General features: G+C 42.1%; 1 protein-coding gene across 3 annotated transcripts; it reads left to right on the top strand.

Annotated features, from left to right (window-relative positions):
• Positions 1-9,242: 9,242 nt before the first annotated feature.
• Positions 9,243-52,681, top strand: MTMR4 (myotubularin related protein 4). Of its 3 annotated transcripts, none has more exons than XM_072138038.1 (19): positions 9,243-9,445; positions 13,029-13,060; positions 29,022-29,108; positions 35,302-35,418; positions 36,006-36,088; positions 36,311-36,477; positions 37,063-37,159; positions 39,510-39,623; positions 41,147-41,346; positions 41,440-41,568; positions 41,854-41,965; positions 43,025-43,220; positions 43,298-43,483; positions 43,741-43,911; positions 45,261-45,415; positions 45,501-46,566; positions 47,872-47,982; positions 48,565-48,653; positions 50,336-52,681. In XM_072138038.1, the coding sequence occupies exons 2-19, from the start codon at positions 13,058-13,060 to the stop codon at positions 50,511-50,513; spliced, it is 3,261 nt and encodes a 1,086-aa protein (XP_071994139.1). In that variant the 5' UTR covers positions 9,243-9,445; positions 13,029-13,057; the 3' UTR covers positions 50,514-52,681. The 3 variants fall into 3 exon arrangements, with proteins under 3 accessions (XP_071994139.1, XP_071994138.1, XP_071994137.1); XM_072138037.1 differs by having other exon boundaries at positions 9,243-9,449; XM_072138036.1 differs by lacking the exons at positions 9,243-9,445; positions 13,029-13,060 and adding an exon at positions 25,253-25,439.
• Positions 52,682-54,348: the final 1,667 nt, after the last annotated feature.

The raw sequence follows: 54,348 nt of genomic DNA, 5'->3' as shown, positions 1-54,348 counted from the left end.
TACCTCCTCCCCTCAAGTATATACGGTATTTATAGCGTTATAGGTTTTTGTATCAGACGCTCATATTTCCAGAATACCCCTTTAAACCTTAAGGTTATGAGATTGGTAGACAACCAAACTGAAAAAAATAAATGAGAAAACATACTCTGCAATGGCGTAGCTAGGAGTGGCAGGGCCCCGTAGCAGGCTTCGAGCTTCGGCATGGGGCCCCCCTCCCCACTTGAAAATTATACATATTTGTATACTCACACATGCAAGTTACAATCACACATCTGTACACTTATGCACATATAGAGCATATACACACACATACAGTGACATTTACAAACAGAAAGCATATATACACACATACAGTATATGCAGACGCCATACACCATATACACATACAACATGTACACATCACAGATGCAGCATATATACATCACATATATGTTATATACATATTATGATGTACAAAGTGCAGCATAATATGGATATAATGATACACATCCTCCACTCTTTCGTGTGTCAGGCCGGATGCTGGGGTCCCCTGACACTGTGGGCCCCATAGCGATTGCTATGGCTGCTACCACTGTAGTTATGCCCCTGATACTCTGTATCAAATGTTAAATACTACCATAAACCAGAATAAAAATATCTCAATCCACAGGTTAAACATAAAGTAATATTAAATAAGCCAAATCAAGCAACAAATAATAATATAGACGCCAGGCAAATTATAGATCACAGTCCAGATGATAAAAAAAAATACTATAACAACAAAATATAAAAAAAGAAAAAAAGTAATATTACAGGCATCCAGACATAAAATGTATTTCAGGATTCATCAAACAAAAACACAGAACCCAAACCAAATCAGGGTAAATTAAATAATCAATCATAATGTAGAGCACAGGATAACTAATAATACAGACCCCCAAATCACTATATATGTATATATATATATATATATATATATATATAGTATATAAATAATTTGAAACTCCATTATCGCATAAAATGTAATGGAAAAATTCCGTATATACTCGAGTATATTTTTGTGCTGAAAATTCCCCACTCAGCTTATACTCGGGTATTTAAAAAAAAAACAAAACTCAGTACTCACCATTCCGATGGCCCGTCAGCTCCGCTCCCATCTTCATGTGCGCGGCAGGTCCCTCTGCAGCACCTCTTCTTTCTTTAGGCCGGTGCCAAGAACGTGACTGCTCTGTGTGCACGGCCCAGCCGGCGCACTCTGTGATGTCAGCAGCGGCATTGGGATAGCATAGGATAAATAATAATACAATTCCCAAACCTAATGACATCTAAAAAAAAATTCTAACTCAAAACCAGATGATAAAAGAAAAATAAACAATCGAACCCAGACCAAAAATAGAGGAGATCAGATGACATTTATGCATAAAACACTACAGTATGTACTACCTAACACACAAGTCAAAAAATATTCCTATGTACATGTATAGTAATGTACATTTGGTTTTAGTACCACATACACTCACGGGCCACTTTATTAGGTACACCATGCTAGTAACGGGTTGGACCCCCTTTTGCCTTCAGAACTGCCTCAATTCTTCTTGGCATAGATTCAACAAGGTACTGGAAGCATTCCTTAGAGATTTTGGTCTATATTGACATAATGGCATCACACAGTTGCCGCAGATTTGTCGGCTGCACATCCATGATGCAAATCTCCCGTTCCACCACATCCCAAAGATGCTCTATTGGATTGAGGTCTGGTGACTGTGGAGGCTATTTGAGTACAGTGAACTCATTGTCATGTTCAAGAAACCAGTCTGAGATGATTCCAGCTTTATGACATGGCGCATTATCCTGCTGAAAGTAGCCATCAGATGTTGGGTACATTGTGGTCATAAAGGGATGGACATGGTCAGCAACAATACTCAGGTAGGCTGTGGCGTTGCAACGATGCTCAATTGGTACCAAGGGGCCCAAAGAGTGCCAAGAAATTATTCCCCACACCATGACACCACCACCACCAGCCTGAACCATTGATACAAGGCAGGATGGATCCATGCTTTCATGTTGTTGACGCCAAATTCTGACCCTACCATCTGAATGTTGCAGCAGAAATCGAGACTCATCAGACCAGGCAACGGTTTTCCAATCTTCTACTGTCCAATTTCGATGAGCTTGTGCAAATTGTAGCCTCAGTTTCCTGTTCTTAGCTGAAAGAAGTGGCACCCGGTGTGGTCTTCTGCTGCTGTAGCCCATCTGCCTCAAAGTTCGACGTACTGTGAGTTCAGAGATGCTCTTCTGCCTACCTTGGTTGTAACGGGTGGCGATTTGAGTCACTGTTGCCTTTCTATCAGCTCGAACCAGTCTACCCATTCTCCTCTGACCTCTGGCCTCAACAAGGCATTTCCGCCCACAGAACTGCCGCTCACTGGATGTTTTTTCTTTTTCGGACCATTCTCTGTAATCCCTAGAGATGGTTGTGCGTGAAAATCCCAGTAGATCAGCAGTTTCTGAAATACTCAGACCAGCCCTTCTGGCACCAACAACCATGCCATGTTCAAAGGCAGTAAAGCTTCTTTCTCCTTCCCCTTATAAATACCTAGAGCAGTGATTTTCAACCTTTTTTGAGCCGCGGCACACTTTTTATACTTAGAAAATCCTGGGGCACACCACCAACCAAAATAGCACAAAATGACACTAAAACACTAAAATGTTATATTAAACATATAGTTAATAATATAGATTCTAATAAAAAAGGATAACCCCCTCATATATTCAATCCCATGTAACCTCATAAATACCGTCCCACGTATATGAGCACATGATTATCAGCATCATATACTGTGGTGATGTGCACTGTGCAGCGTCACAGTATATGCTGCTGATTATTATGTGGCTCATATACTGCAATATAAAGGGGTACAATGAGAAGTACTATGGCCATAAGGTCAGAGTACAAGTGCCAGCTCATATGCTGAATATATGACTATAGTATTTCTCATTTTACATTTCTCATTGTTATATGCAGTATACTGCTGGGGTACTAAAAGTACCAGCTCATATGCTGAGTATTCTGCCAACAGTTCATATACTCAGGCAATAGCTCATATAGTCAGCATTATTAGTGGGCATTACCTTGGCGGTGGGCAAATGCGAGAGTCTCTCCGCTCTCAGGATGATGCGCCGGCCTCGGTGACGTCATTTTGTCGTGCGAGGTTCAAAGCTTGGGCATGTGTTATTGTACACGTCTCCTACATTGTAAGAAGCCGTAACTGTGCATCGCTGCGCATTGCCGGGAAACAAAACACAGGGGGCACCATAGTTTGGGGAACTTTCCCCGCGATACACCCGACCATGTTGACACTGGTTGAAAATCACTGACCTAGAGTATCTTTTTGAGCACTATGTCAGTTATTTAGATTATGGTTATATCCATTATTATTATCATCATCATTATTATTATATTATATATGCATAAAACACAGACTCTAAAATAGAAAATACATGTTGTAATGTAGACCTCCAACAATACCACAAGACAAGTACAATAAAGACCCTCAAATCATCTTTCTTCCCCATACTGATGCTCGCTTTACCTAATACAGGTGTACCTAATAAAGTGGCCAATGAGTGTATATATTATGTATAAAAAGATAAATGTAAACACCTGCAAATATATAAGGCTAAATTCACACTAGCGTTCCTACCCTCCGTTTCTACCCTGCGTTAAAAAAGCAACCCATTATATAACATCAATGAACTTTCGGTATTCAGTGGAGAGGATGCACCAATGTACTATTCCCTGCCAGAATTGCACCGCAGGATACCTTCACTCATGAAAGTCTGCATGATGTAGCAGTGTGCAGGCAGTCGCTACAAGTCCTTATAAATGTGGCAGGGGTCACATTTATGAAAGGATCACTAGAACAGCCACAAATGTTGAAACAGAAACACTGGTGGGGAATTTAAAAAACCATCAATTGGAAAAATGAATTCTTCTAACAACCAATCACAGCACAGCTTTTATTAATTATTCCTAAGTCTCCCACATAATGCTGCATAGTGAAACTATCTAAAAGAAAAGCTGTTGTTATCACCCATGGCAGCCAGCCATACAGCTTACATGTGCCAGAGGATAGACATAAGTAACGCAGCAATGTGATTGGTCACATAATAAGGCAGAGTAATAAAACTGTATAACAGGAAAAATAACATTTTGCCTCCCATAGCAAGTGTGCAGCTTCTAGTTTCATCTGACATGTGTCCGTAGTGTGAATAGTTACATAAATCATTTCACATAAGCCACAAATCACCTACATCACCACCTTTGGGATATTTCTGAAGTAATAGACATCATTCTGCCAGATATTAGAGCTAGAGGGGGAGGCAGATAAATACCCCTAAGGATATAATGGAACTCATATGTTATTAACCTCTCAATCCCTGAACGCTCTACACAACCGCTGAGGCAGCCATAAAACCGCTCGGTATTCATATCACAAAACCGTCATGGAGCACAGCGACCACTAGATGGAGCCTCTACCTAAAAAGCATCTTACTGGAGTTCAGACTGTTGGGGATTTGTAAATCCTCCTTCTTCTGGGCTCCAGGCAATCTCAACGGCTACATCTCAACGGCTAAAGCTCCTCCTCCGCGGCTGCTGGGCCTCTTCTACAGGCTAAAGTTCCTCCTCTTCAGCTTTTGAGCGTGCCCTCCAGGCTGTAGCAACTCCTCCGCGGCTGCTGGGTGCTGCTATTTTAGCTTTAGCTCCTCCGCGGTTGTGAGATGCTCCTCTTTTGGCTGTAACTGCTCCTTATGTAATGACTGCTGCGCCCCCACTTTCAGTTAGTAATGAGAATTCCATTGACGTCACAAAGTGCAGCGCGTGGGCGGGGCATCTGCATAACGTCACCTGGGTTGCTAGGAGGTGCCTATTTAGCGAGTTATGACTTTGTAGATAGTGACTGTTACACTAATGTAATGGCTGGAAATAACCATCATATAACTGCATAAGACAATGTAACTACTAGTATATGACATAACTGGTCTGCAGCCTGCTGTATATTACCCTAGCAGGGATTTATCATACTGTATATATACTATACAGATGCACTACATTTCCCAGCATAACCACTCAGCACAGATCTGTGACGTGTCTACTCCTCTTTCTTCTCCATATAGGTTTTTTTTATTATTTATGTTTTATTTGCTACTTAAATTTAAAAAAAAACATTAAAAAAAATGTCTCCATATGTTCTTAGACTGGAGATACACCAGATGTAATTGTAGCAGGTTTGCCGCAGGGATATCCCTAGTGGCTCACCCAGGTATAGCACTCCTATCCTATCCACATAAAGCCATACATACCTGCAGCATGCCAGCGTACAATGACTTTGCTTTGTTCTAGTGATTGTTTCCCTGCATAAAATTGCATCCACCTTACATCTTTGTCTACATGGTTTTTATTTGCTTTGTTAGAAATCTTGTGTGCTTCCTCTAAAAATACTAGGAGGAGTATATTTATTCTGCCTGAAAAAAATGTAGTGCAACCTCTGTGTGTTGTGTATAACATTATAGAGAAGGACTGTGTAGAACCTTTGTATATAAGCTGTGTAAAACAATGGGGCACATTTATCATACGCTGGTGCTAATTGCACCAGATTATGATTTCTGCCCTGCCCCCCAGGGCTCATCGGATCTATCAGCTTTGGCTGTATACCACAAATGTGGTTCTACAAGTCATAAATGCTACATTTTATGACTTCTAGAACCACATTCGTGGTATACATTATCACCCACCCCTGTGGAAGATACTATATTGGAAAAATAATTAGGAATCTTTTCAACCGGATCAGAGAACATTTTAATTCCATCACATTGACTACACTACATTTTGCAGGTTTAGAGAGAGTAGAAACCCATCCGTCAGGTGGAAAATGCACCTGTACTATATTAAAACAAGAGTGGATAGCTGGCCAGCACCCTGCCCCCCAGTATATAGCCAGCCCATTCCCCCAGTATAAAGCCAGCCCCTCCTCCCAGTATATAGCCAGCTCCCTGCCCCCCAGTATATAGCCTGCCCCCTGCATATAGCCAGCCAGCCCCAAGCCCCAGTATACAGCCTGCCCGGGCCCCCCAGTATATAGCCTGCCAGCCCCTGACCTCAATATACAGCCAGCCTCTGCCCCCCATTATGTAGCCTGCCAGCCCCTGCACTATATAGCCAGCCCATCCCCACAAGTATATAGCCGGACAGCCCCCGGCATGCACTGCCTATAAAAAACACTGTAACACTGTACTCACCTTTCTGACGCCCCCCCTTCCAGGTCCTCTTCTTGCTTCGGGTGTTCCTGCTCCATCTTTGTGTCCTCCGAGTCCTCTTCGGGTTCCTCTGGCACCTCTTCAGGATCCTCCGGCTCCTCCTCGGGTCCCAGCGCACGGAGCACACAACGACACAATGTCAGCCGCATGCCGACGTCATTGTTTGCGCTCCACCGGCATTGCAAAGGGACCCGTGATTATTGTGTTGGAAAACTCGGCATAGACTCGACTATATGGTTTATATGGTATTAATTATTACTTTGCATTGGAAAAAAGTGCAAACTGTTTGCAAATGTATTTAAGAAATGTTTGCAGCAGTTTTGTGTAGTGGCTGCACTGTGTAGGACAAAACAGAAAAATTGGGCACCTAAAGGGACGTGTTAGTGCTCGGAAATTGCAGCACATTTAATACTGCAACTAGACAGAATTGTGTTGCACGCATCAAAAATAAAAAATGGTGCCCACTTCCCGAGAAGTGCAGGAGGGGCAAGAAGTTAAATAATCTATGGCACTCTACACATTAATGAGGCAAACTGCACTTGTGCTTCTTTTAATAAATCTGGGATCAGTAGAAAACAACTGAAATGTAAAATACCCATTGAAAACAATGTCCAGGTAAGACATCTATGAAAATCACTCAACCACACCTCTGTGAATGAGCCCTTTCTACGGGCACTCAGGACATCATCCAAGGACAGAGTTCAACAAACAATAAATCTTCCTGCAGTCCCAGGCAACTTAAGGCCCCTTCCACACTGGCGTTTTTCACGTGCGAGTTCTGCGCGAGCTTTTGACGCGTAGAACTTGCATTGCACTCTGTCCCATTGTTTCCAATGGGCCTTTCCTCATTTGCGTTGTTTTTCACGCGCGTGCTTGCGTTTGTTTTGACGCGCGTCAAAATCGCAGCATGCTCTACTTTTGCGTTTCACGCGCGTTTTTCCCACCCCATTCAAGTCTATGGAGACGCATCAAAAATGCATTGCACTCGCAAGCATTGTAAGTGCAATGCGAGTGCAATGCGTTTTAAATGGATGGGTTGCTAGGTGACATGAATCATTCCCCTGCTCGAGATCGAGCATTTAATTAAAAAAACACAGTGAAGAACAGTGAAGAATAGAATAAAAACAATGAACACAGTGAACACAGGATCATTTAAGAGAAAAACACAGTGAAGAACAGTGAAGAATAGAATAAAAACAATGAACACAGTGAACACAGGATCATTTAAGAGAAAAACACAGTGAAGAACAGTGAAGAATAGAATAAAAACAATGAACACAGTGAACACAGGATCATTTAAGTGAAAAACACAGTAAAGAACACAGTGAAGAATAGATTACTGTAATCTATTCTTCACTGTGTTCTTCACTGTGTTTTTCACTTAAATGATTCTGTGTTCACTGTTTTTATTCTATTCTTCACTGTTCTTCACATCTGCTAACTTGTCGGGAGATAATATACGCGCGGAACAGTGAAGAATAGATTGCAGATGTTTGCATACATCTGCTAACTTATCTGAAGACATTCTTTTTCAATTAAATAACACATTTTATTCCCGAACCATGGTCCCTTTGAAAAAGTCCCATTGACTTAAAAAACGCGCGTGAAAAACGCAAAAACGCTAATGACTCCAAGGAAAAATGGAACAAAATCGCAGCCAAAAACGTCAGTTTTTCACGCATTGCACCCTGACGTGAAATGCAACGCTAGTGTGGAAGGGGCCTAAGAGATGCTGCTCTCAGCGCTATTTTAAAGCAACACTTTTTTGGCTGTTTGGAACTGCGGGGAAAGTGAGAAGGTGTTGGCAGAGCCGCATTATCTTTGGTGGTCATCCTGCTGGACCCACTGTTCTTCCTGTACATAGAGGCCCTGGAGAGAAGCTACAATGATAGTTTGAATTTGCCCTCCTTCTGTCAACTGTATTAGTGGCCTCAGGGGGTCGATACAATTGAAAGATGGGGAAAAACAGGTAGAAATTAGTTACTGTATAAAATTCCATGCTGGCACTTCACAGTACATAACTGGATTTTGCTTGCAGTTTGGGTACTCGATCTGTAAAAGGTTCGCCATCACTGACTTTGGGCATTCCCATATAGAGTTTTTGTTGCATTTTGAAATATCCAAAATGAAAGCGGGAGGTTTGTCCAAAACACATATGCGTTTCCGATATTATGCATGCATATCATTGGAAACGTATAAGCAGTTTGGCCAACCCCCTCCCACTTGCGTTTCAAATGCGTTTAAAAATAGTCATGTGGGAACGCGTCCTCCGGCTGCCAGTCAGATATGATTTGTCAGATAATTAAGGAAATTGGCAGCAGTAACTTGCAAGTATTGTAAGGGATCTCTAATTTTGATGTTTTTTTTTTCAGTGTTTTTTTTTTCCAATGATCTCATTAACATCTTTATTCTGTGTTTCACAATACATATCTATAAAATGAGCTTAAAATACAGCTATTTTACTTATTTTAGGACATATGCACACAAACACCTTGTCGTTTAGCAAATGGTGTAGATTGTAAGCTCTTGCGAGCAGGTTCATTCTTATTGTTTCACCTGACCATGTGACAGTGTAATGTCAAATTTTGTTTATATATGTACACAATGATCTCTAAAGTGCTGCAGAATTTGAATATTAGAATTTTTTATAGCTCTAAGGATATGTAGAATAAAAATTGTCTATTTTATTTTTTACACAGCTATAACTGCCGTTTCATCCCCTCAGCCCCCTTCTCTCATAATAATACACATTCGCCATACGTCACTATACGAAACATAAATCTTTTTATTGTTGACAGCTCCCGCCTTTTCTGACCCGCCCTGTTCTTTATTGTACGACATTACAGCAGCCAGCGGACTACATATCCCACAATCCTTTGCCGCCGCAAAGCGCCGGATTCAGTACGCGCAGGATTATGGGGCTTGTAGTTTGTTGTGGCTGTGAATGACAGCGGACGCATCGAAGACTTCCATATTCGGGCGGGACCGGTGCTACGTGCCGAGTACCATGAACGGGTCAGGAGGCGGGCTGCTGGGGGACAAGCTGGCGTCATTGCCGGGCGACTCCATCAGGAAGTGATTTGGGAGAAGTATGCTCAGGAGCAGCGCCCAGGAGCCCCGAATCCCGGAGCCCGTGTAGTGTCTTCCTGTAGGTAAGTGTCTCCCCCGCAGTCCCATGGTGCCCTCTATATCCTGCCCATCAGTGCCATCTCATACGCGCTGTGTACTATATGCACTTGTCTATGTATGGACACATATTATTATATCCACAAGGCAACATGTATGGCCAGTCAGTCATTGCTGAACACAATAGAAGTGGAATTACATTTTTCTACAAAAATTTTTGTAGATCCAATTTTTGGTGCAAAAATATAAAATTCTTGCATCTGCATTGAGCAGAAATCACCTTGCGCTAAATATTTGTGCAGACGGCTAACATAATCATTGGTAAATCAAATTTAATCCATCCCCTCCAGTTCCAAGCATTTTAGATTCCAGTGTGAATTTAAATACGGACATGAAATGGTTAAAAAACCTTGGACAAAAAAAATGTGGACGTTCCAATGTCTGAGTGCAAGAAATAGCCAGATCTGTCACTGATCTGTCTGTATTCATGTTACGGTTCTAGATTGTCTTTTCTGATAATTCCTTTGTGCCGTTCTTCTGTTACTTCTCATAGAAATTGATGAATAGTTTGACTTTTAGGGTACAGGCAGTCCCCGGGTTACGTACAAGATAGGGTCTGGAGGTTTGTTCTTAAGTTGAATTTGTATGTAAGTCGAAACTGTATATTTTATAATTGTAGATCCAGTAAAAAAAAATTTTGGCCCCAGTGACAATTGGAGTTTAAACATTTTTTTCTGTAATGGGACCAAGGATTATCAATAAAGCTTCATTACAGACACCTTACAGCTGATTATTACAATCTGAGACTATAGTAAAGCATTCAGAAATCTTCACCAGAGGTTAGAGGGGTCTGTCTGTAAGTCGCGTGTCCTTAAGTAGGGGACCGCCTGTATTGCCTTTTAGGGGGCTATGTCTGTACAGTGGCTAATACGGTCCAATCAGTGTGACCAGACAATAGTTTGATATAATAATATTAGACAATAGTTGCAAATGGGAATGATAACATCAAGCTGTGTACGTATTAATTCATTACCAGGAAGAATAACAGAGGAATGAGAGAAGATACCCCTTAACTATGAGCAGTATTTAAGGGAATAAGCGAGTCCATGTTTCATCCTGTAGGAAATATTTCTAATATTACGTTAGTCTCAAGGGTTCTCTTATTGGTTGTTATAACCGACAGCTCCTTTTCCCTTGGTCTGATTGTGATCACTTTTCTCCTAGTTCTTTCCTAATCTGTTCTATACTACAATCCGTGTCTCTCCCTTGTATTAGCAATTATTAAAGGATAACTAAACCTTTCAAACATAATTTTTTATATTTCAGAAATGAATAGAAGCGGTGATAATAGTAAACGTTGTAATATACTTCATTATGTGAAGCGGCTTCTATGTGTCTTGTTTCTGCTTCTTTCTCCTGTTGTGAGCAGTGTATCCAAAAGCATTCAGAGGTCCGTCCACTTCAGACAGGTGATGTTGCTGTCACACGTCATCTTTAGAAATGGAATCAAAGCGCATAAGGGTACACCACGGCCCAATTGCATATTTGGACAATACAAGACACCAGATGCTAGTTACTAATTGGGCCATGGCACGCCCCGTACACTTTGATTCCGTTTCTATACGCAGTCGTAGCACTACTTGTGACCGTACACTTAAAACGCTTGTGTGTGAACTAGAGAAAATTCCTCTTAACGATTCCTGCCTCACAGGAGATAAGACTATTCAGCGATTGTCTGTAAAGATTTTAGTCGTCAGACACTTTATCGGGTTCCTTTATCTCTAAGCTGTAAGTGGATCCCGGGCAGAAAGCTGATTTATACAAACTGCTGAGGAAGAAAGGCAGCGGAAAAGGGACACACAAGCAGATTTCTTTTATAAAGTATGTTACAAAGTTTACTTTTATAATCTACACTGTTGATTTATAAGTTTGTTGAAAAGTTGAGTCACACTTTAACTCAATCACATAGTAGTGCACAGTTTAACCCCTTCACGACTGCCATATGGCTCCATGCAGAAAGGACGATAATAAACAGCATTACAGTGGCCAACTTGAAACGGCTATAATTCCTGAAACCTGGCACCTAGAAACAAAATTCTGGAGTTGCATTACACAGGGGATCTAAATTTTGATTTTTATATACAGCTTTCTATTTCCAGGATTTAGGGTTATAACTTTAAGAGTGGATATCTCCCGTTAAAGGGGATGTTTTCCTGTTTAATATGATACCAGAATTGTTTCTAGGTGCCAGGGTCCAGGAGATATAGGCATTTGAAATGAGCTAATTTCATAAAGAAAAATATATTTAATTAATTTTACTATGCTATCAAGTTAGTCTCCCATGTCATGAAAAAAAAAGCAAAAATGTTTTTTATATCTAAAGTGTTTTCAAAGATATCATCATTTAAAGAAGCGCATAGCTAAACTTCAAATTGACCCCGGGATTCAAGCACGAAGGGGTTAATCTAAACTCTGTGTTCCCTGTGTTACAAAGCTTAGGATGTCCCGAGAATATCAAGTTCCCTTATTAAAAACTCCCTGACCTTATTTCGCTTATTAATAATTAGCCACTGGTGCTGTGTCATGCCAATGGTTCCTCGCTGCCTTGGCATAACACATGTGTCACTGGAGGCTGTAGAACAGCGGGTATTAGCACATCATGGTATATCTACATTGATAAGAATTTTCTATGTTTTGCCAGTTTTGGGGAGAGACTGGGCTGACTGCAGGAATGTGTTTGTTCAGCAATTTCATACATTTGTGTAAAGCACCACCACATTCAGTACGTCCTGGCCTACAGCTCTGTTGTCCCGGCATGTACGTGCTGTGTGCTGACAGGTCACAGCTGTAGTCAGGACGTCATCGCTGCCGAGCAGGTCACAGAGATCTGCGGAGGAACAGGAGGGAACGGGATGTGACCTGTGGGGGCTGGTTGGGTCTGGTTGCTACTTTTTTTTTTCTTTTTACCATCTCCAGTATGGTCCATGTATATCAGCTTTATCTTCAGTATCTGCATATGTGTCTTGTATTACAGCATCATTGATTTGTATCTTCCGCTGTGATATACATTGGTATCTGCTGTCAGCTCTATATTTTCGATATAAACCCTGATACAGCATTGGTGCTGTGGACCCCCACAATGATATCCAAATGCCTAGAGCAGACCCTTAACCAGGCCAAGAAATAAAATGTTATATATACAGTATTCTCCAAATGTTCTATGAATACACTTTACTTTTGTCTATTGGATTTTGAGTAATGTGAACATATAAGAGGACCACTAACCTCTCCTGAAATACCATGACAACATCTTTTCTAATATCTCTACATTGTACAGTATTTCTGCATCACTCCTTGTGAATGATGGTGGGTGCACAAGTAGGGTCCCCTCCCCTATACAGTAGAAAGACTTGGGAGCAGTTTTATATTGGCACAAGTAGAGCGAATACTTTATTGTTATTGTAACGATTTGTATTGTTATCGAGCCCTCATCAGACATGTTTGGAGAGCGGCTAGGCTCTTTTATTGTATCAGTTGTCCCTTGTATGCAACATGTATGTTATATACATGTAACCTGTATATTAACTTGTCGTCTCTTCTTTCAGGTTTGTGTTGGATTGAATAAGACCACATTATGGTAAGTACCACTCGCTCACATTGCATTGCTCCATCAGAACACGTGTTGTTTTACATGATCAATAACGTTTCCCATACATTTGAATAAATCAATAGTGCAAGTTACTATACAAAATCTTGGATTACATATTGTGGAGCAAAATGCTTCTCTCTTCACCTAGGTGGCATCTTGGCCTCCAAAAGAAATACAAATTTCATCCTGATATTTTTCCCATATCCCTCTTGCTTAACCCCTTAAGGACGCAGGGTTTTTTCGCTCAATTCTCGCTCTCCACCTTCAAAAAGCCATAACTTTTTAATTTTTACGTGTACAGACCTGTGTGAGGGCTTATTTTGTACGTAACAAATTTTACTTTCCCGTAATGTTATTTATTTTAACATGCCGTGTACTGCGAAGTTGGGGGAAAAAAATTCCAAATGTGGATAAATAGAAAAAAACTGCATGTGCGTCATGTTCTTGTGGGCTCAGTTTTTAAGACTTTGACTGTGCACTCAAAATAACACCTCAGCTTTATTCTTTGGTTCGGTGCGATCGCGGTGATACCAAATTTATATAGGTTTTATTGCGTTTTAATACATTTTCAAAAATTACACGAATGTGTTCAAAAAAGAAATAACGCTAATAACTTTTTCATACTTTGGCGCACGGAGCTGTGTGAGGTGTCATTTTTTGTGAAATGAGCCGACGTTTGAATTGCTACCATTTTGAGGTCTGTGCGACATTTTGATCATTTTTTATTCCATTTTTTATGTGATGTAAAAAGGTGTAAAAGTCGCATTTCGGACATTTGGGCGCCATTTCCCGTCTTGGAAGTCACCACCGGCCGTAACCGTTTTTATATTTTGATAGATCGGGCATTTTGGGACATGTCGATACGCCGGTGGCAATGAAAGGGTTAATAGCCGCGATCGGTGCAAGCACTGACCGCGGCTATCAGCGGTGGGGGTTTGCTGCAATATGCAACAACCCCCACCCTTGTATGAAGAGGACTCAGCCCGTGAGCCCTCTTCATACATTCCCTACACCTCTGCGCCGTAGAGCGTTAAGACTGTGGAGGTTACATCAGATCTGCTCAGTTTTTCCCTGTAATGTCTCATATAATCCTACAGAAGCCTCTGCGTGAGACAAATGGTTTGGGCCCTTTCGTACAAGTATTTTTAGAGCTTAAAGGGTTTGTCCACTTTCAGCAAATAATTGATATTGTTAAAAGTTATAAAATTATCCAATGAACTTTTTGTATCAATACCTCACCGTTTCTAGATCTCTGCTTGCTGTCATTCTATAGAAGGCTTCTTCATTTACTTTTAACTGTACAGAAATCTGTGCATGTTCTTGTGTTGGATACGCAGGTGCACGTCCCATTATTATCACAGAGCATAATCGGAGCCGTGTGATACTCATTATTGCTGAAAGTGGACAACCCCTTTAAGTGTATCTGATGACACGGACTTGCAGTGGGTGTTCGCCCATAATATATTCAATGGCTTTTTCAGTCTGCAGAAAACGGAGATACATTTTATGATTTTTATTTTTACAAAAAACACATTAAAAAGTTATGTCAAAGACTGACACACCAATCAAATTCTGCAAACTTCACCATACAAACTAGTGATTGGCTTTCAAAAGTGCATCAATCCTTCTCGTCTAAGGGGATTGTAAACTCTGGAAATGCAGGACGCCTTATAGCGGAGTGTGTATGTATATATATATATATATATATATATATATATATATATATATATATTATATATTATATATATTTTATCAAATGCTGCCCTCTCAGAGATTTTTCCAAGTAGCAAATACGCATTTAAAGGGGTGTCTAAGACATTAATGCCTTTTTCAATACTAGATCCTCAAGATAGATAAACAGTATGTGAATGGGAGAAGTGTCCGATGCCCAGGCCACCTGAATAGCTGAGCTGCAACACCCAGACATCTGTCTTCATCCAGTGTATATGTTGCAGTACATGGATTGGATCAGCATCGGGCCCAGTTGCAGCTCACATATTGATAATACATGGAGGGCTCAGATAAGCCCTTAAAAGGAAATCTACCATCAAAATCAAGCAGAATAAACCAGGGACACTAGATCCCGGCACTGTTACTGTGCTAATCTTATATGAGTTATCCATGGCTTCCTTCTTTCTAAAACTAACTTTTAAAATTATGCTATGGTAGACTCATGGGTTTACACAGAGCCCATCCTGTACTGTAGCTTCACATGCTGTTACACGGTGCAGGAGCACTCCCCCCCCCCCCCCTCCCACTTTTCTGTGTGCTGAAACTTCCTCTGCTGCTGTGAGATTACTCACGCAGAGGGGGAGACATTGTAACAGCCTGAGATGTTACAGCACAGTGTGGCTCTGCTAACAACCCCTCCCCAAGCCCTTCTAACTCATTAGCTTAAACTTAAAAAGTTTATTTTAGAAGGAAGGCAGCCATGGATTACAAATGAAGATTACAACAGTCTCAGTGCCTGGATCTATGAGCAAGTGTCCCAGGTCTATCATGATGGATTTTGATTAAAGATTTCATTTCATAGAAAACCGATTCACAGTTTAATTTGCATTGGAACTAAATAAGAGGGGACATTTAAAATGGCTGATTTACACACTTTCCAGATCACATGACTCGGCTTAGTCTGAATCGCTTTGTCGTAGTGATGCTGTAAGCTCCAACTGGGTTTTGGGAATACTGTAAGCATCACAGCAATATTTTATATGACCTAGTCAGTGGCTCCATTGTACAGAAGAGCGTTTCCAAAAAGTTGGGATAACTGCAGAGAGCGGAGCTATTATCATCTGAAAATTCCATCTCGGACTCCGAGTTATTGATTTATTAAAATCAGTTTCCATATAAAACAGAAATAAAATGCCATATTGCTATGTTATAAAACTAAAAACGCACAGGAATCCAGAGTTTCAGTTTTTTGCTCTGCTGAGTTTCTGTTTCCTGACTTGCGGTACGTGACCCCTACGGCCAACCAGCAGTGGAGCGGTGTATTGCTCCCATTGCTGACTCCTGATTCCAATAAGTACGTCAGCACCACGGAGTGACCATAAGAGCCGTTGTACTGGGTCCCTGCTGGGGGGAGGGTGGTAGTAAGTTGAGTGTTTTAGATTTTATATCATAGCAATTTTTTTTCATTTTTTTTAAAAAGAGGACTACCCCCTTTTATTGTGACTGCAAGATGACATTTCCCATAAACACACCAGTCATAATAATAAATAACTTGAGAAAACTTGAGAAAAATTCACGAACCAGACGCTGTACAAGGTTAGTAGACATAATAAAATGTAAGCAAATGTTTTTTCACCTTTGTGATAGAAAGGGCAGGCACCCATAGGAGACAAGTACAGTGAAATATTAATCATGCGTGACCTTGATTTGTCACTCATTAACCGGCATCTTGCGGGTCTCTTTCATCTGACACTATCGTGCAGAAAAATAATTATTTATATCGGAGCAATATCCACCCCTGCGAGATATTGTGTGTTGAGTACATTGATAAGCGGCTTTATACTGTATTATACACGGGTTATATTCTTTTAGTACTTTATAATGCAAAAGTTAACAATCTGCGGACACAGCAGGAATAATGTCTTTGCTATCTCCTGTTTGCTCATGTGTCTGTAAATATATCCTGATGCTGAAAGCTGCGTGTGGTGACCCCCAAATAGATGACAAGCAAAACCGGATCTGAGATGACACTTTCACTCCCCATGTACTTCTAGTTATTTGTAAGCACTTGTTCACACGGCATATGCTGAATAATATGGAGCTGGGGTCAAAATAAAACCACCTCTAACATCAAGGATCAAAGTTCACGGCAAATGGTAAACCTGAGTATTGAGTAATTCTTTTCTGTGGTTTATACTGCTAAAGATTTACTACTGCTAGAATCATTTGCCATGTGAACATGGCCTAAAGGAATATTAATCCTAAAAATGATTCATGAAAATACACAAACTCCTTTAAAATGTTAGTAATTCTGCAGAAAATTGGTTATTTTTAACTTCCTCCCAGACCAGGGTATTTTAACCATAGGGTGGAGGGTACTACTGCACCAGGCCCTATGGCAGCCCTCTGGCATTCCCTACCTCACTTGTAGTAGTAAAGTAGATTACTGTGGTAATAAGTTTGTCTTATCCTCTCCTGCATTTACTGTACGGGCCAGTGGCATAACTACCACGGCTGCTATGGGGCCCATGAGGTTAAGGGGCTCGGGGATGCACAGTCCCTGCAGTGTTTTGCCACGGCCCATGGTAAGTGGTCCGGGGATGCACTGCCGGGTGCCTGCCGGATCGTGCTACCGCCCACATCTCTCCTGGCCCGCCCACCTCTCTAGTGGATCCCCCCCCCCCCCCCCCCACAGTAGACACCCTCTCCGCACCCCCCTGCTCGCAACCTACTCTATATTTATGGGCACAGAACACTACTACTATTATTACTACTACGCTGTATTTACGGGCACAGAACACTACTACTATTACTACTACTACTTTTATCCTGTATATCTAGAATTGGGTAGAGCACAGTACTACTCGTATACATATATGGTCACAGTACCCTACTAATCCTCCTATCCTGTTTATATGTTATTTCTTGAGGAGGAATGGCTTCCCACCAATGTAACTTTTTGTACAAAACTGATCAGAGACGCGGGGACAATCAAATGAGACTTGTCTTTCAGAAATAGGTTCCCCGTAGATCCCATTTAAACAGCATTCATTTACCCAAATAACCTGCCACGTAAATAACCTCTCCACCGCCATTTCCAACTTTGAGCCAAACACACAATTGTGCAATTTACACCACAAAACGGGAACAATGGTTTTGGCAAACGTCTTCCTGTGTCTGACTGCAAACTCGTAATAGGAATTCTACAAACTCCTCATTTATTTATTTTTGCTTTTAATAAGTTTTTCCTGTTTATTTTTCTGGACTCTCGTCTCTGTGGGGTAGGTGTGATGTGTATGTAACCTCATCCCTGTGTTCATTGTGAGGCGGCACTTCCAGGTAAACTCCCTGCGCAGGACACGATAATCTCCCTCCTAGTATTGAATGTACAGTATGTAAACATCCATGTACATGACAGAACTTGAGACGCTTGACATTTATTAGGCTTTACATTGCTGCTCTTCCTCCGAGTCTTTATCCAGCACACAATGCCATGGCGGCGCTTATATCTGTGCCAAACTCCAAATTTACATAGAAGCAAATATTTCTCAGATTGTTTGCTGTGGGTGAGGGTACCAGCAGAAGACACACAGAGCGGGAATCTAGTCCAGCTTTATATGTGTCATTTTGTGGGGTGTGTACCCACCTTGGTTGACCTGAGCAGCCACAGAAGCCAGGTGTTTCTTATCCAGTACATTTTAACAATCCCAAATTCTTTCCGGTCCTTCAACAATTTTGATTTGCACCACTTATTTTACACGTCACTTACACGTCTACTGAGCAATTGTCTTCATACATGAAGTCAGAATTATAGCAGGTTGTGTAACCTATCAATATTCACTTTTTTGGGGTTAAACTGCTCGCACCCTGACCTGGAAGCTGTTTATAGTGCCCGGTGATTTTGTAGAACCCTAGATATGGAGCCACTTTAACACCGTATCTGTAGTTGCAAGCCAGTGGCTCAGGTTCCCATATCCCAATGGGTAGCATTTTATTTTTTATTTTTTATTATTTTTTTTTTTAATCCTGTTCACAAAAGTCATTACTTGATCCCTTGAGCTCTACTTGACTGGTGCATTGCTGATAGGTTCGGGGCAGCCTTGATTCCTTAAATCTGTTTTCACATGAACCTCTTAACACGAATAATAATGTAGAATATTTTATGATCCAGAATTTCCAATGAAGGATGGTCTAAGGCCAAGGTCACAAAAACTGACCCCTGACCTGGTTTAATGACTCTATGGGATAAGGTACACAAAGGTCACCTGGCGCAGTTATTATCTAGCACTAACCTTCTGGAGATCACCCATAAGGGTAATGTGCTGCCTATAAAGAAATAAAACGAGGCATGCCTGGCAGAAGATGGCCTTTTATTTCTTTTTTACGCTTTTTTTATGTTACATGTGACTCTAATGCTCCTTGCCAAGGACATAACTGGCACACAGCCTAAGCCCAGGGTTTCTTATCTAGAGAAGGCGTTATAGGTATTGTGAAAGCAGAAAGTAGGGCAATACTTTATGATCCCTAGTAAGACTACTTGGTACAAAATTGGGTGGCAAACGACTGACCCGTGTGTCATTAATGTGTGACGACCGCACAAGCATCAGTGACAATAGAAAAAGAGCTCGGAATAGCCTAAAATAGTCCCTGCTGTATAATTTGCGGTTCAGACAGTTGACTCGTATACGGGCGGGGAAACCATAGTCATGTGTATGAGCCAATTGTGTATGAGCCTAACCGTTAACTTTAACCCTATTAATCTACCAACCCCCACAGGTATGGGAGGAAATGTCATTTTTAGAATTGCCTCTTTTATGTGAAATATTATTTACCTATTAAAAAATCTGCTCCAAAGTCATATGAAAATGAATGAGAAGAGTCAACTTTGAGGCTCTAGCAGGAATGTCACTTCAGAAGCCCCTATCTTCTGTTCTGTAATGCTTTTTTGGTCATATTAAAGATAAGATTGTAAACCCAGTACACTTACATGCTGGTGTGTGCCCCCTCTGGCAGGCTGTCGGTTAAGTACTAGGGGTGTGACTGTAATGATAATGAGTCGTTGGACATCTCTCAGTTCATTTGCATACAGCTTTAGTACCTGATTGCTTAAGTTTACAGTCATGTAGAGGGACAATGAAGGGACAGGGCAATGCTTTATAATGGCACTTTATGAAAATATATTTCGTTTTTCGGGTTAATTTGCCAGACAGATTCTCTTTAATGGAACCTGGGGCTCCTCGGGCTCATTTTTATAAATAATACCTTTTTTTCCATAAAACAAGGGCATATGAAGCTAAAAAAAAAAGCAGATTCTGACTGAGGGCACACACCAGTATGTCAGTGTGCTTGGTTTATAATTCTTCATCTTGGTGGTAGTTTTGTTTTCTTTTAAATGAAAATCTACCATTTGCTTTTATGCATTATAAACCAAACATACCTTGAGAATGCTGTAGCTAAACTGATGCAGAAACATATCTTGTTTAATCTATCAACTGAGTGGTTTTGCTGAAAAAACAATTAGAAAATTATGATAAGTCTCTCGCTTTTGTGGCTGCTGCAGCGCTTCTCCTCTTACCTTAATTATGCATTGCTTCAGAGAATGATGTATTCACTGTGTTGTCTTTGACAGGCAGAAGTAATCAAGCGCTGCACCATCCCCCATCTGCTGTGTATGAGTCAACCATTTCAGCTTGATTAGTCCTTTCTGAGAATGTTGTAGCTACACTGATTCTGAAAAAAAAACATGATAATGAGGATCTCTCATTCCTGTGGGTGGGCCTGTAGTACTGCTCTTACCCTAATTATGCACTGCCTCAGAGAATTCACTGCCTGTGAGGGATAACAATCAATCACTGCACCATCCCCCAGCTGCTGAGTATGAGTCATTCAGCTCAGGTTGATTAGTGCTGTCTGGACAGCTCATGAAGTTCAGTGAAACACTGCAGCCAGTATGCACCCAGCTTTCCCAAGGTCCTGAATTTTATAATTGTTTTTAGAGCAAAACCACTCGGAATAGGGGTTAAACAAGATATGTTTCTGCATCCGTGTAGCTACAGCATTCTCGAGGTATGTTTGGTTGACAATGCATAAAAACAAATGGTAGATTTGCTTTAAGGACCTATTATACTGACCAATTTTAATGAAACTGATTATGAGCATACCTCAAACCAGGGGACAGCAGGGTAATGACGGACAGATATCCAGCCTCTTGTAGACATGTTTTTCTGTTGGTTCAGGGGGATTTTTGGAGCATTCAATCTCTGGTATTTTTCTAACTTCTTTTGATCAAAAATTTGAATAAATAGGGAGATTTTTAAAACCATAAATATGTGACACTTCCCCCTAGTAAATTGCTTCTGTAAATCATTGCGCTTGGGTAAAGAGCCAGCTAGAAAAGGAAGCGCTGCTTCCCGGGGTTCTCCATAGTGATTGTGAGGGGCAGATATGTTACTCTAGCTTGTGTCATCCTTCAGCTCTCATGGAGATAAGTGTCACTATGTGATTGGCAGCCACTTATCTTGCCTGGACTAGTTACATTCATTGTAAAAGAGAATAGTATAGAGTCCCCTCCCCAGGGAACAACAAGGGAAATGAGCGACAGAAAACTAGAAGCAAGAAAGCGGAGAGAAGGAATAAAGAATATTTTGTGCTTTGAGATGCTAACCCTAATTTCTGGGAGTTTTTATGTTTTATGTTTTATGATTTTTTTTTAATTAAATATGACACTTGGGCTGTTGACACTTTCCTGGCCTACTTGTACACAAAAATGGGGTATGTGTGTTGTTGAAACAAGAGCTAGCACGTTTCCATTCACGAGGCTTTCGGCTGATGCCAAACATGGCGTTTGGTCCGTTTTTAAGCATGCATTTTTAGTTTCGTTTTAAAACTGCATTTGTTTTTGACCATTATTGATTATCTTAATAGATAAACAGGTTGAAAGCAGCCAAACGCATGGTAAACGGTCAAAAACGGATGCGTTTTTAACCGGACTGAAACCGCATGCTTAAAAACGGACCAAAAACGCCATGCGTGGCATCACCCTTAGGCTGCGTTCACACATTTCAAAAGGAAACACAACTGGGCGGGGCTTGGCCTGATCGCATATGCATTCCCAGTAATGCATGTGATCAGGGTTACCGCAACATGTTTACATGGAAACGCGTATGCGATTAGGACAAGCCCCTCCCTGTTGCTTTTGAGTTGGGTTTCAAAACACAACTCCATGCAGTGTGTATACACGAGCTTAGGCTTCATTCACAGATGACCATATTTCATCCATGACCGTGCCACTTGTTTATACTGCTTTTGTCCCCTGGTCTATTGTAGTTCACCTTAAACAGTAGTAGGTGTTAACTCGCAGACTCCCAAATGTATTCTATTTTTTTTCGATAGTCTAGGAAACCAGAAACAACATGGACGGCTTCCATGTGTTCTACATGTTCTTTGTTGATTTGCATAAGTTTGTCATGAACAAATGTAGAAAATAATTAATTTTCCATGACCTTTGCACTGCTGGCCCATTGTTATCTCTTGTCCATTATGCCAGTGGTTTGGAAAGCCGTGGCTGCAGCGTACAGGATTGCTGGGGCATCTTTGCGTCCTGTTGCTTGGCAGACTACCCCTCGCATTACTCCCAGGCCTCACACAATACGTCTTCAGGAATATTGTGTTCTTTCTATTAGGGAGCATATGCCAGCGAGAGGAAACGTAAGCGCCTTCAGCTGGATCTGCAGAATCTTGGATGAGTTGTGGCTTGTAGCTATAACATCCTGTTCCAGACCTGGAAATTATAACTCCCAGGTCAAGTACGTGACAGAAGAAATGCCGGGACCATTTTAGAAAATCAAATGCCTTGAGAATGGATTAAGTAATTAGATTTTGAATTATGTATAGAGGATATACTTAATTTATGTGGTGCACATCCCTACACTCCATCATTCATAGCATCAGAGCCCTGGTCCTTACCCCGGCATCTGTACGGGCTCTCTGGTTCTTCAGCATTGCTTAGATTCTTAAAGGGAAAAGCATCGTCCTGGTCGGGTTGCAAGTAGAGAGGACATCCTATTCTTTCTGGGAGTGCAAAGTTCAGTTTGACTTTCTACCTTTATTTTTCACTTTGTGTAAAAAAAATTTTTTCTTTCCTTTTAAATGGATTTGAACAGCCCCACTAACTTTGAGGCCCTATACGTTGTGATATTGCCCTAGAAGCCCAATGCGAGGTCTGGTATTGTATTGTGTTGTGTGCATGTGTACCTTGAAAGTTCTAACGATCGTATGGTTGTTTGTTAAGAAACCCATAGAATTGCTTCTAAGGATTCCTTGCTTAGGTGCCTAAAGAGGTTTTCATGTACCGTATTTTTCGGACTATAAGGCGCACACAAAATCCTTTGATTTTTCTCAGAAATCAAAGGTGTGCCTTATAGTCCAGTGCGCCTTATATATGAACCAAACTTACAGACAACAGCTGCCTTGTGCCACCTGCTGGTCATTCATCCTTATAATCAGGTGCGCCTTATATATGAACCTGGACGTTTTAGCAGGCATCTATTAATGGTGTGCCTTATAATTAGGTGCGCCTTATAGTCCGAAAAATATGGTACCGAACATACTCTTTCGGACTACTGTTATGTTGCTTGTCTATTTTTCCATGATTTGGTTGGCTGTTGCCAACTCTTTCTTTTAATGGTAGAATCTAAAGCTTTGTGTGTATATATATCTATCTCTCAGAAAGGTGTTATTTCTGACAGTCGGGGGTTTTCATTGCAAGTAATTTACACCTGCAGTAGGCAGCTTGATGGTCTTATAACTGTATAATGACTAACATATCACAAGTGAAATGGAAATGTGTGCATCACTGTGTCCCTTGTGACTCACTGGTTTATTATACGTGTCATCTAGGTGAAATTCTGGACATAGACTTGTTAAACAAAAATAATAATAATAATTATGTTATGCCTTCTGGAATTTTAGTTTACCGTATTTTTCGAACTACAAGGCGCACAAAAAATCCTTTGATTTTCTCAGAAATCAAAGGTGCGCCTTATAGTCCAGTGCGCCTTATATATGAACTGTACTTACAGACAACAGTTGCCTTGTACTGTGCACAGGTCTGCCACCTGCTGGTCATTCATCCTTATAATCAGGTGCGCCTTATAATCCAGTGCGCCTTATATATGAACCTAGACGGTTTAGCAGGCATTTATTTATGGTGCGCTTTATAGTCCGAAAAATATGGAAGTTACATTTTAGTTTAATTAGGAGACTGCTAATAAATTGTGGGTAAAGATAAGGATTGGAGATTTATTACAAGGGGAATTTTGTCCCTTGTTAAAACGTGTGACATTGTGTTTTATACATTTGGTGCATATTTAAAGGGAACCTGTCACCACATTTTCACGTTTACAACTTGTGACAGGTTCCGAGTCGCACACCCTTGCTTATCAGCCAATTTTTTTTTCTTTTACCTTGAAAGGTTTTCTAAACATAAAAAATGTATATTATAAAGTATTATTCTCTACAAAATTTTGGTTAACTCGATCATACTGACCCACAGAATAAAGGTGGAGTCCACAGGGAAAGCCATAAATACAAGGCCCCTAAAATAGAAAAATGCATTTGGAATTCTTTGTGTGTGTGATATGTGACGGATGTGTATAAAAACACACGCTCGCTATCTTTTACTATGGTCGTTGTAAATGGGTTATGTAGCTGTACTGCTGTAGTAAGGCCTGGATACTCCAGCACTAAAGTCCATATGAAGCCATGATCTTTATATAGCACCATCCTATTCTGCAGCGCTTTACAAATCACGGAGGACAACAAGACACTGCACAGTAATAACCTGGTCAGATGAAACGATAGGAACGAGAGCCGACTTATTTAGGAATAAACGTAATAGACGTAGGTTTTTTTTTTTTTTTTTCCTTTGTCCCTTTATAGATGGTTATGAATGACAACTTCCCTCCATTCACCCTAAGACTCTTCCCTGACTTGTGGCACAAGTTGCTCCTTCTTTTCAGTGCACATGAGTTCATTTACAGAACTGAGGCTTATTAAGAACTTTAACTATGTTCATATAGAGTTTTTTTTTTTTAAACCCCTGCAGTTTGTTTTCATGTGTCACCCCTCCCCGCTCCTGTGCTTGAATATACCCCAAGTGTCTAGACAAGGGGACATGTTTTTTATTCCTGTTTTATATTTGTGTGCGGATTGTGGCTCTTTGCTGGTGTCTATGCATTGCTGTAAGTGCTCAGACATGTTTGTTGCTTTGACCTTCTGTACGTAGACATGGGATGGGGTTGTACAGTAATGTGCTTGCAGGCCCCCAGCTCTAGGTTTGGGTAAAATGATGAAGCACATTGCGCGTTTTGCTCCATTTTTGCAGTTGTGGCTGCTGTCCTGGCTCAGGCCTGGTTAGCCGGCAGATGGGAGGGGGTGTGTGTGCCTGACTCCATGCCAGAGGAGGAGGCATCGGGCAGCACAGACAGCTCCGGCACCTGCTCCTCCCTCCACCTCCTCCCTTTTTCTGTGCGATGGAGAGGCTGCAGTGAGCTGGCTCTGGGTGCAGAAGCAGGAGAAGAGACGAGATGGTTACACCGGCCCAGCCCTTGTGTGCGAGCTGCGGCCGGACCGTGCAGCCCCTGCCAGCATGACTGAGCCCTCTGCACGCCCCCACTGTTCGGTGCTCAGCTGCTTTGTGAGTCTCTTAAGCTTCACAAGGTGGGAGGGTGGGATTCTTTTACATGGAAGATATCTGCCGGGGGAGCGGTCATAGGAGCTCCTAACACCCTATGCACCCTCTGGCATGTTTTCTATTACGTAGTTCTCTGAGTTGGCATGTTATAGCGACCAGGCCACCTCCGAATAGTTGTGGAAAATCCTTCTTAGCCACTCCCTTCCAGGGGATACCCTTCTTTAAGACGTGTCTTTGTGTGACTGCTATTGTACACACCGGGGATACCCGTCATGCCACTGAGGGGTGTGTGCGGATACGAGTGCCCGAAGTGACAGGACACAATAATAACTGGGCACCTTGGAGCTGCTTAGTGACAAAGGAGGGTTTTATTTAGGTTAACCTTTCAGCTGGGTCTCGAAATGTCTTTTCCCAGGGATATCGTGTTCTGCTTGTTCACGATTGACGGACTGAGCCGGAGAAAGTAGGGATCATTTCAGTGGGGCTGAAGTCTCCCCTGTCTAGGCCCAGTGACGGCAAACCATCTGTCTGCCAAGTACATTGTCACTTGGCAGGTTGTGCTGTAAGGATGTGGTCCGGATGGAAATGATTTCACTGCAAACCTACACATTCCCACTTCCTTTTTCCAGGGTATTTAACGTCCCATAGTTACATGTCCTCTAATGAAGTGAGGAGACTAATTCCAGGGAAACTTAATTATCTGCTCCCGACTAAAAGCTTAAAGATCCGTGTATGTAGCCAAGAGCAAAGCTCAGTCCTGCAGGTTATATACTGGGAACCTGTTACATAGACAAGGAAATCCATCTTGTGATCCTGAAGAAGGACACATCATATAGGAAGGGTTTTACATCACACGTCTACGTTCAGGTTTTTCATTTGTCCATTTGCACATCTTTTGATTCTCCAGTCCCCTCGCAACATCTACCAGAGAGATTGGAAACAAGACTCTGGGGGTGATTTATTATTTTCATTGATTTTTATGTTCTGTGCTATTGATTGAAAATGAACTAAGAAAATTGCTCCAGGACCCTCTTAGTGTTTCTTCATCCATTGCAAAGTCCAGCGAAGGGGACATGGGTTTACTGGACAGAAGAGGGACACCTGATTATTTGGCCTTGTTATGAATGATCCTGGATGAAGTTTAGGTTGTTAATGTGCAGTGAAGAAGTCTGTGTGATGCCGCTTATGAGTATACAGCAGGTCTTTCTCCATGTGCTATTATGTATATGTTAGGTACATATATCTTCTCCATTATATCCTGAGATTGGGTTATATTGACTTTTTTGTGTGTTTAAATAATGGTTAAAAAGCATCAGCTCAAAAGGAAAGATTACCTGTGCACAGTTCTAGGCAGCTGTTGTCTGTAAGTGCGGTTCATGTATAAGGCGCACTGGACTATGAGGCGGATTTTTTGTGTGCCTTATGGTCCGAAAAACACGGTATCTTCCAGGACAGTATCTTACTATTTATGATTTAACACGTTCTGATGGAAAATTTAGATTGCAATGAATCGGAATCATTGAGAAACCTACATTAAATAAAGAATGTTTTAGAAATGTATTAAAAGTTTCTACTGAGCGTTCTTTCCCAGGGATCTGCTGTTAGGCTGACCCCATCCTCATTAGGCTGTGTTCCCATTTTGTGAGGAGGTCAAAAATGTCAGCGATTTGCAGTAAGTTTCCTTACAGACACTCAATATAGTAAGTGATATCTATCGGGCAAAATAAGATTACGATAAGTTCTGACCTTTGCATGGTTTTTCACTTTAGTAGTAGGGCAAAGGCAATAACACTGATGGGAACACGGCCTTAGGCTATATTCACACTGACGTATGGGGGACATATATACAACCGACGTATATATACGGCCGATATACGTCCCCCATAGATGGCAATGGGCGCACGGCGCCCTACGGGAGCGGTACGGTCCTGCACCGTACCGCTCCGTACCCGGTAGTACGGCGCCGTGCGCCATAACTTCCTATGGAAAGGGGCGGGGGTGAGCTGCGCTCACCTCCTCCTCCTCTCCCAGTGCACTGCTGTTGCCCGGTACGGTACGGGCGGGCGGACAACGGCAGTGTGAATATAGCCTTATATTGTCAGCCATGTAATTGTTGCATTGGCCAACATTTTGTAGGCCTCTTCCTCCATTTCTTGCCATTTTGTGTGGAGTCTTATGGCGAGTCACATTGTTTATATAATTATTTCATCTGTCCGACCTTGTGATCTGTGACTGAGGATGTAGTTGTTTGTTCATATGGTATTACAGTTTTACTAAAATAATAACATGGGTGGCCAAAGCAAGGATAATAAAAAAAAAAAAAAAAAAAAAAGGAAAAAATATTAATTTTCCAGACTGGTACCATGTTCTCTCTTTTGTGACTTCCAAAACTTGCGGCCCAGCCAGAGGTATTAAAAGGACTATGGAATTATGCTACAGGAACTGAAAATCAGTCCTTTTTTCCTTCTTCCTGCCTCCGCTCTGTAGGTTTTCTAGAAAATCCCTTTTAATTTTTATTTTTATATGCACAGGTCAATAAATAGAATGGACCATGTTTGAAAGAATGCTAAACATGGAAAAATACCCAGCACTTTCTTCATTGTACTACCCCGGTTCCAATTTTTGCCTCTTTCTAAAATTTTACATAAAATAAAATACATAAAGTTATGTTTGAAATATATTCCAGAAGCTGTCGTGTCCCCTCTTCACTGCCCGCTGGCTGGCTGTAAGATAACTGGCTAGAGCCTTCCTCCTGAAGATATATGCTCTGCCATTTAGCTAAGTCACACTGTCGGCCATTCTACTCTTCTGATGAAAGATTAGAAAAAGCTGCTAAAAAAAAAGTGAAGCGATCTATATCTATTCCCAAATATAAGTCATGTCGTCCATGTTCTCTCTAGAGTCCTGTGTCTGCAAGGCAACTAGATGGAGCAGTAGGCCTCCCTCCTGTACTCCAGAAAAAGCCAGGTATATAAGATTATAATCTAGAACATGGCAGATCAGTCATACATTTGATCACCCATACAAAGGGTTCTACCTGTGTGTCCTCGCTTCTTTAGTTGTCTCTGACTCCATTTGTCCCTCTCTATGTATTAGCCATCATGGAGAAGGTGGCTGACTAGACTGTTACCCATCAGGGAGTTTGAGAAACATGCCCTGTTCCTTTGTAGGACTTTTCAGATAGAACCTAAAACCACTGAACTGAACTCTGCAGTGGTTCTAGATGTGGTCCTGGAAATCCTGAAAGCGCTTGGAGGGTGTTTCTCAGACTGAACTCGCTTGGAGCCAACAGGCTTTAGTTGTCATATTGGGGACATGCACCCATGTGACCCAGTATCAGAACCAGACGGAAGCTTCCAGAACAGCAGGATGAGGCCAGGATTTGGGTTCTGATAACCACTTTGACCTTCACATTCTATGCAGATCTCTATTAATACTGTTTCGGGAACATGCAGAAAACTTGAAGATAGCCACGAGCTCTGGGCAGAAGATGTGTATATATTTTACACAACATCTAATTATAATAATGATTAATTATAAAAGTAGACTTGGAAGACTTGATTGTGTAATGTTTGTATATTTTAGGGTGAAGAGCCCCCCAGTCTGGAATATATCCAAGCCAAGGATCTGTTCCCACCCAGGGAATTGGTGAAGGAGGAGGATAAGTTACAGGTAACATCTCGGTGCTATGGGAATATTTGTATTTTAATAGTGTAAACTCTTTGATCAGATTTTATCCCCTAGCGCTGACATTTTAAGCACCCACAAACCGCGCCCCCCCAAATTGGATTCAGTGTTTGGCTCACATAACCGTATTACAGATAACACCTCAGGGTGTCTACTATATGTGGTATACAGCTGACACCCACTGCTGACGGTGCTGACATTACTCCTGAGCCCGCGCCAGGTCCATGCCATCCATTTACAGCATGTCACAGGAACTGGATGATAAAAGCAGAGGCCGCGCTACACAGATGGCGGTGAGGTATAGCAACACCGACTTCTCTCACTTACTAAATGCAGCCATAAATCTGTCACAATTAAGCTCCATAAAATACATTTGCTGAACAGTAACTTGTGGATTAGCTAAAATAGAATGACTTGACAATTGTGTGCAGGGGGGGCGGGCTGCTGCGTGTGCAGGGGGGGCGGGCTGCTGCGTGTGCAGGGGGGCGGGCTGCTGCGTGTGCAGGGGGGGCGGGCTGCTGCGTGTGCAGGGGGGGCGGGCTGCTGCGTGTGCAGGGGGGGCGGGCTGCTGCGTGTGCAGGGGGGGGCGGGCTGCTGCGTGTGCAGGGGGGGGCGGGCTGCTGCGTGTGCAGGGGGGGGCGGGCTGCTGCGTGTGCAGGGGGGGGCGGGCTGCTGCGTGTGCAGGGGGGGGCGGGCTGCTGCGTGTGCAGGGGGGGGCGGGCTGCTGCGTGTGCAGGGGGGGGCGGGCTGCTGCGTGTGCAGGGGGGGGCGGGCTGCTGCGTGTGCAGGGGGGGCGGGCTGCTGCGTGTGCAGGGGGGGCGGGCTGCTGCGTGTGCAGGGGGGGCGGGCTGCTGCGTGTGCAGGGGGGGCGGGCTGCTGCGTGTGCAGGGGGGGCGGGCTGCTGCGTGTGCAGGGGGCGGGCTGCTGCGTGTGCAGGGGGGGGCGGGCTGCTGCGTGTGCAGGGGGGGGCGGGCTGCTGCGTGTGCAGGGGGGGCGGGCTGCTGCGTGTGCAGGGGGGGCGGGCTGCTGCGTGTGCAGGGGGGGCGGGCTGCTGCGTGTGCAGGGGGGGCGGGCTGCTGCGTGTGCAGGGGGGGCGGGCTGCTGCGTGTGCAGGGGGGGCGGGCTGCTGCGTGTGCAGGGGGGGCGGGCTGCTGCGTGTGCAGGGGGGGCGGGCTGCTGCGTGTGCAGGGGGGGCGGGCTGCTGCGTGTGCAGGGGGGGGCTACTGCATGTGCCTCCATTAAGAGAAGTAGCTGTGTATGTGTGAGTGTATTCTCTCCACTGCTGCAGGATACATTGTTGCTTAATAAATATTGTGTAATAAGTAAATTTGTCTTTCTGATCCTATTGTTGCTGGTGAAACAAGTTCTTCCCGTTTCTGAGTAGTCACGGGTGCAGGCAGGTTAGCACGTGTTGTTTTTCACTCCTCCCTTCTGAAAATGGTTGAATGGAAATTGGCAAAACATTGCAGTTGTTTTCCAGAAATTTGACTCCTTCTCCATGGATTATGAAGGATATTTCAGTATTCACATAAATAGGGCTAACCTGCTTTACCAAACAGAGAGCCTTCATCAGAGTCCTTACTGTATTTGTGTTTTTCTCTTTATTACTTTTCTCTGCCTATAAATGGTGTTAAAAGAAATTTGTCACCAGTTTTGAATATACAAAGCTGCAGCCCTGGAGATTAGTGCAGATGAGTAATCATATCTGTTTGTTGCTAGTAGCAGCTGGACTGTGGAAAATGTATTTATATTCCAGAGTTGTAGCTGGACTTGAAGCACTGGGGAGTCTCCTCACACTGCTCAGCTCTTAGATCTCTGTGTTAAAAATTCTTAAAGGACACCTGTCATCAGGTCTGTGTCACTTGTCCTGTCACTACTACCTGTTGGAGCAGCTCACAAGGATCCCATCCCAGCCTTTATCTAGTTATTTCATACATTATTCATTGTAAAATCATCTATTTTTTATCATATAAATGAGGCTGGTCACATGGTCAGAGGCAGTGATGTCACCCCTGTTACCCCTCCCCTCTCCTCCCCCTGCTCATGTCTGTGTGTAATGTATAGTAAAGCATGGCTAGTGTGTGTATGTCATCTGCTGACATGCTGCATCCTCCTAATACACAGGTGAGAGACACAGACATCAGCTACACATGAATCTGACATGTTCTGCTGTAACATGGCTGCCTGGAGCTGCTGTATCTCTCCTAAACACACACACACACAGACTGCAGGGGGCGTGGCCACTAGCACCAGGAAGCACATCATTATACAGCCTCACACCATTATACAGGCTGTCAGTCATGCACTGGGGGTGTGGCCACCAGCACCAGGAAGCACATCATTATACAGCCTCACATCATTATACAGACTGTCAGTCATGCACTGGGGGTGTGGCTGTACCTCCCACTCATGAATAGAGTGGACAGCTTGAATATGCTAATGCTTCATTGGACATTTCACAGGTCATTTGCATACAGCTTTAGGACCTCATTGCTTAGGTTTACAGGCATGTAGAGGGACAATGAAGGGATAGGGGCAATGCTCTCTAATGGCAGTTTATGAAAATATATTTAGTTTAGGGGGGTTATTTTGCATGACGGGTTCTCTTTAACAGTCCCTCCTGTCTTCTGTAATATCTAACCAGAAGCTGCCTTCAGAGTGGATTGCGTAGCAGTTTATCTAAGAGATCTCGCACACCAGCGGTCCAGCTACAATCCTGGAATATGAGTGAATTTTTCACATTTCTGCCACTACTATCACATACATTGTTACAGAGATAACCAGGGCTGCTACCTAACCCTTTCTGCAACTTTGGTCAACCCTGCTTGTAGACTCCAATGATTTTGTGGCTATTAGTAAGTCAATTGCCTATTAAGGCACCCGTCATGACTGTGGTGACCTTACTTTGCAGCATTGTCTTTGTTTCTCCTTGTTTGTCAGCTTTGCTTTAATTAAATTCTTTCTCCTGTGTGCCATCGTTGTACTTCATTGTGTATTGATAGTGCTTTATATGTTGGGCAAACTGACTAGAGCCAAGTGAGAGCGTATTTTTATTCCTGGGCAGTTTATGGAGTTAATAATTCATGGGCACAAATGTTTTCTGCTGTGCCCGTGTGCTTGGGGTGTAATTGCTATCATAAACATTTCAGCAGACAGGCTTACAGCTTATTACAGTGCTAAAATTGGACATTTAAAGAAATGCAAGAAATTGAAAAAGTTGAACATACTAAACCTTTAAGGGGTGTTATGGGTGTTGGAGGGGATGGGCTCTCTCAGTCTTTGGTGCTTTCGATCTGTCGGACCAGAAGTTCTGGCGCCGGGCTGTTCACGGTCATGTGACTGCTGATTCCATTGATTGGTCACTTGTAGAATGAATTTAATCCCCGCACTTCTAGTTCAACAAGAGCAGAAGCATCGAACCCAATATAGACTCTGATGGACCCTCCAAAAGAATCAAATCTATTTTCTTCCTCTTTGCACCTGCAGAGGCTTTTTTTTTAGAGAATTTTAAAAAACCTTTTAATAGGCTTTCCCGGGCTAAATGGAGATTAGTGGAGAACATGGACGACATTGGGTCTGGATCCTGTGACTCATGGCGTCATGTCCTGCTCTGCGAGTCCATGCGGGACTACAGCCATCTAGAGCCCTGAGTGGAACCTCAACACCTATAACATGAGGCCATTGGTCGCATCTGTGCCGAGGCTCCTGCTGAGGCCTGTGATCCGCTATGGCAGGTCTTATGACTACATCACTAGCGAGCGAGCTACAGTACTAGCGAGCGCCTGATTTTCCCCAGAGAGGCAATACCCAGTTCTCGTAATCCTTGTGACCATTCATCTGGGATTTGCCCAGTGTATACTAATCTCCTCCGAGATGTGCAAAGATCACCCTAAATATCATAGTACAGGCAGTCCCCAGGTTACATACAAGATTGGGTCTGTAGATTTGTTCTTAAGTTGAATTTGTATGTAAGTCGGAACTGTATATTTTATCATTGTAATCCCAGACAGAACTTTTTTGGTCTCTGTGACAATTGTATTTTAAAAATGTTGGGTTGTCATAAGAACCAGGATTAACATTTAAGCTTCATTACAGACACCTGTGATAAGTGTTATAGCTGATTATTGAAGCCTAGGACTAAAGTACAATAAATTACCAACATCCAGAGGTCCGTTTGTAACTAGGGGTCGTATGTAAGTCGAGTGTTCTTAAGTAGGGGACCGCCTGTATAGGATTTATTTTTGTGTGGAGTGTGTGGAAGTGTATATGGATGTCTAAAGTGTTGTAGAATCCTATGTGATATGGGAATAGATTTTATGCCGTTCTTGTATAAATCCACTATTGTTAATGCAGACACGAACATTGAGGACACACTATATATTGATCATTCTGTGTTAAGAAGAATTTAAAAAAAAAACTTAGATTATGTATGTAAAGTGATAGCTGGGGTCCTGGGTTCAAGTCCCTGGGTCAACATCTACAAAGAGTTTGTATGTTCTCTCTGTGTGTGCGTGGGTTTCCTCCAGTTCCTCCGGTTTCCTCTCACACTCCAACCTGGTAGGTTGATTAGATTGTGACCCCATGGGGACAGGGACTGATTTGGCAGCTCTGTGCAGCGCTGCGTTATCTGTGTGCACTATACATATAAAGAATTATTATTATCCCTCTGACCACTGCCTGGTGATCTCTTCCTAGTCTGTCCCTACTCTGTTGGGTGAGACTCCCTACAGTCCCCTCGTCCTCCCAGATCCCCTGAAAAGAGGATTCTGTGAGTCCTCACACCATATGATCATAATGTGAACCAAGAACGTTGTGTTCATTTACTAGTCACATCATAAATCCCTCTGCTTCCCTTATTCCATTGTCCTCTGTGAGATGTAAAGAACAGCCAGTTACTATCCATTACCAGAACATGGCGAGGTCTCGAGACGCGGCTTCCGACGCTAGAAAGATCTAGAGCATTAATCTTGTATTGTATTGTGCGTAGATATTTACTTCTCAATGATATCACAGTGGTTATGTGGGTTATTACAGAGGGACACCGTAACCCAGCTCCTTCTGACACCCTAAACTTTCCACAAAGATGGAATGCATATACTTAAATAAAAGGTAGCAAGTTATAGAGCAGTATGAGCTGAGCAGGTTTTACATAGTGTCCCATCTGCAGGTAGCATATTATAGAGCAGGAAGAGCTGAGCCGGATTTACATAGTGTCCTATCTGCAAGTAGCATGTTATAAAGCAGGAGGAGCTGTGCAGATCATATTTGGTTACCTATCTGCAAGTAGCATGTTATAAAGCAGGAGGAGCTGAGCAGATTGTACACAGCGTCCTGTCTGTAGATAGCATGTCATAGAGCAGGAGGATCTGTGCAGATCATATTTGGTTACCTATCTGCATGTAGCATGTCATAGAGCAGGAGGATCTGTGCAGATCATATTTGGTTACCTATCTGCATGTAGCATGTTATGGAGCAGGAGGATCTGAGTGTACTGCAACATAGTTTTGTGGGTAGAGTCCGGTAGGTGGTCCCTTGTATTGTTTAGAAGCCAGAGGTGCACTTCTGGTTTGGTGGTGGTGGGGGGCATTTCTTCTCTATTTTTTTGCTATGGGGCCCCATGATATCTGTGTATACTCCTGTTGCCATATATACCATAAGTGTCCATAGAACCACCAGCTGGACTCCAGAGCAACTCTGCTCCACTCATACTACTTGCATGTATAACACATTATTACTTTAAAGTAAATTAAATAATAATGCCACCCCCACCCTCCAAAATCTTGATGTCAGTAGAATGTAAGTGTTTCCCGTCTACACATAATTTGGGGTTTTCTATGTGTGTATGGGGGTCATTTGTAGCCTTTGCATTATGTGTGTGTTCGGAGCTGAATAGGAGGCTGCATGATGAAGGTCTTTTTTTAAGCAAGCCCTTTGACAGGTATAATACATCAGGAGCGGTCACAGAATGTGTCTTCCTGCGTGAAACCTCAGGATGCTAGATGGTTCATGCAAATGAGAACACCATGAACCAGGAGCGCCCTGAATTAAAGATGGACTATGCAGGAGGTGGAGGACATAATGAATCCCTTGAAATGATTTAGCATTGCATTTAATTATGTTTCCCTTGGAGGCTATCCGTCTGCTCTTTTGTCATCTAATTATTTATTTTTACATCCAGGTACCTTTCCAAGTGTTGCCAGGTGAGAGTGTGGAATATTTAGGAAGTGCAAATGATGCCGTCATAGCAATCTCCAACTACAGGCTGCACATCAAGTTCAAAGACTCCGTCATCAATGTAAGTCTGTTTTGGGGTTTGCAGGGACTGTAAGGGGATATTCACAAGTGGGTAATTGTTAAAATTTCTAAAAATGGCTCTATTCTGGTAATAATGTGACAAATGGAAGGTACGGTTACAGAGCTTGTAGAACAAATTTGTATCATGTGAATAGAGTTCAAGGGTAAAGTTAAATTAACATTAAACAGTAAATGAACTTTATAATGTTCCCCCGATATTTTGTTCCATAGTATAAGTAGAAAACCAAAACGTATGAAGGCATTTTCTGTCTCTCAGGAGTTGGGAAATGCTTCTCCTCCCAATTTCTTCCACCTTTTCGCACTTTTTGCACCCCCTTTTACTCTTCCACCTACTCTACACTGTCCTATGTCTAGCTGTAAGACAACTGGCAGAACCAGCAGCCTCTGTCCTATGTCTTTACTAGGACAAGTGATTTTCCACCGCGCCCTTAGGTTTCTGCTCCTCCAGTCGATAGAAGGTTCTGTAGACTATACAGTTAAATTAAATCTAGAGATCCTTATGGAACCATTGTATGTATAGGGATTTAAAATAGAATCTATCATTGATAATGTTCTATGCATTTTCAGGTGCCTTTAAGGATGATCGAGACTGTGGAAAGTCGTGATATGTTCCAGCTGCAGATTATATGCAAGGACTCCAAAGTAGTCAGGTAAACCTATTTATGTGTTTGCTAGAGGTAGAACGTGTTATCTGCGTTTTATGCTGGAAGTTTACTTTCTGTACCAATCCCAAGGCTTTGAATGGAGGAGATGTCTTCATACAACTTCTCTGCTCCATTCCCATCCTTCTACATTATTCAGAATTTATTATAAAAATAATATATATGTATGACCTTATAATTCAGATATATTTTCTTTTCATTATATTTTAGATGTCACTTTTCCACTTTCAAGCAATGCCAGGAGTGGCTAAAGAGATTGAGCAGAGCCTCGGCGCGCCCAACTAAGCAAGAAGATCTGTTTGCATTTGCTTACCATGCTTGGTGTCAGGGGGTCTGCACTGATGAGGAGGAGCACCATGTTCATCTTTGTCGCCCAGGTAAAAGGCAAAGTTTTTTGTCCCCCTACTAAAAGTGTAAAGGCTGGAGCTTATGGCAACCATGCTATTAGCTGTCTGCAGCCGTTTATAATGGGTTTTACCTTGTCCCTCTGGCTATCTTTGTTTGGTTGGTTGCCATGGGAATCCATATCCAGACAGCGAAGAGGAGTAGAGGGTGGGTGGATCTTGTTGGAAGGGGCACTAGGAGAGGTGCACGCTCTTGATCGGTAGCCTGTTGGGTGCAGGAGAATATCAGTCCCTGCAGTATGTAAAAAAACTCCAGGACCTTGACTGATCACATGCTTTAGGTCATCCAATTACAAACTTGCTGCAGTCTTTATATTTCCCCAGGAATGATATGTAGCAGAGCTGTTTGTGTTTGAATGTAGCAGAAATTTGTATGTGTGAAATTTTTAATGGTACAAATAAAACGTAAAAAGTAAAATAAAACAAGGAGGGTTCCTTAATTTGTTTATCCCTACAAGAATCCATGCTGGTGTTCCTAAAATTTTCTGTTAAACAAATTGCTTAGTTTCCTCATGAGTCCTACATGTTGCTCATTGTCTGTGGCTGGCGTTGTTTCAGGTGACCACGTGAAGGATCGCTTCCAGATGGAGCTGCTGCGGATGGGCTTTGATATGCAGAATGCTTGGCGAGTGTCTGACATCAACCACAACTACAAGTGAGACATTAAATGCATTACATACATCATGTTAGGTTCTCATTTTATCACATTTTTGTCTACATCATTTTTATAACGTAACATGTTTTGGCAAATATTACAAAACAAATTTTGGCATGCTAGCCCACTGTAATTATCATTGGCACCGCGCAGGGGAAGGAATGTGCTGCCGGCTCAGACTCGCATATAAAGAGGACATTGAGGAAAAGTAACCTCAGGACTTTGGCAAACTCTCAGTTTGATGTTCTTTTACTCTTCAGTGGAAACATCAGAACTGGATTGTTGTATTTTTTACTTTTACTTTGCTCTAGTTTTAGGAGTCCTCTTCAATGTATTTTCTCCCCTGTCCTCAGATCTCTATAAGTGTGGGTAGAAATATACACGGATATAAGAGATGTAACCTGTATATACATCTTATTTATTTAAGATGGTGCTCAGTACAAACAATTAGCCCACATTGCACAGGGCTGGAGTCCTTGCATCATACAGAAATATGATGCAAGGACTCTGTTTGCTGTTACTGTAAGAATTAATGTAGAGTTCGCCTCCAGGCAGGGATTCCTTGTATCACACCTGCAAGGACTCTTATCCACTGCACTGTGTCCAGTCCATGGGATTAGACCAGTACACGGGTCAGTTTCCACAGAACAAGAGCCGACCTAAACGTTATTACACATGTAATGGTTTAGTTATGAAATTCCCAGTATTAATCCCATAGTCCATGAGAGAGAGAGTGGTCCTGGCTTGTGGGATTTTGTAGACTGTATCTTAATTCGCTGAACTGACATGCTGAGCTCAGCTCATTGACTTGAGGTCCAGTCCAGGAAATCCTGCAAGCGGACACAGCGCATTTCTCGTACCAGACTCGCTTATGGTTGACAGGCTTTTAGGCTACATGTATACCTTATAGGTATAGGTTTTATTATCTGTTTCATCACACCCTCCCACTGATGGCACACTGACGTGTGTTAAATTGAACCCGTGCACATGACTATTTTTCGCGGATCCTTGAGGAGGATGTAGAGAACTGCGCAGATCCTATTGTTTCCATAGAAGTGTATAGTAATGTGACAGATGCCACATGGATGTTATCTGTTTGCCATCCTTTTTGTGGTTGAGTTGCTAGATAAGTCCTGTGACTTTCAAGTCGTGGGGACAAGGCTATGACCTTATTTTCTAGGCTACTTGTCTTTGTTGTCTTTTTAATTTTTTTTTTTGTGGATATGCTAAAATGGATGAACAGGTATCCAGTAATATAACGCACACAACCCTGTATTTCATGCATATAGATTTCTTCTTTATCAAAGTTACAGACATTAAATACATTTGCATATTCATTTGGCCTTCCTGGTGTTCCTCAATCCTGTTTGGCTTTGTCATGACTATTTACTGAGATATGTTGACATCCGGGTGTTTCCCTAGGCTCATAGTATCTGGTTGTACAAGTTCCTATATGTTGCTTCTCCATGGCATCGGCTGCCATGACTTGAACCCATTACTAATCCTTCATGTAACACACTTTTTGATTATGGGGGTACAGTTTTAGAAACCTTCTGTATTGACTACATTAACCCTTTCACTAGCATATTAAGCTGTTTAACCTCTTAACTCCCCATGACATGTATACTGTATACGTCATGGAGCATTAACAAAATGTGAAGAGGGCCCACTTTATACAGACATGGGGTTTGCTGCATGTTGCTGCAGTCTGTGCTAGCAATGATCGCGGGTGCTAACCCTTTGATTGCAGGCAGCAGCAGTAAAATGCTGGCAGCGCATGGGCGCCACCATCTTTATTTTGATCCGTGTGACATATTTGGGGAGCGCCAATTGGTCACCATGACATTTGAATTTAATCGCATTTAGAATTTTTTTTTCCTGCTTCCTAGTACAATCCATGGAATAATGAATACCAGCACTAAGACGTATAGGCCCGTATACAGCTCTGAACATCTATCACCAGGACAAAGGACTGTAAACCAAGCACACTGAAATAGTGCTGTGCGCCCCTCTGGCAGGATCTGCTTTTGTTTTAGCTTCTTATGCCCTTGAATTTACAAAATAAAGGCTTTACACATTAAACAAATGAAACTTGATTTTTAAAATGCTGTGGAATTTGGTGGCGTTATATAAATAATTATAATTATAGACCCCCTCAGGCTCATTTGCATATTTTATATATATTTTTCACGTCAATGTGCTTGGTGTACAACCCATCCTCCTGGTGGTAAATGTCCTTTTAAGGGGTTACATGGTTTTCTGATGACTTTATAACACAAATTGTATTTGTAGCATGCCATCTTCCAGAATATGGCACTGATCTAATAGTTTTACATTTGTTGCCCTATAGACTGTGTCCCAGTTACCCTCAGAAGCTCCTGGTCCCTGTCTGGATCACGGATAAGGAGCTTGAGAATGTTGCATCATTCAGATCATGGAAAAGGATTCCTGTGGTGGTGTACAGGTAGGGATTTTTCACTATGTTACTAAAGTTTCTTTATTGTTCTCCCCTCACTCCATGTGTTCCATCTTGGAAGATCGGAGCAAGAGAAATCGCTCTTGACTTGTTAAATAGTGTTTAGGAGACGCTCCAGTACTGGGACTAAGTGACTTTTTGCTTTCACTGTTCATATTGCAAACCTCCGCAAGTTAAAGGAAATTAACCACTTGCCTTTTGTCTTAAGCCGAGGTCACGGACACATCAGCATTTGAATCTCTGTCCAGGATCTTCTATTCTTTAGCCATAAAACTTATTATTCCTGATAAAATGTAGTTTTAAAATTATGCTAATTAGAGACAGGAGCGACAGAGACTAAGCAAAGCCTTTCAGCGCTCCTACTTTCCCTAATTATTCAGGTCTCCTTTCTCCGCATATCACCTGCCCCTCCCCCTGATTCCTGGTGCTCGGGAATACGTGTGGTATTACTAATCAGACCACATAATCTGTAGACAGGTGTGGCACTGTTCATAACCAGAGCACAAAGATGAGTGTTTACAGCTCAAAAAACATAAACCCCAACAACTTCATACAATTTGCAAGATAGTTACTTCATTCCATACATTAAATGCAAATTTTTTTCCATAATTAGTTTCCATAATGATGAATTGCAGATAGAATGACCACTACCAAACTGTCTGGGAATACTGCTTGCTTTACAACTCATGGGAAGCTGGTATACAATATGATTATAGTAAAGAGAAAAATGCCTCAAAAAACTATCACTGGAGTAATTCTCCCTTACCCATATGCAGTTCCTAGAGCTTTTTTTGGTTGTTAGCTGTGATTTTTTTTGAAGAACACGGTCATGGGTTTGTTTGTTTTTTTTTTTATTTAATCCTTGACTACCCCTTTAAATAATAATTCTTTATATAGCGCACACAGATTATGCAGCGCTGCACAAAGCATGTCACATTGTTCCCTGTCCCCATGGGGCTCACAATCTAAACAACCTAACAGAGTGTTTTGGAGTGTGGGAGGAACCTGGAGTACTTGGAAGAAACCTACACAAACACAGAAAGAACATACAAACTCTTTGCAGGTGTTATATAGCCGTCTATGTCTCTTCTTGGCAAAATCCACTTTCCCCTTTGTAGCCAGACCTGTAACGTGCAGCTTGTATATCAGTATTTTTTCTCTGTGATGAGACTATACCTTTAAGAAATGTTTGATGTTGATCTATTTGATCATCAATATTTAATAAGTTGGGAGTTCGATACATGGTTCCAAAAGCAGCTTCTCAGGCCTGAGCACGGAGCCAGGAGCCGCCATGTACCTGCCGTTATTGTATATTTGTAAGTGAGAAATTGAAAAGGGACAAGTCTTTCAATTCTACATTATCTAGGTTCTGGTTTTGGCTGACAAATGCCTAGATTGAATACTGACCATAGGAGTCTGTCGTGACCCGGAGCTGAAATGGTTCAGCTTGTAGTCCTGCTCCAAAACATTAGGAGATGGTGTAATATAACCATACTTTTACTGTGTTGTAGACATGCCAGAACGGGAGCAGTGATCGCACGTTGCAGTCAACCAGAGATCAGCTGGTGGGGCTGGCGCAACGCCGATGATGAGTATCTAGTCACTTCCATAGCGAAGGCCTGCGCGCTGAACCCTGGAGGACGGGCGGCCGCTATTAACTTCAGCAACAAAAGCAGCAGTGAAGGAAATGAAAATGCAGACACAGACTTTGGTACGGTGTATATATTTATATAGTAGCATATGATGCTTTTTTTAGTGTTTTTGATGTGAATGAATACTTGACCCGTATGAATATGTCTTGTAGACTCCTCCCTTACTGCCTGCCCTGGTATTGAGGGGAGCGGGGCACCTCAGAAACTCCTCATCCTCGATGCTAGATCTTACACTGCTGCTGTTGCCAACAGAGCTAAAGGTGGAGGCTGCGAATGTGAAGGTAATATATTAGTCATGTTGGATGGAATCTGAATGTAATGGGGTTCACCCTGGGGTATCGTACCAGTAATGATTAGGTCTTTACTATTTCTCATTTAAAATATCAACATGGGACAAAGCAGGGTCAGTAAAAATAAGATTAGGAGAGAAAATGCTGAACATTTTTGTAAACTTTTTTGTGTAGTTTTGCCAAGTTCCACAGTCTCCCCTCCCTGTATTCTGTTGTACAATTTTACCTAAAAAAAAGTATTGACGTGATTTTATCATATGCTTCTTTCCCCTATAGAATACTATCCGAATTGTGAGGTCGCATTTATGGGAATGGCAAATATCCACTCTATCCGGAATAGCTTTCAGTACCTACGAGCTGTGTGCAACCAAGTGCCTGATCCAGGAAAGTAAGTCTTACACAGGAACTCGGCTTTCATTGTAATCGAAGGAATACATCATGATAAACTAGGGACACGTACTCATACATCCAGGCACTGTGACTGTGGTCATCTTCTTCTTAATAATAATAATAATTCCTTTATTTATATAGCGCACACAGATTACACAGCGCTGCACAGAGCTTGCCCAATCAGTCCCTGTCCCCAATGGGGCTCACAATCTAATCAACCTATCAGTATGTTTTAGAGTGTGGGAGGAAACTGGAGGACCCGGAGGGAACCCACACAAACATAGAGAGAACTCTTTGCAGATTTTGACCCTGGGACTTGAACCCAAATCCCCAACTTCTGATATTTGTTATTTATGGCCTCCTTCCATCCAACATCAACTTTTAAAATGATGCTAATGAATCAAAAGGCATCTACATACCCGGTGCCCTTAATTTTGTTTTCTTTGCCTCCATCATCACCCTCCTCCCATCTCAATGAATGTGCCCACTTCTGCCCATTCCATGGATCTAAATTGGGTAATGGAGGGAGTGTATAACTTAGTTGGTCTTCGAGCAGTTTCATGTATCAGTATTGAGGTCAATATTGTGCTTCAGATGCCAAAACCACTCGTGGTTCTTCCAAATACTGGCGTAAAATACTGACCTTCATTAAATGTGAGTTGTGTTTCTTAATCCGCTACATTAGAGGGGGTATTCCTATTAAATTATCTGGGCTAATGCTATTACATTGAATATATGATTCTTACCTCCCACTACCTTACCTTTGTTTGGAACCACAGTATCCCCTAATTTATTTATTTTTAATGGCTTCTTGGACCCCAACAGATCCTTAATGGTGGCATATCCTAACAATAAGCCATTGCTTTACAGGTAGTGAATAATCTTTGGGCCAGACAAAAGCTATACAATACATTTGTTTTGCTTATTTGGGTTTTTTTCTCCTGATCCTTGGCCTGATCATTTTTTCATGTCCATCAACTAATGCCATCATCATGATCTTTCTCTCTCAAGATGCCACTTAGCTGACTGGTGGTGAAACCCTTTGTGTGTTTTGTAGCTGGCTATCAGCATTGGAAAGCACTAAGTGGCTGCAGCACCTCTCTGTCATGCTGAAAGCTGCCACTGTCGTGGCCAACGCTGTAGACCGTGAAGAGCGCCCGGTGCTGGTTCACTGCTCCGATGGATGGGACCGGACCCCGCAGATTGTATCCCTAGCAAAGCTCCTCATGGACCCCTATTACCGCACATTGGAGGTAAGTGGTTGGGTCACATGAAAGGTGATTTTTTGTTTCTGATTTATGATGATCATTATAACTTTTCCTGTTTTTAGGGATTCCAGGTTTTGGTTGAGACAGACTGGCTAGACTATGGTCATAAGTTTGGGGATAGATGTGGTCATCAGGAAAATGCAGAAGATCAGAATGAGCAGTGTCCGGTCTTCTTACAGTGGCTGGATTGTGTCCACCAGCTTCTCCATCAGTTCCCGTGTCACTTTGAATTCAACCACGCCTTCTTGGTAAAGGATAAGTTACATTGCAGTCTTTAAAAAAATATTTAAAATATATTTAATCTCTTATAATTTTTTAAAAAATTCAGTATGCCTAATTTTATGCTGAAAAAATTTATGCTGAAAAACCCTTACTCGGCTTATACATTTAACACTGTACACAGTTTTGAGCCCTTTTATTTTCAGCATAAAATTTTAGGTCCGTTAAATTAAAGGTAATTGTATCCTCACACAATAGACCATAATATAGAATTGTCTGAACCCAGGTGAAGTTGGTGCAGCACACGTACTCGTGCCTCTATGGAACTTTCCTCTCCAACAACCCATGTGAACGAGAGACCCGGAACATCTACAAGAGAACGTGCTCAGTTTGGTCTTTATTGAGGACTGGAAACAAGAACTTTCACAATCTGCTCTACATGCCCGGCGGGGAGATGGTGAGTCTTGAGAGCCGATTCACATGGCTGTAGTGGGTCCATGAATTTGGGTCAGTGCCGTGTACCATTTCCCGAAGTGGCCACATTTCATATTGATATACAATGCAAGGTGTCTGTTTGTTTCAAAGCTAAACATTGTGATTGCAGTGTCGGTGCTGCTGTTTAGCTCGGAAGAAGGGACTCCTTGCATCATTTATCACTATGATTCTTGCAGTCCCATCCCTGGCACTGTGGTCAGTCTTTGAGACCATGAGTTAGATCATGAAGCAATGTACGAAACATGTAGGTCATTTATCGGAGTCGCAGCAACCTGATTTTTTAACGGTTATGAAAAAAGAATGTTCCAAGGTTCTGAATGCTCTATGCTTCCAGAGTTCTCGCATCATATTTCACTGTGTCCCAAGCAGTGTGCATGGTCTGTGAAACGGGCACATCACGGTCTAACACATGGACCCAATTGGCCCTAATGTGGTAACTCTACTTTAAATTAGAAATGATTGACAATAAAGAATGACCATATTTATGGCTTACATCACATGTCAGCAGTGCAGTCACAAGGGGTTTTACATTGCAATTCCAGGAGTGCAGTGCAATTAGGCAAATCTCCTCTCCACAGCTGTTGAATTGCAGTCTCTACGTTGTTTACATTGGTCCATCTTCCTTTTTTACCGTTTTGATAGGAGAGTGCAGGATATTGCAGTTGTACATCATGTTACTTACAGGGGTTGTCCACTTTCAACAATTAATTGATATTGTTTGTGGAATAAACAGTTATACAATTTTCCAATACTTTCTGTATCAATTTTTCATTGTTTTCTAGATCTTTGCTTGCTGTCCTGCTATAGAAAGCTTTCTATATTTACTCCCACTGTATAGAAAATCTGTCATTGGTCATGGGATATGCTCCGGTTTCCTCCCACACTCTAAAAACATACTGGTAGGTTGTTTAGAGCCCCATGGGGACAGGGACCAATTTCACATGCTTTGTGCAGCGCTGCGTCATCTGTAGGTGCTATATAAATAAAGAATTATTTATGTCACACAGGTGCACAGCTCATTAGTTTCACAAAGTAATCAGAGGTACTAATGGCTCGTGCACCTGTGTGACGGCACATGACCATTGACAGATTTCTATACACTGGAAGTAAACATACAAGCTTTCTATAGAATGGCAGCAATCAGAGATCTAGAAAACAGTGAAGAATTGATACAGAAAGTATATTAGAAAATAGTATAACTTTCCTTTACAGAAACCATATCATATCTGGGAATACGGTGTTGGATGGTGTAATAATGTTTAAAAAAAAAAGCCTATGTTGAGTTAACCAAAGTGAAATTGTGCCGTGCAGGTTCTACACCCCGTGTGTCACGTCCGGGCTCTGCAGCTGTGGACAGCCGTGTACATTCCCGCCTCTTCACCTTGTATGCCTATTGATGATGGCATGGAGCTCTACCTTTCTCCAGCTTCCCAAGGACAAGACTTTAATTCTCGATCGCTAGACAGGTAGAACATTTCAAGATTAACTCAAATATTTTGCTTTGTTTTCCTCTTATTTTTACATAGTTTTTGTACCTTATGTCACTTACAGGTTACCGAAAACTCGCTCCATGGACAATCTTCTTACTGCTTGTGAAAATGGGGGTGTGCTAACCCGCACCTCTAGCGACCCAAACTTAAATAATCATCAAGTTAGCTTGGATTCGCGGTGCAGCAATGATGATAATAGTGACACGGAAAGTCAGGGTCATCTGCAGCAAGTCACGGATATCAAAATCAAGGAAGAAAGGGCACCTGATGAAGATGACTACAGGGAAGGTGAAGAGCAAAATAAAGCGGAGGTCCCCGAAGCCTATAATAACAATGAAGTGATACAACAAGATAATTCATCTGTTCCCATGGCAGAATCTTCAGACTTGAAATGTGACAATGTTAAGCCGAACTTGGAAAATGTTATAAGTACCACAGAGCCGACTATTACAACCATATCGATCACTGATCAGGGTCTTCAGGACTGTCCTGCCTTGACGAAACCTCCCAGTCCAAACTTGATGGGTGACATGTATGTCAATAGTTCATACAGAGAATTGACCAAATCTATCAAGTCGGCAAGGGAAGCGTGTCGGACTGATCGGAAAACACTTTCCCAAATCCCAAGAAATGAGATTTCTTTTCTAGCATCTAACTGGGAATGTTTACAAGGAATGATGAAATCTGTTCCTGTAAGTGAAAATGGACTTCGTCGTCACTTGTCATATGAGTGCTCTAGCAGAAGCCTTCACAGTAAACATGGAAGGCATACAGGGGGCGCTAGAGATGCGGTTAAGATTCCCTACAACTTCCCTGCCTCAATGCACTGTTCTGGCCCCTCCATGAAAAGCTACAGAGCGTCAATAGCCTCTCATAACAGGCCTCTTCACTCTGGGCGATTCCTTCCTTTAGTTTGTCCTTCTCCTGCACCTCTTGTATATCCGGATGATGACGGTTTACCAATTCCCAATGATGTTGTGCAGCAACGGTTGCGGCAGATGGAAGCTAGCTATAAACAAGAGGTTGAGCTGTTGCGTCGCCAGGTGTGGGAGCTGCAGCTACAGCTGGAAATCCGACAATATTGTGCCCCACCGCCAGAACCCGAGGCTGATTATGAAGATGATTTTGTGAGTATTTCAAATATTGATAAAGTTAGTCTGACCACCAGGCCTGAAAGAGCTAATCAGAGATGCTGAGTCTGATCAGACTTCTGCCCCTTCAGGGGGTCGTTTACCCTTGTAGATCTTATAGATGCCCCAGCTGCAGGGGGAAAATGTGAAGAAAAGAAAATGCCCCCAGGAGTCTTTTGTGACCCTGTGGGGGACATGTAAATAAAAAAATAAAAAAAACACACACCCAAACTTGCCCGTCCTCACTGTAAAAAAACATCAATAGTCATTGCGTTTATATGTATACACATACCAACACACACTAGGGCATTTATAATGGCCACTTTTGACTTAATTTGAGACTTTTTTTAAAAAATTTTTTTAAAGTACTTTTAACATTTGTTCATTTTCAACCAGTCCTACGTGTCATGAAAATAAGGCAGCGCAAAAAAAAAATTTTATCCCTTAAAGAGAACCCGTCATGCAAAATAACCCCCCTAAACTAAATATATTTTCATAAACTGCCATTAGAAAGCATTGCCTCTATCCCTTCATTGTCCCTCTACATGCCTGTAAACCTAAGCAATGAGGTCCTAAAGCTGTATGCAAATGACCTGTGAAATGTCCAATGAAGCATTAGAATATTCAAGCTGTCCACTCTATTCATGAGTGGGAGGCACAGCCACACCCCCAGTGCATGACTGACAGCCTGTATAATGATGTGAGGCTGTATAATGATGTGCTTCCTGGTGCTGGTGGCCACGCCCCCTGCAGCCTGTGTGTGTATGTGTGTGTGTATAGGAGAGATACAGCAGCTCCAGGCAGCCATGTTACTGCAGAACATGTCAGATTCATGTGTAGCTGATGTCTGTGTCTCTGTATATTAGGAGGATGCAGCATGTCAGCAGATGCAGCAAACACACTTGCCATACTTTACTATACATTACACACAGACATGAGCAGGGGGAGGAGAGGGGAGGGGTAACAGGGGTGACATCACTGCCTCTGACCATGTGACCAGCCTCATTTACTTGATAAAAAATATGTGATTTTACAATGAATAATGTATGAAATGACTAGATAAAGGCTGGGATGGGATCCTTGTGAGCTGCTCCAACAGGTAGAGGTGACAGGACTAGTGACACAGACCTGATGACAGGTGTCCTTTAAATCTGCAGCATCTGAGAGATCGGTTCTTCCTAGTATAAAGCTTGCTAATGTGAATGCTCTGCTTCTAAATACACGACTTCCATATATACCTGTGCATGAACGTGGTCTCTGTCTCCGCCGGTGGATTTAGTGTAATCCTTTTTGTGTCAACAGACCTGTGTAAAAGAATCGGACAGCAGCGACATAGATGACCTGTATTCTGATAAAAGTGAAGACCGTCTTTCAGAGGCGAGTTGGGAGCCGGTGGATAAGAAGGATACTGAGGTAACTGTCTATTAATGCCCTTCGGTGCAATGGTGAGTTGGTCGAGGTGACATATTTAGATGTCTCCTATCAGTCCTTAGTACAGTGAAAGGGGGACATAACCACCTCTCCTTTCAATCTCCTCCACTCTTTGATCATATAGTGTGGAGGAATGGGTGGGCTGGGTACCCTCCTGGTGCCTCTGTAAGAGAATACCTCTTCATTATAACAGATTAAAATATCTTCTTAAATATGACCTATCGGCACCTCCTCCAGCTCTTTGCATTGATTTAAAGGCGCTGCTCCGCTGATTCCAGCTCAGGTGGAGTTACCTGTCTTTACCTATATGTAATACAGTAACTTATGGCCACGTGGCTTTATGATGGTGGATTTTTGCTGACTCTCGGGTTGAAGTGTGACCGCATTCACCATTGTTAAGATCACAGGGTCTGACCACTATCTGGCATCTTACAGCAGTGAACGTGCAACTTGACCGTCAGCAGGACATAACATTGCAATGTCTGACCACTAAGTTGTACAGTCCTGTCGTACTGCTATTTCTTCATTACAAGAATCTCTTTTCTTACCTTCCCCAATAAATAGGTTACAAGATGGGTCCCTGACCACATGGCTTCACATTGTTTCAACTGTGACTGTGAATTCTGGTTGGCTAAACGAAGGCATCACTGCAGGTAAATTGCTTTACTAGTGAGTTTTCTCACTACTGAGCCATAAGCCCTGTTTTCTCTTGGAACCAAGTCAGGTTTAAGGCAGTGCAGCTGTACTTGCCATATTCCGCTTTTTAACCTGTCATAAGACGGATAAAGGTATCGACAAATAGAGCCAAAAGATTCCAATACCTTTACCATCCACCAATAAGAAATCGCAGAGATAAGTAGATGTACTAATGCGATTGTCTACATGGCCAGTAGAATAAAAGTCTTCTCTTCTTTGGTCTTCAATTATAATAATTATGAGTATTTAATAGAGGATGTTACAAAAAGGTCGGGAGGTGGAATATCTTCGGATACAGATTTTGCTAGATATTCCCAACTCTTTTGTTATACCATATATATCTAATATAATGAGAGATAAATATATATGTATGTAATTTAGTGGAGCATCCACGTCACTTGTAGAACAGTTGCTGCATGATGCATGCTCTATATCCCAGCTACAATAAATCCATGATGCACTTTGCATTTCAGAAATTGCAGTACAGTGCTGCCTGGATCACAGTTAAGAAGGGATAACGTGCTATGGGACTGTCAGGTAGCAGAGTGCAATGCTCTCTTACAGTTGTCTAAAGTTTAGAAAAGCTGGGTGTTCACAATGACGTTTTCTCAGAGGAAACAGGTTGGATAACATTAGCATCTTGTTTTTTTCCTCCCCTATAAGGATACATCGGGAGGATTTTCGATGTACCCTTAGAACAGAGGGCTAAGACGTAGCCCACTGTATTCTCGTGCAGTAGAATACATCATCTTATACTTCCCACTCGCGCCCCGCAAGCAGCAGGAGGAGTGAATATCTACAGCAGCACTGTGTTGACTTGATATATTTCACATTTAGACCGAGGAAACCCCTTAAAGGACATCTACCACTAGGATGAAGGATTGTAAACCAAGCACAATGACATACTGGTGGTGCAGGATTTGCTCTTTTAGTTTCTTATGCCCTGGATTTTACAAAAAAAAAGGCTTTTAAAAGGGGTAATTTGCATAATTTTTAAAGCCTATTTTTCCAAATAGGAAGATAAAAGAAGAGCATATCCTGCCAGGCGGGGCACACACCAGTATGTAAGTGTGCTGGGTTTACAATCCTTCATCCTGGTGGTAGATATACTCTCCATGGAGGCTCGAGTTGGGTGTAACAGCGTCATCCCATCCCCCATAACCTCTAATGGCCTCCACTGAGCTCATACTGCTTTTTTAAGTCTGCTGCACTTTTCCAACTTGGGTTTCCTTGTGGATGTGAAATATATCGAGCCAAGGCAAAAATGATGCCTGCACTAGACAAAATATGTCTATGGAATGATGTCGCCCTCAGCTGATGCATCAGTGTGGATAGTTTTTCTTGTTCTTCATCAAGAAGGAGGAGCATATTATGAGGAGGAAGATGCATATATAGAACTTTTTCTGTGTATTTGTCATGTCTCATCTCAGCAGAACAATAGAGCCATCTTTAAAGCGCCCTTAGAAACGACTGCTTATTCTTCCTTAATCTGTTCAGCAAAGTAATTTGCAGAGGACAATGCAACTAATGTGTGATCTAATGAGTTAGAGAACAGTGATATTTTAGGATTCTGTATTAATATGGATAAGATTCTAATAATCATTTTCCGCCTACAAGTAACGCTTTATAATTTCCACAGGAACTGCGGAAATGTTTTTTGTGCCGACTGCTGCCACTTGAAGCTTCCGATTCCAGACCAACAGCTCTACGATCCCGTTTTGGTTTGCAATACTTGTTACGACAACATACAAGTCAGCCGGGCCAGGGAACTTATGTCCCAGCAGCTAAAGAAACCCCTAGCTGCCGCCTCTAGCTGAGAGCTGACTGAGGTCAGGCTATAAGCTCCTTCTTTAGTTCCTTGCAGCCAAGATGAAGATTTCCAAGAGCGGCGTGACTACTAATACGTAAGCATGTCAGTGAACGCCTCCTCCGGTCGTAAGCAACCCATCGGCTTACCTTAGCATTACATCTCTGCACCAGGACAGGGTTGTTCCCAATGTAAAGTGTAGGATTTGTGATGGTCAATTCAAAGATTTTGGTATTAGGTTTTTCTTGGCACGGTTAGGAATGTGGACAGACAATCTGGTTTGTGGAATTGCCCAGAGAAGAAAGTTGACAAGAATTCAAGCTGCGTTTTTCTGTATTATATTTTTTTTATTATTATTATTTTTTATTTTGAATTTCCCTTTCTCTTTTTTTAAGGTCTGATTGTGCTGTATTGTGGCCTGATAGGGTTATATTTTCCCCCTGCTGCCTTTTATCCGGAGTCTAATGAAAATGTGGTTGGAATGTTCTGGATGAGGCTCTTTGGCCATATATGCAGGGTTTACATGTACATACTAGGGTCTGAGAGTGCTACAAAACTGTGAATATGAACCCTTTCATGGTGGAGAGGTTTGCTGCGTAGTTGGCTTCTTGCTGCTAAGGGTTGGATTGAAGTTCCTCCGTGTGTGTGTGTCTTCAGCTTTTGGGGCAATTATACTCTAAACTGGTCTCTCATCGTGTCTATAACGTTCGTCTTTCTTATCGTTGTCTCTTTATAACTCTACCTTTTGTTAGGATCCTTGAAAACTTGATTCCCGAGTGGTTTAAGCGTCCCCTTCCAGTCCTGTCTGTTCACTAGTTTCTGTTTCTGAGGGGCTTCATGTTCAATGCTGCTATATGAATTTTTGTGCACTTAACCAATGTAACCCAGACAAGGGATGAAACATTGATACCAAAAGGGTTTTGTGATGCCACAACTGAATAGTCTTTGTTCTACTATTGATCTGTAAAGTGCCACTTTGTTACATAAATCAGCCATGAGGTGTCCTAAGTCGCTTCAGCATCGTGGTGTAAATACTTGATTCTCGCGAGCTTCAAAAGCCGACAACGCTTTGGTGTTTTGGGCTTGGTTGAGGTGTGAAACCAGTCTGCACTTTGACAAAGCCGGCCAAAGATGTAGCAGCAGGATTGCTGGCTGTGGAGGCCTTTTTCCATGAACGTAGTTTAGATATGAACCAACTATGTTGTCTTTTGGTGACCCCTGGTTGCGAGGTCAATCCAGAATTCTTTCTATGCAGCGCCTATTTTACCAATCCACTTTACGACCTTGGTACACTATGGTTCCGTGTAGTAGATAACTTGTTAGACGATATTGTCTCATCCGAATTGCATGGCTGCTTCAGTGGAGGGGATAGATGACTATTGGTACGATCACTCGTCTAGAGTTACACCATTTTTAACCTGGTTTAATTCTCGTAGCTACATGTAAGCTCACTAGGAACGGTTATTTAAGTTTTACTATCTTAATACATGGATGGACTTGTGTAGTTTTTATCAGTAAAGAATAAGCATGTAGCACAGCCGGTGCCCTTATAAGGGTACATCTGTATATGGTCTTCAGTTGGGAACCATTCCTCAGTAGATTATGGGTTCAGTTTATTAAGAACTTTTGGAAACAATCCCAATAGTAGCTGCATAGGCTTAGTTGCCTTGGTCTAGATTCACACATACATAATGGTTACACCAAGTGAACAAACCAGATATGATGGAAAAGGACTGGTGACCCTGGACATCCATGTTAGAGTGAGGACTTCATCCACTGCCACCCAGACATAAAATCCATTTTCATTTGCGGAACTGAATCAGGCGAGAAGCGATGGAAAAACAATTCCGTTATTGCTGCCTCATTCCAGAAGAGCGCGTCATGTTCACTTCCCGGGAGAATATTTTATTGTGATGTGGAAATGTTCATGGGAAAAAAATATTCCATATATGTGTACTGTGGAAAAACTGCATTATGTATGTCTACCTTGTCCCTCAAAGTAGCAGAGTATGGAAAGGGAATGAGTCCAACAGGGATGCACCAGGACGAAAAACAATCTAAACTGATGGCTCAATGCAAATGAAATGTTAATATTGGCTATATCTCTGTAAGATATGTGTTCAACCTGATATGTGCTGTGACAATAAGACACTTCAAATAAAAGAAATATACTGGTGATGGCTTTGTACTGAGTCTCGTCTGTGTGAAAAGAGACGTATGATTCCTCTACTATAGGAGGCACTGGCCAGGCTTGTCTACAATCCTTTGTCTTATGTTAATGCTACAAATATAACCATTTAGAAAAATAATAGGATCACTTTATTGAAGACCCATTAAAAGCTAATATCTTGCCCAGTTTTGACCATACAAAGCTGCAGACCGGGCTAGATATTATTTCTGGAGATCTGTGTAACCATAACTTGTGTATGTTCTTAGTAGCAGCAGGACTTTGAAAAATGCATTGTTATTCCAAGATTGTACCTGGCAATTGTACCTAATTGAACTCTGGTGCACTAGTGTGTGGCATCACTTTATTGTACTGCTACACACCCCTCCTCACTGAGTAACTGCTGTAGTATTGAAACAGAAGCTGCTACATCAGGGAGAGGGGATGTACAGTATTACACCAGTGCACCTCAGTGCTCCAAATCCAGCTACAATCCCAGGAACTGCTACTAATAACACACTAGGGTTGCACCGATACACGAATTTTGAGTGTGCTACCGATACCCGGAGAAGTATCACAATACTCAATACCGATACTTTCAAGAAAAGAAAACCGTATTATCTGGATTCCATGTTTAGGGTGTGGTCATATGGGGCTTCTACATTTGTGTTGAGAAACACAATGCAAATGTCTGGGGGTTCCAATGAAACACATGCGACCAGCAACACTCAATGTGAAGGTTATCCTGGTAATGTTAATTAATATATATAATTTATTTAGGTACTCAAACATATAATTAATACATTTTTAAATTAAATAAAAATGTATAGGAAAAAAAGATAATGTAGTGATGGAGTTTCTTGGCGTATAATAAAAACGCAACTGTATAGTCCTGCAGTGGTGGAAAAAATACACCACAGAGTGTGCAACACCACATTTATCAACTGAGAATTATCAAAAGAATGCAAATCTAATCACAAAGCTACACCACATAGAAGGTGGTGTATGTGGGCCCATTGCTACTACAGGGGGAAGTTTTTGCTTAATTTTATGTTTGCGGTATCTGAGAATTTCCTGTGCAAAAAAGCAGAAATTGAGCAGATGTTAAACATGCGTGCGACTGGTGCAGTCTATACGCATAGAGCACACAAAGCTGAAGGCATTTAACTCTATACATACACCAGACTATAAATCCGACTGTTGGAAACCTGCCAGTCTAACACATAGACAACTGCTCAAAATCCTGTGTAAGAGTGTGAACCTAGGGGGCGCTGGAGAGCGACCCACAACCAGGGTTGAAAAGGACCTTGACCACTCCCATCCCAGGCCAACTCCAGAGGGAGAGCTCACAGCAAGCCAGTGCTGTGTGTCCTGCAGTCAGCAGGAGGACTTGGGACCAGTTGGAGACAGACAGGTGGTCTGTCCAAAGAGGACTGGAATCCAGTAAGGACATTGTTTTGTTTGAGATCACTGAGAGCCAGAGCGCTGAGGAGGAACCCCAGCAGTGTTCCTTGAACCTAGAAGGGAGTTAGGGTTCAAGAAGTGAGGTAGTACCCTAAGTAGAGGCTAGGCTGTTTGTTATTTTTGTTCCTGTAAATGTTTTAAAGCTGAATAAAGCCGTTTTCTTTTGGATTGCTACAAGCTCCTACGTTACTGTTTTTGGCGCTCAGCACCACAA

The sequence above is a fragment of the Engystomops pustulosus genome, chromosome 2, assembly GCF_040894005.1.
Source record: "Engystomops pustulosus chromosome 2, aEngPut4.maternal, whole genome shotgun sequence".
In the NCBI taxonomy this organism is placed as follows: Eukaryota; Metazoa; Chordata; class Amphibia; order Anura; family Leptodactylidae; genus Engystomops; species Engystomops pustulosus.
Note: the sequence above shows the minus strand (reverse complement) of the source record. Positions and strands in the feature narration are given on the sequence as shown.

Bases quoted from the DNA above. Each gene is read 5' to 3' on its own strand.
- MTMR4 (XM_072138036.1), top strand. From the start codon at position 25,392: ATGACTGAGCCCTCTGCACGCCCCCACTGTTCGGTGCTCAGCTGCTTT. The intron at 41,569-41,853 runs GTAATATATTAG...TTTCCCCTATAG, and splicing joins TGGAGGCTGCGAATGTGAAG to AATACTATCCGAATTGTGAG. The intron at 43,912-45,260 runs GTGAGTCTTGAG...TGTGCCGTGCAG, and splicing joins ACATGCCCGGCGGGGAGATG to GTTCTACACCCCGTGTGTCA.